The 72,089-nt window shown below is 44.0% G+C and overlaps 1 long non-coding RNA gene across 1 annotated transcript; it reads left to right on the top strand.

Annotated features, from left to right (window-relative positions):
- The first annotated feature begins 7,908 nt into the window (after positions 1–7,908).
- On the top strand, positions 7,909–8,547 carry LOC123057437 (uncharacterized). Its single transcript, XR_006426847.1, has 2 exons — positions 7,909–8,046; positions 8,169–8,547. It is a non-coding gene; the product is annotated as an uncharacterized lncRNA (long non-coding RNA).
- The last annotated feature ends 63,542 nt before the right edge of the window (positions 8,548–72,089 follow it).

A 72,089-nucleotide genomic window follows, 5' to 3' on the forward strand; every position in this document is an offset into this window, starting at 1 on the left:
TGCTTGCTTTTGTAATTATAGCTTCAAATTGTTGAGTCGGTTTTCCGGGCCTTTCTATGAATAGCTTGGAGGAGATAAACTTTGCAAATTTCTCAACAAAAAATATGTTATATATGTAAGTTTCTTAGAATTTCGTCAAGTTTCTTAATAAGTTATTTTCACATATGTCAACAATTTTTAACTTGGTGTCTGAATTAAAATTGTTCAAATACCCTTGTAAAATTGCTAAACTCGTAACTAATTAAGTTCATTTTGGATCACAAAATTTTATATATGGTTTAGGAAAGTACAAATGTGTAGATTGCAACTAAACTCATAGCTAATTAACTTTATTTTCACATATACCATTGAGTTTCAGGTTAGCAGCTCCTATAATACAGTTTAGGGAAGAACCTTAATTATCCTCATTAAATGCCATGAGGTATTTTTGAGGGATCCTATCTAAATATTTCCCACCTCATTTAATATGACTAGATAGAGTAGTTTACTTCTGTTTCACCGCCTTGCCATGTTGCAGCATTTAATATTGTTGTGTAATTAAATGCCTTTCCGATTAGTGCTTTCCAAAGGAGTACACTGAGTGTTACATCTCAAGGCGTCTGTTGGGTTCTGATGCAATGAAGAAATTTATGGTTACATAAAATCACACAATTTATTAAAAGAATACATGTTTTATGAACATATTAAATCACACGGTTCACCTAGAATGTAACATGTGCAATACATAACTAGATTAAAGTGATTTTTTGAACTTTTGCATGTGCTATTGACAGTACAATGCACACGTTCCATCTGACATGTAACGTGTGTGATGACTAGTATCATCGCAAATGGTATATGGGAAGAAACAACAAGAGATAGTTATGCCATCACAAGCAATTTAATGAAATGAATTGGCAGTGATTGACTCCATATTCTCATATGATTCTTGGTTTAGAAATCACGTGGGATGGTTTTATGATTGCAAACATTTCCCTGTGGTCAGTTATGGACTCCCCTATAGCCAACCCACTCAATCACATGGTATCGGAAACATTATGAGGTGCCATGTTGTTAAGACTACAATGTCAATGCCATCTGAAGAAGTTAAAACATGGGTTTTTTTAGCTGTTTTTGGAAAAATGAAAGATAAAGAATAACCTAACAGATTATTATGAGAGCACAATGATTCATGTTGTTGATGGGCACCTCACATATTGCCATGAGAGCATCAATTATCAATGTTAACTAAGATAGTGATCTTTCCTCGCTCAGGAAGCTTACCTTAATATGACTATAGATATGATGGCCTTGGGTTGCGAAGTGCCACCAAACAAAAAATATGATAAATATGACCAAGTTTTTTGAGGTGTATATATACCAAGGGTATCAGAAATCAACCCCAACCGGGTGTGCATAAGAACCTAGGCAGGGTGTCCATGCACCAATGTCCTTCCTGACCTTGTTCCTTGGACTTTTGATTCCCTTCCTTTATTAAATTGAACCTCCTAATTTTCCAGACTTCCCCTGGAACTCCAAAAACCTATTTTCACTTAAAGCATAAGTATTGAAAACATGAACTAGCTCTACAAAATAGATTAATATGTTGGTCCAAATAAATTTGAATATTTTTGTAATTAATAGAATTATGGAATGAATAGAACAAAAAACATAGATAAATTAAGAAGATATCATTGGTTCCCTTTTGTAGCCAATGTGCTTTACCGTCAATCTTAGTTTGGATGCTATATAAATAGTAATGCACTTATCACCTGTCAATGTGCGGAATGATTCAGTTCAACAAGCTAAACTTAGATAGGTGATAGATATACTATTTATTTTAAGTTGTAACACGTGTGCCAAGTTTAGTTCACTTAGTTGTATTCCTCTGGTTAATTTTGCTTCCTTGCTTTCCTCTTGGCCTTACGACCTATCTATTTATACTATCTATAGGGCACGGACATTATAAGAACCTCTGAATGATAGAAACCAAAACACACACCATCTTCACAACATTCTTTGCCTTCTCTCAGAAAAATCACCGACATTCTGCCATTATACCATGGAGGCCTGGAGGAAGACAACCATGTGTTGCTTGATTCTTTTCTGCCTTATGGCTACATGTAGTAAGTATAATTATCCATAGTATCAGCATTTCGCCGAAGTTTCATGCTGTGCAATGACATATCAACATTGCTGGACACATTCATTCATATTACTTCTCCTAACCTTGTCTATTTATCGATAGGTGAGGTTTCATCTACCGAAAACATGTGCTATCACAACCATTGGAATAAATGCCATCCTGATCAAAATGGAATGTGTCGAGATAGTTGTGTGAAAGATGGATGGGATGATGGACAATGCCGGAACAGGTTTAAAAGACTAAAGGGTGCCAAGTGCGAATGTTACCCTAAGACTTGTGATCATTAGGGAGGCAACATGCGACTTTCTTCTACCAAGTTACTACTATTTATAAATTTACATCGGTTTTAACGATTGACGTCAAACATGTTGTAACACCAATCATGGTGAATACTATATCACCTTCTATTTATTTCTTTATTCCAGACCATTGTATTCAAATTATGATGTTACACAATTATACCTAATTACTGTTTGATGTATCCTTAAACTAAACAGATTTTTGAGTGCTTATTAGCAACATTTGATATTTCACTCGCATGCATCATCCTAGTAAGAAATCATATGTTTATTTACTAGGTTTGGTAATCAATGATAGGAGGCAAATCCAAGCATCCGCGTCCAATGGATTAACTAATTGGTTGCACCAGATTGTGCCACCTTGCATCTCTAGACATCTCTATCTTGCCAGTCGTATGAGGTGGTTATGTGGTCTGGCGTGAATGAATCGAAGTTGTAGTAGTATCATGTTGCTATGTGCTTTTCTAGAAATCTGTATCTTGCCAGTTGTAGTAGTATCAATAGTTGGGTTTCCCGGCTCCTGTGCTTGCCTCTAACGCTCACGACCCATTCGGCTAAGAGTGTAAAGGGAGAACCACTACGACTGCGCCGACATTTCAATTGTATCAGCGGCTCAGTGGAGAAAGGCGAAAACTAACTGTCCTTGTAAGCGTAAACTATTCGGCAATGGGAAGACAGTGTCAAACAATGGTTCGTTGCAGATCATCCACGTAAAACGAGGGGCTTTTCTTCAAATAGGCAGAAGTGAATAGCGGCTTAAACCCCGACCAGTTGCAGAACACTTCACACATCAGGGGCTATTCGCTAGTACCCACAGTTAAGATCTTAAAGACTAAGTGAAAGCTATGAAACCAAAATAGTCGGATTACTTCATTTCATATGTGTGGACCGCCTTTGGGAACCAAGACATCGGCTAAGGGTTGAAACTGCACATGAAACACCCTTTGTATCCTGTGCTTGCCTCTAAAGCCAATTCGGTCACACAAGAGTAAAAATATAAGGGCAAATAAATATATACGCTCGTACATTGGAACATAAAGCCACATTTATTACCAAACAAAAAGCATGTCTTTACATCGTGCTAACTTTGTCATTCTGAAGTATAATGTGTCCTTGGGACACCGCTCCTCAGTGATCTGAGCTCCCTCCATCACCCCAATCAAGTACTACTCCACGGTCTGATTCTTCCCTTCAGGGGGCCCGAGGCCATGAGCGTCACATCAATACGCCGATAGTTAGTCTCCATGCAAGCATACGCCCATTGGATGCCCTCCAGTGATTCACCTGAGGGCCAACCTCTCGCAGGTGGGCCTGTGGACCGAAGAAGATGCTATGCAGCGCTGCCGTGGGCCAGAGCTGGACGTAAAGATCTTGCAGTGCCGGCTTCACCATCCGAAAAAGCTCCATGAGTAGCTTCATTTGGTTATTGAGCAGCTCTGGGTACGATGGTGCCTGGAACAGATTCTAGAACGCCTTCTCCGTGGCATGGACCTCTTGAGCACCGAAGTAGCGGCCGACGTCTGAAGCGCTCCTCATGAGGTCCCTGAAAGCCTCTGCGGATCGCCATACTTGGGTGAGCTCAATGAACCCCTTGCGGCAAAAAATACACTGATGCAAAAAACGGCTTACCAACAACGATTTGCTTCACTTGCTGCAGCACTTTGCGGTCCGCCCGGGCCTGGGTCTGGACCTCAGCGTATGCCAGGCTCTTGAGCTCCGTGGTCACCTTCTTCTCATCTACCTGAAAGGCGTCGTGATCAACGTACATGCCTTTAAGGGTGTCCTTGACCTTGATGACCCGGGCCTGGTCGTTTCCCCGAGTTACCCTTTCTTCGGCTAGCTCCTTCTCGGCCCGAGCGGCTGCAGCCTTTGCTGCTCCGCCTCACGCCGAGCTCTACTTAGCTCAACCTTAAGAGCCTCAAGCTCTGTCACTACGGCTATCAAAACCAAAGGCTCAGGTATTAGCATTATATCATAAAACAATACGCAAAGTAAATTTGATAGCATGGTGCTTTTTTAGCCTATACCTTGACCCTGCTTATCGTAGTTTTGTCACGGCAATATGTCCTTGTGAAATGACTTAGTGGTGAGGCCATCGCACCTAGGTGGTAGCTTGAACGGGGTTGGTTGGAGTTGAGAGACACAAGTTTTACCCAGGTTCGGCCCCTCGTGATGTTGGAAAAAGCCTACATCCTGTTTAATTGATATTGATGATGGTGATGATCTTGATTACAATGGTGCTATTTTGCTACCTCTCATCTTGAGAGCATCTACTTTGATCTTGTCTAATACTTGTCTGTCTACCACCCTTTGGGGTGCGTTGCCCTTCCTTATATAAGTTGAAGGGGCGCCTTCATCTAGAGTCCTAGTAGGATTACAACTAGTCTCCTTTCTATTTCAAGCCGGAGTCTAGTTCGGGTCTTCTCCTGGCAAGGTTCGTCGGCCGGGTCGTGATCTTCCTGGCTGGGTTTACCCAGTCTGGGCCTTCTCCATGAGCCGGCCTCCAGCCTCTTCGTGAGCTGGCTTTCTACTTGGTTGCACACTGGGCCTTTAGTCCTTGTCGTCCAGGTCGACCCGTTAAGTCAGATGACTCATGGGCCGCCAAGTGATGGGCCGGGTTACACCTCCTGGCCAGGTGAAACCATGGGGAATATCCCCAACGTTAGCCCTAGTTTAATTTGGATTTATCCATGTTAAACTTATCCTGAAAAATAACACAAGAACAAATTTGATAGGTTATGCACCGGGTCGAGGGTTCTTCTGGACCAACGTATGTTCATCCTACAGTCCTTGTCATTTCCTTCTTTGAAGACACCCGACTGAGTCAATCTTTGTCAGGTCGTGCAAATTTTCCATGCATAGAAATTATTGAGTTACTCCATATCATGACATCATCTCAACCACCTTGATACATGTCCATGATCTCATAACTAATCTTTTTTTAGCAGATATGTCAAACTTTGTCAATGCAAAAATTCAAGCGCTTCATCAATGGAATTCCTCTTGGAAAGTCCGAGTCTCTTTGTTACATCACTGGGACGGCTTCAAAATCAACTATATGACGCTGGTTTCTTGTAGAAAAATATTGCGGGAAAAATAATCCATTTGAGTCGGCTTTCAATGCTCTGGTTCGACAAAATTATTGGACTTAAGATATCCTTATGATACTGAGCCGGCTTTGAATACGTCGGCTTGATAAAAAAATTGGACTTAAGATATCCGTCTGATAATCAGTCAGCTTGAGGATGTAGAGCTTGTCGAGTTGCGATCGTCGAAGTTGCCGAGTTACAGAGATTGATGATGCCGGGCCATGATTGTTCCTGACAATGGGTCATGATTGTTGCTAACAGTAGTTCATGTAATTTGTTGTCCTTGGTTTCTTCAGACCAAGTCCTTATAGGAAGGATCCTCCCAGGTTGGGTTTTCCCAGCCCGGGTCAATCTGAATTTTATTTCAACTCCAATATATGTATCAACTGTAACCCCAAGATCGAGTTAGCACCTTGTGATGACTTGGTGCTTGCTTTTGTAATTATAGCTTCAAATTGTTGAGTCGGTTTTCCGGGTCTTTCTATGAATAGCTTGGAGGAGATAAACTTTGCAAATTTCTCAACAAAAAATATGTTATATATGTAAGTTTCTTAGAATTTCGTCAAGTTTCTTAATAAGTTATTTTCACATATGTCAACAATTTTTAACTTGGTGTCTGAATTAAAATTGCTCAAATACCCTTGTAAAATTGCTAAACTCGTAACTAATTAAGTTCATTTTGGATCACAAAAATTTATATATGGTTTAGGAAAGTACAAATGTGTAGATTGCAACTAAACTCATAGCTAATTAACTTTATTTTCACATATACCATTGAGTTTCAGGTTAGCAGCTCCTATAATACAGTTTAGGGAAGAACCTTAATTATCCTCATTAAATGCCATGAGGTATTTTTGAGGGATCCTATCTAAATATTTCCCACCTCATTTAATATGACTAGATAGAGTAGTTTACTTCTGTTTCACCGCCTTGCCATGTTGCAGCATTTAATATTGTTGTGTAATTAAATGCCTTTCCGATTAGTGCTTTCCAAAGGAGTACACTGAGTGTTACATCTCAAGGCGTCTGTTGGGTTGTGATGCAACGAAGAAATTTATGGTTACATCAAATCACACAATTTATTAAAAGAATACATGTTTTATGAACATATTAAATCACACGGTTCACCTAGAATGTAACATGTGCAATACATAACTAGATTAAAGTGATTTTTTGAACTTTTGCATGTGCTATTGACAGTACAATGCACACGTTCCATCTGACATGTAACGTGTGTGATGACTAGTATCATCGCAAATGGTATATGGGAAGAAACAACAAGAGATAGTTATGCCATCACAAGCAATTTAATGAAATGAATTGGCAGTGATTGACTCCATATTCTCATATGATTCTTGGTTTAGAAATCACGTGGGATGGTTTTATGATTGCAAACATTTCCCTGTGGTCAGTTATGGACTCCCGTATAGCCAACCCACTCAATCACATGGTATCGGAAACATTATGAGGTGCCATGTTGTTAAGACTACAATGTCAATGCCATCTGAAGAAGTTAAAACATGGGTTTTTTTACCTGTTTTTGGAAAAATGAAAGATAAAGAATAACCTAACAGATTATTATGAGAGCACAATGATTCATGTTGTTGATGGGCACCTCACATATTGCCATGAGAGCATCAATTATCAATGTTAACTAAGATAGTGATCTTTCCTCGCTCAGGAAGCTTACCTTAATATGACTATAGATATGATGGCCTTGGGTTGCGAAGTGCCACCAAACAAAAAAATATGATAAATATGACCAAGTTTTTTGAGGTGTATATATACCAAGGGTATCAGAAATCAACCCCAAACGGGTGTGCATAAGAACCTAGGCAGGGTGTCCATTCACCAATGTCCTTCCTGACCTTGTTCCTTGGACTTTTGATTCCCTTCCTTTATTAAATTGAACCTCCTAATTTTCCAGACTTCCCCTGGAACTCCAAAAACCTATTTTCACTTAAAGCATAAGTATTGAAAACATGAACTAGCTCTACAAAATTGATTAATATGTTGGTCCAAATAAATTTGAATATTTTTGTAATTAATAGAATTATGGAATGAATAGAACAAAAAACATAGATAAATTAAGAAGATATCATTGGTTCCCTTTTGTAGCCAATGTGCTTTACCGTCAATCTTAGTTTGGATGCTATATAAATAGTAATGCACTTATCACCTGTCAATGTGCGGAATGATTCAGTTCAACAAGCTAAACTTAGATAGGTGATAGATATACTATTTATTTTAAGTTGTAAGACGTGTGCCAAGTTTAGTTCACTTAGTTGTATTCCTCTGGTTAATTTTGCTTCCTTGCTTTCCTCTTGGCCTTACGACCTAACTATTAATACTATCTATAGGGCACGGACATTATAAGAACCTCCGAATGATAGAAACCAAAACACACACCATCTTCACAACATTCTTTGCCTTCTCTCAGAAAAATCACCGACATTCTGCCATTATACCATGGAGGCCTGGAGGAAGACAACCATGTGTTGCTTGATTCTTTTCTGCCTTATGGCTACATGTAGTAAGTATAATTATCCATAGTATCAGCATTTCGCCGAAGTTTCATGCTGTGCAATGACATATCAACATTGCTGGACACATTCATTCATATTACTTCTCCTAACCTTGTCTATTTATCCATAGGTGAGGTTTCATCTACCGAAAACATGTGCTATCACAACCATTGGAATAAATGCCATCCTGATCAAAATGGAATGTGTCGAGATAGTTGTGTGAAAGATGGATGGGATGATGGACAATGCCGGAACAGGTTTAAAAGACTAAAGGGTGCCAAGTGCGAATGTTACCCTAAGACTTGTGATCATTAGGGAGGCAACATGCGACTTTCTTCTACCAAGTTACTACTATTTATAAATTTACATCGGTTTTAATGATTGACGTCAAACATGTTGTAACACCAATCATGGTGAATACTATATCACCTTCTATTTATTTCTTTATTCCAGACCATTGTATTCAAATTATGATGTTACACAATTATACCTAATTACTGTTTGATGTATCCTTAAACTAAACAAATTTTTGAGTGCTTATTAGCAACATTTGATATTTCACTCGCATGCATCATCCTAGTAAGAAATCATATGTTTATTTACTAGGTTTGGTAATCAATGTGAATAAATTAAATGAGCCTTGATGAAAATTTACGATATACCCTAAAAAGTGGGGTAAAGAATCACACATAAGTTCCATCTTTTGTTAGATCAAAGTGGGATGAGACCTCAAATGTATTACTAAGAACACCTCATAGTTGTATCCTTAATCTTAATGTACTGAGCATGCCCATGTTGCTTCAGGCAGCCCCATAAATGATGCTAGACATCACCTCGGGTGTCTTTCAAATTTATACTAGACATGCATCATATTAAATCTCATTGATTCCCAAAAGATTCAATCTAATATAGGTAAAATCATAGCATGAGCAAGATTCAACCCAACAAAAAGAAGCTCAAAATAAGAGGTGATACCTCATAGATGTCTAGGATCTTTGAATATATTGAGGTGACACCCTATATAGTGCATGAATAACTTTGAATACCATCCGTTGAATTACCTCCGTCCAATGAATGATAGGAGGCAAATCCAAGCATCCGCGTCCAATGGATTAACTAATTGGTAGCACCAGATTGTGCCACCTTGCATCTCTAAACATCTCTATCTTGCCAGTCGTATGAGGTGGTTATGTGGTCTGGCGTGAATGAATCGAAGTTGTAGTAGTATCATGTTGCTATGTGCTTTTCTAGAAATCTGTATCTTGCCAGTTGTAGTAGTATCAATAGTTGGGTTTCCCGGCTCCTGTGCTTGCCTCTAACGCTCACGACCCATTCGGCTAAGAGTGTAAAGGGAGAACCACTATGACTGCGCCGACATTTCAATTGTATCAGCGGCTCAGTGGAGAAAGGCGAAAACTAACTGTCCTTGTAAGCGTAAACTATTCGGCAATGGGAAGACAGTGTCCAACAAAGGTTCGTTGCAGATCATCCACGTAAAACGAGGGGCTTTTCTTCAAATAGGCAGAAGTGAATAGCGGCTTAAACCCCGACCAGTTGCAGAACACTTCACACATCAGGGGCTATTCGCTAGTACCCACAGTTAAGATCTTAAAGACTAAGTGAAAGCTTTGAAACCAAAATAGTCGGATTACTTCATTTCATATGCGTGGACCGCCTTTGGGAACCAAGACATCGGCTAAGGGTTGAAACTGCACATGAAACACCCTTTGTATCCTGTGCTTGCCTCTAAAGCCAATTCGGTCACACAAGAGTAAAAATATAAGGGCAAATAAATATATACGCTCGTACATTGGAACATAAAGCCACATTTATTACCAAACAAAAAGCATGTCTTTACATCATGCTAACTTTGTCATTCCGAAGTATAATGTGTCCTTGGGACACCGCTCCTCAGTGATCTGAGCTCCCTCCATCACCCCAATCAAGTACTACTCCACGGTCTGATTCTTCCCTTCAGGGGGCCCAAGGCCATGAGCGTCACATCAATACGCCGATAGTTAGTCGCCATGCAAGCATACGCCCATTGGATGCCCTCCAGTGATTCACCTGAGGGCCGACCTCTCGCAGGTGGGCCTGTGGACCGAAGAAGATGCTATGCAGCGCTGCCGCGGGCCAGAGCTGGACGTAAAGATCTTGCAGTGCCGGCTTCACCATCCGAAAAAGCTCCATGAGTAGCTTCATTTGGTTATTGAGCAGCTCTGGGTACGATGGTGCCTGGAACAGATTCTAGAACGCCTTCTCCGTGGCATGGACCTCTTGAGCACCGAAGTAGCGGCCGACGTCTGAAGCGCTCCTCATGAGGTCCCTGAAAGCCTCTGCGGATCGCCATACTTGGGTGAGCTCAATGAACCCCTTGCGGCAAAAAATACACTGATGCAAAAAACGGCTTACCAACAACGATTTGCTTCACTTGCTGCAGCACTTTGCGGTCCGCCCGGGCCTGGGTCTAGACCTCAGCGTATGCCAGGCTCTTGAGCTCCGTGGTCACCTTCTTCTCATCTACCTGAAAGGCATCGTGATCAACGTACATGCCTTTAAGGGTGTCCTTGACCTTGATGACCCGGGCCTGGTCATTTCCCCGAGTTACCCTTTCTTCGGCTAGCTCCTTCTCGGCCCGAGCGGCTGCAGCCTTTGCTGCTCCGCCTCACGCCGAGCTCTACTTAGCTCAACCTTAAGAGCCTCAAGCTCTGTCACTACGGCTATCAAAACCAAAGGCTCAGGTATTAGCATTATATCATAAAACAATACACAAAGTAAATTTGATAGCATGGTGCTTTTTTAGCCTATACCTTGAGCCTGCTTATCGTAGTTTTGTCACGGCAATATGTCCTTGTGAAATGACTTAGTGGTGAGGCCATCGCACCTAGGTGGTAGCTTGAACGGGGTTGGTTGGAGTTGAGAGACACAAGTTTTACCCAGGTTCGGCCCCTCGTGATGTTGGAAAAAGCCTACATCCTGCTTAATTGATATTGATGATGGTGATGATCTTGATTACAATGGTGCTATTTTGCTACCTCTCATCTCGAGAGCATCTACTTTGATCTTGTCTAATACTTGTTTGTCTACCACCCTTTGGGGTGCGTTGCCCTTCCTTATATAAGTTGAAGGGGCGCCTTCATGTAGAGTCCTAGTAGGATTACAACTAGTCTCCTTTCTATTTCAAGACGGAGTCTAGTTCGGGTCTTCTCCTGGCAAGGTTCGTCGGCCGGGTCGTGATCTTCCTGGCTGGGTTTACCCAGTCTGGGCCTTCTCCATGAGCCGGCCTCCAGCCTCTTCGTGACCTGGCTTTCTACTTGGTTGCACACTGGGCCTTTAGTCCTTGTCGTCCAGGTCGACCCGTTAAGTCAGGTGACTCATGGGCTGCCAAGTGATGGGCCGGGTTACACCTCCTGGCCAGGTCAAACCATGGGGAATATCCCCAAAGTTAGCCCTAGTTTAATTTGGATTTATCCATGTTAAACTTATCCTGAAAAATAACACAAGAACAAATTTGATAGGTTATGCACCGGGTCGAGGGTTCTTTTGGACCAACGTATGTTCATCCTACAGTCCTTGTCATTTCCTTCTTTGAAGACACCCGACCGAGTCAATCTTTTTCAGGTCGTGCAAATTTTCCACACATAGAAATTATTGAGTTACTCCATATCATGACATCATCTCAACCACCTTGATACATGTCCATGATCTCATAACTAATCTTTTTTTAGCAGATATGTCAAACTTTGTCAATGGGTCATGATTGTTGCTAACAGTAGTTCATGTAATTTGTTGTCCTTGGTTTCTTCAGACCAAGTCCTTATAGGAAGGATCCTCCCAGGTTGGGTTTTCCCAGCCCGGGTCAATCTGAATTTTATTTCAACTCCAACATATGTATCAACTGTAACCCCAAGCTCGAGTTAGCACCTTGTGATGACTTGGTGCTTGCTTTTGTAATTATAGCTTCAAATTGTTGAGTCGGTTTTCCGGGCCTTTCTATGAATAGCTTGGAGGAGATAAACTTTGCAAATTTCTCAACAAAGAATATGATACCCGGTGACGGTGTCCTGGACTAGGGGGTTCTCACCATGTCATCTCCTGATCTGTTAGATTGGGCCGAGGACCCCCATGGCCGTATACTCATGGGCCAGTTCGGACAACTGCCACATACAAGGAAGATTCCACAAGACTTGGCGATCAAGACAAGGACTCCTCCCCACCGGCGTATTCGGCTAGAACTCTTGTTATCCTAGGCCTCTGGTGCATTATATAAACCAAGGCCAGGCTAGTCGATAGATCATATACAAACAATCATACCATAGGCTAGTTTCTAGGGTTTAGCCTCCTTGATCTCGTGGTAGATCTACTCTTGTACTACCCATATCATCAATATTAATCAAGCAGGAGTAGGGTTTTACCTCCATCGAGAGGGCCCGAACCTGGGTAAAAACATCGTGTCCCTTGTCTCCTATTACCATCCGCCTAGACGCACAGTTCGGGACCCCCTACCCGAGATCCGCCGGTTTTGACACGACAACCGGTTTGCTCAAAACTGAGAACTTGAAGGTGTACCTCCCTTATATCCATATTACATGTAGCCCCCAAGTCTTAAGAGGGGAATGTAGTGACAGATTAAGACTTGGTTCAATATAAATGTTGTAACTTTGGAGAAATCTGGGTTGTTCATCTCAGTCACCAGTCATAAACTGAATGTTTTGCATTTTATAAACGAGCAAGAGAGATGAGGGAAAAAGCCACTCAACCGGGGCGATCAGCTCTATATTTATATCACGATTACATGGAGCCTTGGAAGCCAACGAACATACCTCCTCATATCAATCTACAAGTGAGTATAATTAGGAAGATACGGAGGTATGATATAGCTATACAAGGTATGTACTTTAACATCCCCCCGCAGTCAATGCATCGGATGGACGGACACATAGAATGTATGGAAAGTCCATGAATAGCTGGACGGTAGACTCTTTGTCATAATATCAGGAAACTGATGCGAAGATGCCACATGAAGAACCCGAATCAGACCGAGCGACACCTTTTCACGATGATGAACTGGGTTGCAAGCCATGTAGATAGCGCTGGCATTTTCACAAAAGACGAGAGTGGTGGTGTGGAGGGGGCGATGAAGCTCATGCAGAAGTTGACAAAGCCAAGAACATTCAGCCACAGCGTGAGCCACGACACGATAGTTGGCTTCGTCACTGGAGCGAGAGACTGTAGCCTTGCATTTGGGGACCAGGACAAAGGTTGTCACCGAGATATACCCAATAACCGGAAGTGGCCCAGCGAGTATCAGGCCAGCCAACCCAATCAGCAGCCGAGTACGCGATGAGACTACAAAAAAAATACACTTCCATGATGATACGTGTTTGTCACAATAGGTCAGGTTTTCTTTCATGCATGTACATCCATGACGATTTTATGACAGAATCAAGATAGTCATACAGTTGCTGTTGTAGAAATGTTTCATGACATTACCAAAATTATCATCATGGAAGTGTCCACTTCCATGATGATAAATAGCGCGTCATAGAAGTGCTTTCGTCAAGGGTGATCGACATGTGGCATCCACCGTAACGGGTCGCCGTTAAGCTATCGGGTTCCGTTTTGGATCCGATAAGCCCTTAATAGCCCCGACCAATGGGGATTTTCCATGTGTAAAATTCTCATTCGTTGGATAATGCACGTGTCAGCTCATCGTTGGGACAGATGTCATCCCTACAATGGACGGAAGACGCCTATGGTATGTCAACATGTGGCACAGCCCAACAGTGGCCCATTTAAGGTAAAAAGGCCGGCCCAGCTAAAGGCCCGCCATATTTTTTTCAGACACAAGTGGGCTGGCCCATTAACAGCCTGCCATGTTTTGGGTCAAATTTAGGCCCATATCAGATCAGGCCCATTCATAGCCTGTCGTGTTCGGGGTCAAATTATGACCCATATTGTATCAGGCCCGTTAATAGTCCACTGTTCTTTTGGTCCCATTCTAAGCCAACTTTGTATTTCAGCCTGTTAAATGCTCGTTTACTAGTTTGGCCCGATAATAGTTTCGGCCTATTAGCAGCCCGTGGTGCATCTCAGACGTTGTCGACCCGGTTTAAGTTTAGGCCATTTAACAGCCCATGCAGAAACTGAGCTATTTCTTGTCCGAACTAACTTTAGGCCTCTTAACGGCCCATAGTCTTTGTGGATAAATTTCAGCCCAACAGGGCTATTGGCCTATTAATGGCCCGTGTAACAGTTGGGCCTAATTACAGCCCGCGTTGAATCCGGCCTGCTTACAACCCATCTGACTATGGCCCTTGACACTGTTGGGCCTATGGCCCATGTTGATACCAGCCTGCTTAAAGCCCATAATTTTATTGGGCCAAACAGGGCCCGAGATATATTTTGGCCTGTTAACGGCTTGTCCTATTTGGGCGAAACATGGGCCTTAGGCAGTTTCGGACTATATTGGCCCGCGAGTTTTTCGACTCAACGCTAGCCCAATCTAGTTTTAGCCTGCTAAAAGCCCATGGCATTCTCTGGCCCAGCTGGCCGGAACTTTACTCGACCTGTTAAAGGCGGAAAACTACAATATGTTTAGACCTGCTAATGGCCCAAGATGATTATAGGCCCATGTTTTAGCCCATATGAGTAACGGGCCGGCCTGAAGACCAACAACATTGAGATCCATTGAACCTTCCAGCATAAATTACAGCATACCAACCCAGAATAAACCTAAACTATGCCATAAACAAATTACGACATATTACATCCACTTGGCATCAAAGTTCGCCACCACTGATAATAAAGCGCAACGTGACCACGGATTACATACGCTGGGCATCATAGGTAGCCACTAGTGTATATAAATGCACCGACAAGAGAATATAAAAAACTGAGAGCACTTTAGAAAGCATTAGGCCTGGCCAGGACGGGCATCGCAAGCAGCCAAACAAGATGATGAGACCTCAATTGTGTCAACGATAGATGCTCTATCCCTAGTTGTATACCACCAAAGCCCGCAAGGCAGTCCTCTGAGATCTTCATTGCATCATTGATATCAAGTTGGGGCTAAGCTGAAGCAAGTCTTTCCGCTTTAAGTTGAGACTGAAGCAGTTGAACTGATTGAGGCAGCGACTGCACAGAGGTTGTCTCACAGTGGCTTGTGAGTAGCTTCAACTCACAGTCTTCATCAAGACAGGACCTTAGGATCATCTCACTCTCTTCAAGATGGTTTGGCTCACTATCTTCCCTAAAGTTCTGCCTGGCATAAGAGATACGACTCTGAAAGAGAAACAAGAACACAAGTATCAGGTTTCGCAATTATATAAACAAATAAATGGATCTGTTCTGCATAAGGAACATGTTTTTACAACTACAATTCAAAACTGGTAGTTGTTGCAAACATCCAATCAGATGTAAACACCAAAGTAAACAACAGTGGAGGAAATGATGCCTATCCAAATCTGTACTAAAACAAAGTTTGAAGGATTGAGAAGGATGAACTTACATTACATGTTAACACGGGCTGGACAAAGCCCCTCTCCATGTTGATGGAAGGATAATTCAATAAATTCCCCAAAGAAACATCTTTATAAGCATTGCCATTATTCTACATTTTGCAAAGAGTACATATAGATCAAATAATATGGGAAGAAATAGAGGATAATGAAGCTCAGGTGCAGAGTGATGATACATAATCAAATAGCAATTAATTAAGTACAACTTTACAAGGCAAAAGGTACTAACAAGAGGAATGCAGGCATCAACGTGTGCAGTAGCACTGGCTTTATTCAACATTTTGGTAAGAGTAAATGTAGATCTGATAATTTGGAGAAAGTGGAGGGCCGGGCAAATAAGATGTAGAGTAATGCTAGACAATCAACTATCTCGCAATGCAACTACAGTAATACCACCGCCGTCCGTTATTACTTGTAGCTCAAATGGATGTATCTAGCACTATTAAGTTCTAAATACATCCAATTGATCAACAATTAATTCGATACAGAGGTAGTACATGACAACAGGTACTTACATGAGCAATCCAAAACTTCATAACCATTGTGTTAATTCTACATTTATCTAAGAGTAAATATAGATCATATAATTTCGAGCAAAGGGAGGATAAAGAAGCGAACATTTACAGCGATGCTACATAATCAAACAACAATGAGTGTAAGTATGTTGACAAAGGGCAAGAGGTACTGACAAGAGCAATGCAGTGACCAGTATTGTTGTGAGATCCTATGATCCTTTGAGCAAGGAGATTCATCTGAAATTAGTTTTCATAAAAGAGAGAAGGTAAGGCACATGTAGAAATTTAGGAGTTCAAATTTTGAATTGATATCATAGACAGTACCTGATGTTGGGCTCTCTGTAGTTCCAATAGGGGTTTGTCCAGTGGAGTAGGGGTAAAGTGTGGTACAGTTGGGCCTGTGTTTTCTGTGGCTGCTGAACTATCTCATTTAGCAGGTATCACTACCTTTTTCCAAATACCTAGTTTGTACTCCTTGAGGATCTGCACTCACCCTCTTCCTTTTGGACATCTATTAAGAAAGAACAACATTTGACTGGAAAAACATAGTATGATGACACATGGAATAGGTACAAAAAATGGATAGGTATGGCATATACTCGTATATGATGCTTAAACTAAGCAGATGGTGGTGTAACAAAGTAGAAGTAGTGCAAGAGGTCATATGCAAAATATGTGCGACCAATACAACCTTGCCAAGTTAGAGCAAGCACCTTGATGGGTGAATAAGATAGGCCATCCTCCACCATGCCATGTTTGTTAGCCAGTGGATTGTTCTGCAATATTCCTCTCGTGCGCCCATTCTCATATTCATTTTGATCATGTTCAATACCTGACATGCATGAAAACATAAAAACAAGTGAGATTATCTTTGTAATGGAGAAGTGATTCTAATCCAGTACTGCCTCCCTGTAAACCCCTTTGTGCTATCTCTACAATTCTTCTGAGAGATTCCATGCATGCTATAATTTGGTCTGTGCATTAATATAATGTGGCCTACTACTCAAAATATGAGAGCTCCATAAGTGATTATACTTCGCATATGACAACTTCAACATATAGTAAAGAAGAACAAGTCGACCTGACCTGATAGATTCAAAATATACCAAGGGAGAACAACTCGACCTGACCAGTCGACCGCAAATGTCTCTGCTACTCTTCCCAACAAGTAACATACTTATTAAAGAAGATAAGAGGATCATGTTAAGAAGAGCACAACAGCATGCAGATTGAAGATATTACAAGTCTTTCTATACAATGTATGTCCCACCCATGATGAACCAGAGCGCACAGAGAAATACTATTCCTTCCGGTCTCTCCATATGAGGCACACGTGCATTTCAAAATTGAAGTAGGAACATTTAGCTGACCAATTAAACATGTCTCAGTTTTACTAATATCAGCATAATATCATATTTGAATTTGTACAACTAAGCTTGTTTAGATCGATGGGTGGAGCAGTGCTATTACGACACGAACCACGTAGGCTGATCATGGTCATCATAAAATGGAGAAACCGCAAGCATGATGTGTATAGTGTTGACATGGCAGTGGGATGGCAGATCTGAAGCTCCAAACCGCGCAAAGGGTAGTTAGCAACTGATGTTTGCTTTAAAATAATAACTAAGATTTGGTATGGACAAGAAAGTACAATGAACAAGTGACAAAGAAATGCAATTCTGTTGTCTATCTATATGTCGTGACATGCATTTGGAAACTCAAGTGGGATCTTTAGCTAACCAACTAAATGTGTATGTTAACTAATATCAGTATCATATCACAATCATATCTAAACAACTAAGCTTTGGGATTATGATTGTTGTGTTGTTTAGCTTGAAGGGTGGAGTACTTCTAGTACGACATAAAGTACCTACACAGATCATAGTAGAGTAGATAAAAGGGGAAAACCCTAAGCATCAACAGTAAAATCAGGAAAGTGGAACTAGCTGGACTATATGGGCTTGTATTGCCGGTACGACAAGAAAGGGTTCGGAAAGGCTTCAGCCCTAAAAGAGGCAACTCTATTCAACTGAAGGCACAATACTGTTACTATTAGTCTAGACTATCAAAGACGACATAGCTCCCAACATTTCGCGGATATTATGGCAGACCATCTAGAATTGTTGTAAGCATCCATCTGAAGCTACCCAATAGGCCTGTCGACTGCAAATGTCCCTCTCCACTTCCTGACAAGGAACATATTGTACTACTCCCTCCGTTCTTAAATATAAGTCTCTTAGATATTCGAATGAGGACTACATACGGAGCAAAATGAGTGAATGTATACTCTAAAATATGTCTATATACATCTGTATGTAGTTCTTATTGGAATATCTAAAAAGACTTATATTTTACAAAAAAGGCTTTCACCCCGCTTTGTAAATAAAGCAACGATGAACAACACCCGGTACAAATGCACGCCACCACAACAAACGCATGCACCCAAGGCAGTTTAGGAACTGAGGAAGTAATATACTTATTAAGAAGAACAGAAGAGGAACATGATAACAAAGAGCAAGCAGATTTCTCAACTTTTTTCTCTACTCTTATACTCTTATCTCCATCTCTCTATCTCTACCCTCTACTCTTATAAAAAGCAGAGTTGGTGATGATGGTGTGCCTGCCATCCTGCAATATAGTCCGTCCGATCTAAATCTAACGGATAGGAAGGAAACTATGACAATTTACCCGCACTCCTCTCCACATTTGCAGATAAGGCCTTCCCTCGTTCATCCTTTTCTCCCACAAGGTAAACTACTCATACAAATGCATCTTGATGTTCCGTGCAACGCATAGGCATCTTGCTAGTTAGATAATACAATGTGTGTTGCCCGCCCATGATGAACCAGAGCGCAGAGAGAAATGCAAATCCCTGTTGTCCCTCTATATGTGGCGCCAGTGGCGGAGCTACATAAGAACAAAACAACGCCATGGCCGGCCCAGCCCTAGTCCAATATACAAAGGAGTGAAGGTAAATTTGTACCAAAGTTTGGGATCCCCTGTAGCTTAAGCCATCTGACCCGCCTAATATTTTAACTGTAGCTACGCCAGTGTGTGGCGCACATGCTTCGGAATGAATATAGGAACATTAGGTGACCAATTAAACATTCTCTGTTTTAGTAATATGAGCATCATATCAGATTCGTATTTCAACAACTAAGCTTTGGAATTATGAGTGGAATGTTGTTTCACCTGATGGGTTGAGGTATTGAGGTGCAGTGCTAGCACGACACGAAGCACCTACGATGATGGTAGAGAATATAAAGGGGCAAAACCATAAGCTTTACGAGTATTGTGATCGTGCGATGGTGGATCTGAAGGTGCTAACCGGAAAAAGGCTACTTCACAACCAATGTTTGCTTTCAGCTAGCTAGTACGATTTGGTACGGACAAGAAAAGTACGGTAAAGAAGTTATATCTATTTTCCGGGTGAGATCAATAACTTAAGCAGATATGAAAGAGTACCACCTCTCTTGCGACACCGTGTAGGCCCATGCTAATACGTTGAGGGTGCTGTGGGTGCGATGGCTGTGGGCAGGTTGAGGAGCAACTAATTGTGGTTCTGGTCGGGGTGAAGATACCCCGAACAAAACCCTCAAAGGATTACTTTACATAGTAACAAGGGACGGTTAATTTCAGCACACTATATAAATATTTCCTTACCAAATTCCACTTACCAGAGGCGCTTCACTCCCGGGCAATGGCGCCAGAAAAGAGTCTTGATGACCCACAAGTATAGGGGATCTATCATAATCCTTTCAATAAGTAAGAGTGTCGAACCCAATGAGGAGCAGAAGGAAATGACAAGTGGTTTTCAGCAAGGTATTCTCTGCAAGCACTGAATTATCGGTAACCGATAGTTTTGTGATAGGATAAATCGTAACGGTGACAAATAATAAAAGTAACTAAGGTTCAGCAAGGTGGCCCAATCCTTTTTGTAGAAAGGACAAGCATGGACGAACTCTTAACTGAAGGAAAGCGCTCCCGAGGACACTTGGGAATTGTTGTCAAGTTAGTTTTCATCATGCTCATATGATTCGCGTTCGTTACTTTGATAATTTGATATGTGGGTGGACCGGTGCTTGGGTGCTGCCCTTCCTTGAACAAGCTTCCCACTTATGATTAACCCCTCTCGTAAGCATCCGCAACTATGAAAGAAGAATTAAGGTAAACCTAACCATAGCATGAAACATATGGATCCAAATCATCCCCTTACGAAGCATCGAATAAACTAGGGTTTAAACTTCTGTCACTCTAGCAACCCATCATCTAATTATTACTTCCGAATGCCTCCCCCTTGGACCAAACAATGGTGAAGTGTCATGTAGTCGACATTCACATAACACTACTATAGGAAAGACAACATACATCTCATCAAAATACCGAACGAATACCAAATTCACATGATTACTTATAACAAGACTTCTCCCGTGTCCCTCAGGAACAAACGTAACTACCCACAAAGCATAGTCATGATCAAGGTTAGAGGAGTATTAATTATCATTAAGGATCTGAAAATATAATATTCCATCGGATAAACCAACTAGCATCAAATACACGGAGTAATCAACACTACTAGCAACACATAGGTACCAATCTGAGGTTTTGGGACCAAGATCGAATACAAGAGATGAAATAGGGTTTGAGAGGAGATGGTGCTGGTGAAGATGTTGATGGAGATTGACCCCCACTCGATGAGAAGATCGATGGTGATGATGATGGCATGATTTCTCCCTCCGGGAGGGATGTTTCCCTGGCACAACAGCCCTGCCGGATCCCAATATTGGTTCCGCCCAAGTTCCGCCTCGAGACGGCGAAGCTTCGTCCCGAAAGCTTTTGTATGATTTTTCCAAACTAAAAGACACCATATAGCAGAAGATGGGCACTGGAGGCCTGTCAGGGGGCCCGCAAGGTCGGAGGGTGCGCCAGGGGGGTTGGGCGCGCCCTCCACCCTTGTGGCTGGCTGGTCCCCCTCTGGTACTTTCTTCACCCAATATTTTTTATATATTCGAAAATAATCTCCGTGAAGTTTGAGGATTTTTGGAGTTGTGCAGAATAGGTCTCTAATATTTCTCATTTTCTGGTCTAGAATTCCAGCTGCCGACATTCTTCCTCTTGATGTAAACCTTGCAAAATAAGAGAGAATAGCCATAACTATTGTGATATAGTGTGTACTAACAGCCCCTAATGCAATAAATATTGTCATAAAAGCATGATGCAAAATGGATGTATCATGCACCCCTCCGTGATGGTGTCTAGATTGGATCTAGTGGTTCTGGACTCTGCGGCGGCTGGAATAAAACTTCATCGACTCCCCTAGGGTTTTTGGAATATTGGGGTATTTATAGAGCAAAGAGTCCGGTGCGGGGGAGTCCCGAGGTGGGCACAACACACCTGGGCGCGCCTGGGCCCCCAGGCGTGCCCTGGTGGTTTGTGCTCCCCTTGGAGCACCCCCTAGGTGCTTCTTTGGCCCATTGGGTGTCTTCTGGTCCATAAAAAATCTCCGTGAAGTTTCACTGCTTTTGGACTCCGTTTGGTACTGATATTCTGCGATGTAAAAAACATGCAAAAAACAGCAACTGGCACTTGGCACTATTTCAATATGTTAGTACCAAAACAATGATATAGAATGGCCCTGAATTCCAAGTCCCCCTTGACTTCTAGGTCGAGATAATACAGTCCACCTAGCCAGTCGATATTTCTTTGATTCATTATCGCACTGCCAAAAAAACCTAGATCTAAACTAATCAAGATGCTGAAGAACCCCTTTCGGTAGATGGAAGAATGACAACATATATGAAGCCATGTTGCTTAGGATGGAATTGATCAAGATCAACCGCCCCCCCCCATATGAAAAGAGTTTGGCTTTCCAACTGGCAAGCCGTTTCTCAAGTCTCTCTTCCACGTGCTTCCACTCAGCGATAGTTAAATGCTGATAGTTTATGGGAATACCCAGATACCGAATCGGGAACTGCCCGAGCTGGCATCCAAAAATGTCATTATACTTAGGTGCATGTTCTGCAGCATCCCCGAAGCAAAAAATTTCGCTCTTATGAAAATTAATCTGGAGGCCAGAAAGTTCGTCAAATGCACATAAAAGCAGCTTGAGATTTCTTGCTTTATCTAGATCACGATCCAAGAAAAGTATCATATCATACGCATACTGTAGGATAGATAAACCCTCTTCTACAAAATGAGGAATGACGCCGCTAACTTGACCGGCCACCTTAGCCCGCTGAACAAGGGTAGCTAGCATGTCAGCCACAATGTTAAACAAAATGTGTGATGCGGGGTCTCCTTGGCGAAGCCCCTTACTTGTCTGAAAAATAGTTGCCAAACTCATCGTTAACTTTGATGGCCACACTACCTCCAGAAACAAAACTCTCAACCCATTGACACCATTTCAGTGAAAACCCCTTCATGCGTAAAGTTTTCAACAGAAAGGGCCATTTAACTTTATCATAGGCTTTTTGAAATCTATTTTAAATATCACTCCATTCAACTTTTTGCGGTGAAGCTCATGTACCGTTTCATGCAGCACAACCACACCATCTAGTATGTTGCGTCCTTGCATGAATGCTGTTTGAGTGGGCTTGACGACATGGTCAGCCACCCCGTTCAACCGGTTAGTTGCGACCTTCGTAAAGATTTTGAAGCTTACATTGAGAAGGCAAATCAGTCCATATTGTTGAATACGACTAGCCTCCTTAATCTTAGGCAGTAGGATAATCTCCCCAAAGTTTAAGCGAGAAATATCAAGGTCTTCGGTATGCAGTTGGTTAAACAACTGAATCAAGTCCGCCTTGATCACGTCCCAAAAGTACTGATAAAACTCTGCGGAAAACCATCCAGTCCCGGAGCCTTGTTGTGTTCCATTTGAATCACCGCGGTTCGAATTTCCTCTTCAGAAAATGGAGGTTAAGAATCCATTTTCCGCTTCCAAAACTTGAGGGATGTCATGAGTGATAGACTCGTCCAGCTCAAAATGTGTTTCAGTGGAAGGGCCAAAAAGCTCTTTGTAGTATTTAGTAATAAAGTCTCCGAGCGGTGCTTCCCCCTCAATACGGCCTTCCTCCTGGTCAAGAGGCAAAGATACGTTTCTTTCTATGTCTGCCATTGGCTAGCATCACCTTGAACGAGCGAAACAGCCTTGCAACGTTGGTACCATTTAATCTCTTCCTCACGAAGCAAGCGTGCAATCTGCTCATTAAGATGGATATTTTGCTCAATCTCAGCAGCAAAAAGAGGCCTCACCTCCGCAATTTTATCGAGGGTATCGATTAAAGTAGAAAGCCGCAACTTTTCTTTTTTGTAAATGTCAGTAGTGTGTTTAGCCCATCCACGAAGGAATCGGCGCAAGGCACGAATTTGATTGTTCCATCGTTGAATGGGTGTGTTGCCGCGAGGTTGACGCACCCACACTTTCTTGACCATGTCCAGGAATCCCTCTCTAGTGAGCCATCCCAATTCAAATTTAAACTGATGACAGTTAGAACTTGGAGGTGTTTCTCCAAAATCGGTTAGCAATGGAGCTTGATCCGATAAGGCCTCAATCCTTTCTAGTGCCTGTACCAAGGCTAGGGGATATTTGTAATCCCAGTCGGTGGTAACCAGCACCCGGTCAAGTTTTTCGAAAGTTGGAACTGATCAGTTATTGGCCTAGGTGTACTGACGGCCAGACATAGTGAGCTCCCGCAGATCTAGGCTGTCAATAACAACATTGAATAGGAAAGGCCACCTAGTATCAAACCGGTCATTGTTTTCTTCCTGCTGATATCGAAGGATATTGAAATCCCCCCCCCCCCCGATTAACATGGGATGGGGATTGTCTCGGCAGGTATTAACAAGTTCCTTTAGAAAAGAAGACTTAAACTCGTCTGAGCGGCACCATATACAGCCGCCAGGCTCCAAAGGAAATTGTCGGACTTGTTTCAAAGGTGAAATTTGATATGATATCCCCCTTTGACGTGGACAAAAGTTCCAAGTACGTGGAATGGATGCCTAGCAAGATTCCACCGGACCTCCCAAACGGGGGAAAGCAAGTCTTTCCGCTTTAAGTTGAGACTGAAGCAGTTGAAATGATTGAGGCAGCGACTGCACAGAGGTTGTCTCACAACGGCTTGTGAGTAGCTTCAACTCACAGTCTTCATCAAGACAGGACCTTGGGGTCATCTCGCTCTCTTCAAGATGGTTTGGCTCACTATCTTCCCTAAAGTTCTGCCTGGCATAAGAGATACGACTCTGAAAGAGAAACAAGAACACAAGTATCAGGTTTCGCAATTATATAAACAAATAAATGGATCTGTTCTGCATAAGGAACATGTTTTTACAACTACAATTTAAAGCTGGTAGTTGTTGCAAACATCCAATCAGATGTAAACACCAAATGCCATTCATAATCGTAACCACATGAAAAGTGGTCAAGATCACGTGTTGGGAAGTCTCGTTTACCTGACTCAGTAATAGCCACAAATTCCAATGCATGATCCTTTACACAATCAGCGATATGTTTGTGTTTGGCCAAGTCACCAAGACCTCCTCTATTCCAAAACATGCCTCTCATGATGAACCATATTTTTTTATTAGAGGCCTTTGCCCTCTTAGATGGGCGCCCTCTTTTCTTCGCTGGGTTAGATTTGTTCTTTCGTACCGACGCGACCAGCTCACATAGCATCGTGTCACGTACAGTATCATCCAAGTCTACCTCTATTGTGTCTTTAACCAGATGGGAGAGAAGCTTGCCTTCATTGTTGGCATCAGCTTCCTCATCCTCCTCATCTGACAAAGAGGTTCCACGAACTTCGACAACTTAGGAGAAACCGTAAGCCGGTCGAACTCCACTTGTTTAAGCGTCGTAACAGAAAAATCTACTTATTTCTCGCTACGTCCTAATGAAACTCCAAGGCTAGTAATATTTGAAGATACTTTGGAATTATCAAAAGAAAAAAAAGATTGACGAGAAGAGGTACCTTCAAAGTTGAGGTTGCGGGCCGCCACCCGACGCATGGCCTTCACCAGCGAGTCCTCGTCGGTGGCTGTTGTACCATCAGCACCAATGGCGTGCCGACCGCTGCGCCTCAGCGATGGTGGAGTGAGGCCGGCAACATTGGCAGTTCCGGTCCCGAGTTGTGGAATAGACGGGCGCGGCGATGATGAAGAAGACCGTGAGGGTTGCATGTCATCCTCCGGCTCCGCAAGTTCCCTAGATGCAGACACCCCTCCCGGCGTCGAAGGCGTAGAGGACAAAGCTCACAGCTCCGCCATGGCCGACTCATGGTCAGCCTTAACGGACGGGGAGAAGATCACTCCCCGCCTGGAAGGTGAAGCAGGTGCCGGCGACGGTGGCGCCGAAGCTGCGCGCACAGGTACCTCCGCCCGTGCCAACTCCTCATGCTGAGTCCGCTCCTAGGCACCCTCTTCGAGGTGCGGCGGTGCGGCCAACTGCGTCGGAGTCGGCGGCTTCGAAGTCTATGGCGCCATCGTCGTCAGTAGAGACGGCGCATTGATCACCGGGGCTGCCATAGAGAACATGCCGAAGGTGTCATGGCCGACGGTGGAGATCCCTGTAGTGACATAGGAACTACCTTGGAATGCATACGTCGATTAGGGTTAGGTGGTGTGACATTGATGAAGATCTTATCCGGTGTTGAAGACCCCCGGAGAGAGGCGAGGCCGAGCTCAACTGCATAGGCACCACTCCACCCGAGGTAGTAGGAACCAAAGAGCCGTTGGACGATGAAGTAGGTTTGGGCCTATTACTTGGATCGTTGTCCCTCGTTGTATCCTCCCTGTCATGTCCTTTGTCGCCCCTGGATCATCTCCGTGCTCCCACACACGAGGCACGAAATCAGCATCAACACGGAAATCTAGTTTCTCCAGGTTGTACCGTAGCTCATACCCCTTCCTTTGAACAACCACATCAGAAGAAAGAAAATCCACTGTGCTCCTCTTGAAAGCATCGAGGTTCAGCACCGCTACCTGAATACGAACAATTCCTCTTCGACGCAAACAGAGAAGGTCAACATCCAGAGTCTTGCCAATCACCGAGCCAACCGCCCGAAGACCCAAGAAGTGACGAAGAGCATGAGGCACCCCATGCACATGCACCCAGATAGGAAGCAGCTCGAATCGATGTGGTATCTCCTCCGACCTCCAGGGCTTGAACTCAATAGTAACATTGTGAGACTTGATGAAAACTGCAAACCCAGTCACCCTCTGAAGAACTTCCTCGTTTGGGAAGGACATGAGAAAAGCATCCTGGCCATGCGGTATAGCCTCCCAAGTCCATTGCAGCTGACACTGAGCTATCTTAGCAACCTCTGCCTCCATAATATTGGGACTGATAGAGCCGCCAGAAATTGATACCAATGCTATTGGCGAATCCTTTGGTGAGAGATCCGCCCTCAGATATTGTCGGGCATCTAAAAGAAAGCCATATTTTCAGTTCCATATCCGCAAAGCATCAACCCCGGCTTCGGCATTTTGAGAGTAGGACACCGGCGCATGGTCATTGGGTGATTATACTTGTTGCAAATGAAACAGTATTGTTGTGTCTCGCAGTCGTCAGAATAGTTTGCAATATTGTAATATTGTCAAATGAAGATCCCAATTACTCCATGTACAGAAGTTTTTGATGTTTGCTACAGAAAAAGAAAGCAGCACAATGAGTAAAATGAACATCAGTCCATGAAAGTGCAGAGCTTAAGCTCTATTCAGCAGATGAAAATAGTAGTACGAGCTCTGGGCCGGCTAAAGTAAACATTCGACCTCTCTTGACGAACTCAGGGGTGGGCTCGACGGTCTCGACGGGGTGGGCAGGAGCGCGAGCCTCCGGCGCGCGGTGGCGTCGCGCACCTCCTCGAGGATCTCGGGCACATTGACTAGCCGGCCCGTGGTGGAGGCAAGAGCGGCGCTGCCAAAGGTGATGGCTTTGGCGTCGACGACGGCCACAACCAGGCCGCTCGAGTTGGGGCATCTACGCACGATCTGGCTCACTGCCTGCGCAAACGACTCCTTGGCCACCGTCTCCTGCCGCGCCGTCACAGCCTCGCCCAACGCCACGGGGGTCGGAGCGGCGGTGCTGGGGGGAGGCGGGAAGGCCGCGTAGCCGGCCGCCAGGCCGAGGGCTGGCCACGTTCCTTCCATCGACGCTACGAGGGAGGGGGTGGGCGCGAGCAAGAGACACGGCGGGAGGAAGAAGAAGAAGAAATTTTTGGATTGAAAGAGGGGAGATTCGGGAGGCAGGCAAGGGAGGCAGGGGAGCTGCGCGAGGCAAAAGGGTGTAGCGGAGGAGGCAGCTGCGGCGGCGGCGACGGACGCGCGGGAGAGCAGGGGAGCAGGGCGGCGCAGGGGAGCTCCGGCGTCGATGCGCCTGTGTCAGAGCTGCGGAGCATCGACTGAAGAAGACGAGGAGTGCGGGTTGTGTCGGGAGTTTGGGGAGGAGTTTTCTGTAAAATCGCCTTGGAGACAACTTTTCCTGGACGGAGGGAGTAGTAGACTTATAATCTTCCCTGTAGAATAATTGCTTTTGTAAGCTAAAGAAGTTAGACTGAAATGTAGTAAGCTTATTTGTTGCTCCCAAATGCTTTGACGATTATAGCTGAAATGTAGTTTACACAAATACTTTAACTATCCAGCCCAAATGCGTTGCAAGACCTATGTATGTCTACAAACTGATTATAATTTTTTTGTAGGTTTTGGTCACCCTTCGGTTCAGCTTCTTGCACGTATCCAATGCAAATAGCATATCCAGTAACCTGACCCTTACAAAAAAGTTTAGTTTGTTCATAACTCATTAATTTAATCAGCAAATATTATGGTAATAAATTGCTTTGGTACATGAAGGAACAAAGGAGATTAAACACTAGGTTGTGTGGATGTGGACCAACAAAGATGAATTCATTCCTGTAGTTGATGTGGAGTTCATCAAGTGGTAGCCTAATGTGATTTATTCTCGATATACATGGCAGCTGACTCTTCTATTTCATAGCATAGATATTCTGCTGTACACTGCAGTACATTGCTTCTGTCAAATTGAAAAACAAACACGTTTTAATAAGAAATAATTCCAGTGACACTAGTAGAAAACAGGGCTTTGGTCCAGGCCGGGTCAGCCCATTAGTCCTGGTTCAGTCCAGAATCAGGACCAATGTGGGCATTGGTCCCGGTTCGTGAGCCCAGGGGGCCGGCCGGGCCACGTGGGCCATTGGTCCCGGTTCATCTGGACCTTTTGGTCCCGGTTGGTGGGATGAACCCGGACCAATGGGCCTCGCTCCTGGCCCACCACCATTGGTCCCGGTTGGTGGCTTGAACCGGGACCACAGGCTCCCCTTTAGTCCCGAATCATGTCACCAACCAGGACCAATGAGGTGCCTATATATAGCCCTCGCTCGCGAGCAGAGCACCCCAGTGCTCTATTTTTCTCTGGCCGAGGGGGAGAGGGCTTGGTGGTGCTCTAGCTTACCTCCTATGCACACAAGGTGTTCGATGGAATGCCCGAGCCACACTACTTAAGCTTTCTCCTCTCCAAGCTCGACCTCCAAGCTCCATTTTCCATAGTATTTGTCTAGGTTTAGCGGTGCGTCACGCCCCGTCCCCGTCTTCACCGCCGTCGATCACCCGTGCCGAGCTCATCGCCGGCACCACCGTGGTGAGCCTCTTGTTTTATCTTCTTTCTGAAAGGAAAAATATTCTTACTTGTATGTTTACATAGATACTTGTATTATTTTCTTACTTTTATCATTGCATCTTATATAGTACGATGGTTTTGGTATCCGCCCCCGTCGGCCCTCGTCCTGTCTATGATTCGGATGTGGTATATATATTATCTTTATAACTATTGGTTCATTTATTGTTTATGAAAATTATGCCGACCAACGTGACATAGATTTTATTTATGTAGGATGTATGTGAATCAGAAATGCCAACCGACCCTATTGTCGAGAGGTTAAATTTAGTTGAAGAAGAAAACAATTTGTTGAAGGAAAAAATAAAAAAATTGAGGAGGAGAAGATGATATTGGAGTTGCATGTTGCGGATGTCGTTGATGATCACAAGATCAAGATGGATGCAATGCGCTTGAAGATTAGAAAGATTAGAAAATATGCCATTCATACCGAGGCTTGGTATCATTATGCCGTTGGATCAATTGTTACCTTGGTTGCGATTATGATCGCATTTGTTTTCGCATTGAAATGTTTTACATAGTTTCAATGTATGGTTTAATTAATTAGATGCTCTAGAGAGCTATATGTTGTTAGATGAGAACTATGTATGCACTTTGGTTTTAATGTGATGATGAACTTCTATTAATTTGGACACTTAATTATATATAATGCACGCAGATGAACCAGCAATGGATGTACGGTGACAGACACACCCGCGAGTACATTAAGGGCGTGCATGAGTTTCTCGATGTGGCCGAGGCAAACAAGCAGAATGGTTTTATGTGTTGTCCATGCACTGAATGTGGGAATATGAGGTCTTACTCTAACCGGAAAATCCTTCACTCCCACCTGCTTTACAAGGGTTTCATGCCACACTATAATGTTTGGATGAGGCACGGAGAAATAGGGGTTATGATGGAAGACGGCGAAGAAGAAGAGTACGATGACAACTATGTGCCCCCTGAATACGGTGATGCTGCAACGGGGGGAGCTGGTGAAGATCAAGAGGAACCAGACGATGTGCCCAATGATGCTGCAACGGGTGAAGCTGCTGAAGATCAAGAGGAACCAGATGATGTGCCCGATGATGATGATCTCCGCTGGGTCATTGTCGATGCAAGGACGCAATGCGAAAGTCAAAAGGAGAAGCTGAAGTTCGATCGCATGTTAGAGGATCACAAAAAAGGGTTATACCCCAATTGCGAAGATGGCAACACAAAGCTTGGTACCGTACTGGAATTGCTGCAGTGGAAGGCAGAGAATGCTGTGGCTGACAAAGGATTTGAGAAGCTACTGAAAATATTGAAGAAGAAGCTTCCAAAGGATAACGAATTGCCCGACAGTACATACGCAGCAAAGAAGGTCGTATGCCCTCTAGGATTGGAGGTGGAGAAGATACATGCATGCCCTAATGACTGCATCCTCTGCCGCGGTGCATACAAGGATCTGAACGCATGCCCGGTATGGGGCGCATTGCGGTATAAGATCAGATGAGATGACCCTGGTGATGTTGACAGTGAGCCCCCCAGGAAGAGGGTTCCTGCGAAGGTGATGTGGTATGCTCCTATAATACCACGGTTGAAACGTCTATTCATAAACGAAGAGCATGCCAAGTTGATGCGATGGCACAGTGAGAACCACAGAAAGATGGGAAGTTGAGAGCACCCGCTGATGGGTCGCAGTGTAGAAAAATCGAGAGAAAGTACTGGGATGAGTTTGCAAAGGACCCAAGGAATGTATGGTTTGCTTTAAGCGCGGATGGCATTAAACCTTTCGGGGAGCAGAGCAGCAATCACAGCACCTGGCCCGTGACTCTATGTATGTATAACCTTCCTCCTTGGATGTGCATGAAGCGGAAGTTCATTATGACGGCAGTTCTCATCCAAGGCCCTAAGCAACCCGGCAACGAAATTGATGTGTACCTAAGGCCATTAGTTGAAGAACTTTTACGGCTGTGGAATGGAAACGGTGTACGTACGTGGGATGAGCACAGACAGGAGGAATTTAACCTTAAGGCGTTGCTGTTCGTGACCATCAACGATTGGCCCGCTCTCAGTAACCTTTCAGGATACACAAACAAAGGATACCATGCATGCACGCACTGTTTAGATGACACTGAAAGTATATACCTGGACAAATGCAGGAAGAATGTGTACCTGGGCCATCGTCGATTTCTTCCGACCAACCATCAATGTCGAAAGAAAGGCAAGCATTTCAAAGGCGAGGCAGATCACCGGAAGAAGCCCGCCATGCGCACCGGTGATCACGTGCTTGCTATGGTCAATGATTTACACTACGTAATCTTTGGAAAGGGTCCCGGTGGACTAGCTGTTCCGAATGACGCTGAGGGACACGCACCCATGTGGAAGAAGAAATCTATATTTTGGGACCTACCCTACTGGAAAGACCTAGAGGTCCGCTCCTCAATTGACATGATGCACGTGACGAAGAACCTTTGCATGAACCTGCTAGGCTTCTTGGGTGTGTATGGGAAGACAAAAGATACACCTGAGGCACGGGAGGACCTGCAATGTTTGCACGAAAAAGACGGCATGCCTCCAAAGCAGTATAAAGGTCCTGCCAGCTGCGCTCTTACGAAAGAAGAGAAAGAAATCTTCTTTGAATGCCTGCTCAGTATGAAGGTCACGATTGGCTTCTCGTCGAATATAAAGGGAATAATAAATATGCCAGAGAAAAAGTTTCAGAACCTAAATTCTCATGACTGCCACATGATTATGACGCAACTGCTTCCGGTTGCATTGAGGGGGCTTCTACCGGAAAACGTCCGATTAGCCATTGTGAAGCTATGTGCATTCCTCAATGCAATCTCACAAAAGGTGATTGATCCAGAAATCGTACCAAGGCTAAGGAGTGATGTGGCGCAATGTCTTGTCAGTTTCGAGCTGGTGTTCCCACCATCCTTCTTCAATATCATGACGCACGTCCTAGTTCATTTAGTCGACGAGATTGTCATCCTGGGGCCCGTATTTCTACACAATATGTTCCCCTTTGAGAGGTTCATGGGAGTCCTAAAGAAATATGTCCGTAACCGCGCTAGGCCAGAAGGAAGCATCTCCATGGGCCATCAAACAGAGGATGTTATCGGGTTTTGTGTTGACTTCATTCCTGGCCTTAAGAAGATAGGTCTCCCTAAATCGCGGTATGAGGGGAGACTGACTGGAAAAGGCACTCTTGGAAGAGACTCAATAATATGCAGGGACGGATATTCTTCGTCTCAAGAAAACTACACAGTTCTACAAAACTCTACCTTGGTGACCCCGTATGTCGATGAACACAAGAGCAGTCTGCGCTCCAAACAACCGGAGCAGTGCGACGACTGGATTACATGTGAACACATCAGGACTTTTAGCAGTTGGTTGGAAACACGTCTCAGAGGTGACAACACTGTTTGTGATGAGTTGTACTTGTTGTCCAAGGGACCATCTTTGACTGTATTGACTTACAAAGGATACGAGATAAATGGGAATATATTTTACACGATCGCCCAAGATCAAAAGAGCACCAACCAAAACAGTGGTGTCCGCTTTGATGCAGCAACCGAGAGCGGAAAGGACACATATTATGGTTACATAGTGGACATATGGGAACTTGACTACGGACCTGATTTTAAGGTCCCTTTGTTTAAGTGCAAATGGGTCAATCTGTTAGGCGGCGGGGTACAGGTAGACCCCCAGTACGGAATGATAACAGTGGATCTGAAAAATCTTGGGTACACTGACGAACCGTTCGTCCTAGCCAATGATGTGGCACAGGTTATCTATGTGAAGGACATGTCTACCAAACCAAGAAAAAGAAAAGATAAGGAAGCGAATACATCATACGATGAGCCAAAGCGCCACATAGTTCTTTCAGGAAAAAGGGACATCCTGGGAGTGGACGGCAAGACAGACATGTCAGAAGATTATGAAAAGTTTCATGAAATTCCTCCCTTCAATGTCAAGCCTGACCCAAGGATCCTGATAAACAATGAAGATTATCCATGGTTGTGGCGCAATAAGCAAAATACACAAGCGAAGAAAAAGTGTAGACTTCCTCCCGGAACTATTATGATGATACCATGCCAACTTTGTAACACACGAACATGCTACCATTGTCCGTTTTGTACATGCACATGCTATGTGGGTGAAATTATGATACCATGCCAACTTTCAACTTTTTCAGAGTTCATTTGAAATGCTTTCATGTCTTATGGTTCGGCCCTCGTAATACCATGACCATTAGTCCCTGGCCCATGCCAACTTTCAACTTTCAACTTTCTAAAACTAATGGCACTAACAGAAAGTTTATAATTTTGCTCCTCGCCCCTGGCCCATGACCATTAGTCGTGGTTTGTGCCACAAACCGGGACTAAAGGGTTGGTCCTCATTGCGAGCAGAGTTTAGTCCCACCTCGCCAACCGAAGGGGGCTCACACCGGTTTATAATCCCTTCCCTCTCTGCCTTGTTGAGCTCCTCTCAAAGTGAAAATAGATGGCCTAATAGAGAAAAGTTTAACCTAAATTCATAGTGATTTTCTCTGAAATTCATAGAAATTTACTAGGAATTTAGGTTGAATTTTCTCTATAAGCGCATCTATTCTCATTTTTTAGCAAGTTAATCACAAACTTGTGATTCAAACAATTTTCAAAGAATTCAAATTTTAACTATTCAAATTTGAAAACTAATGGCACTAACAGAAAGTTTATAATTTTTCTAAAACTAATGGCACTAACAGAAAGTTTATAATTTTGCTAACCTAAAAGCAAACAGAATTAAAAATTAAAGGAAAAAACAAAAGAAAATAAATAATGCAAAAAAATAAAAAAAAACAGGAACAAACTATTTTTATAGTAAAGTTAATCACAAAATAAAATAAATAAAGCAACAAAGAAAACAAAAAAACAAAAAAAGTGTTTTCAAATTTGAAAACTAATGGCACTAACAGAAAGTTTATAATTTTTCTAAAACTAAAAGCAAAAAGAATAAAAAATAAAGCCAAAAACAAAAGAAAATAAATAATGCAGAAAACAAAACAAAAAAACTGGAAAAATAGCAACAATAAGTATTTTGTTGTAAGTAGAAACAAAATAAAATAAATAAAGCAACAAAGAAAACAAAAAAAACAAAAAAAGTGTTTTCAAATTTTAAAACTAATGGCATTAACAAAACTTTTATAATTTTTTTGAAACTAAAAGCATAAAGAATTAAAAAATAAAGCAAAAAATAAAAGAAAATAAATAAAGCAACAAAAAACAAAAAAAATGCCACCTACTAGGCCCCCACGGCCTGAATACGACTAGAAACCCATCCAAGGGCCAGGATTCAGGCCCGCAGGAGGCCCAGTAGGCCCACAGGCATAGCAGTGACAATTAGGCCCGTAAGCCTGCAATGGAGAGGAGCTCGAGAGGGGTGCGGCAGTGGGGCTTATAAACCACTGCGCACCCCTCTCAACTAGCAAGGTGGGACTAAACTTTCGACGCAGCAGCCGCACAAGGCCTTTGGTCCCGGTTGGTGGCACCAACCGGGACTAAAGGGGGCCATTGGTCACGGTTCGTGGCACAAACCGTGACCAATGCCCCCCTTTAGTCCCGGTTGGTGCCACCAACCGAGACCAAAGGCCGCCGCTTCCCGCCCTTTGGGCTGCTGAAAAGAGGCGTTTGGTCTCGGTTGGTGGCACCAACCGGGACTAAAGGGGGGCATTGGTCACGGTTTGTGCCACGAACCGTGACCAATGCTCCGTCTATATAAGCCACACTTGTGAAAATTTTGGTTCAGTTTCTTCGATCCCGCCCCGACGACGCCGCCAGGCTGCCCATGCTCGCCGTCGCCGCCCCGAGGTCGCTGTCGCCGTCACCGCCCGCTCCTCGTCGCCGCCGCTGCCCGCTCCTCGAGCCCGCGCCGCCCTCGAGCCCTTGCCGCCCTCAAGCCCGCGCCGCCCCGAAGCCCGCGCCATCCCTCGAGCTCGCCGTCGTCCCCAAGCCCGCGCCGTCCCTCGAGCTCACGCCGCCCCTCGAGCTCGCTGTCGTCCCCCAAGCCCGAGCCGCCCCCGATCTCGCCGTCGTCCCCGAGCCCTCCTCCCAGAGCCCGTGCCGCCCTCGCCGATGCCCTCGCCGCCGCCCTCGCCGATGCCCTCGCCGTCGCCCTCGCCAGTCAACCTCGCTGCTGTGAGCCGCCGCCACCTGTTTATCATTTTTTTATTTTTTTGTACGTATATATAATGTATATACGTATGTGGCTATATGTATGTATAGATGTTCATATATGTGTATTATTTTTTTGTTCAGAGCATTTTTGTTCATATATGTATTTTTTGTTTATGTGTATTATTTTTTTGTTCATAGCATTTTTTTGTTCATATTTTTTTCATAGCATTATTTCCATGTATATATGAATGTGGCTATGTATGTATAGATGGATAGCATTTTTTCCATGTATTCATGTCATTGTCGATATACCCCCTCCCAGTTAACTTCGACAGGAGGGGGGGTCGATATAAACCTCCCCAATAACTTCGACATGAGGGGGGGTCGATATACCCCCTCCCTGATAACTTCGACATGAGGGGGGTCGAGAACTAGTTTAGGGGGTCGAGGGTTGAGAACTAGTTTAGGGGGTCGAGGGAAGAAGGGGAAGAAGAGGGAGAAGAAGAGGGAGAAGAAGAGGAGAGGAAGAAGAGGAAGTCTTCTCCTCTATTCTTTCTTCTCTTCTTTTTTCTTCTTCTTCCTATATGTATTAGTTATTTTTATTTAGGTTGTTAATTAGTAGATATTAATTTTGTTCATATATGTATGGATGCATGTGATATGTATGTATGTATGCATGTATTGGGTATGTCGTTGTCGATATACCCCCTACCCGATAACTTCGACATGAGGGGGTTGAGAGGGGGTCTAGGGTCGTCGAGGGTTCGAGGGGTCGAGGGGTCCAGGGTTGTCGAGGGTTCGAGGGGTCGAGGATCGTCGAGGGGTCGAGAGAGGTTTCCTAGTGTCAAAGTATTGAAGAAATCCATGGCTTCATCATTAGCCGGAAGTAACCAGGGCATGACGAAGTCCTCCAAAGTTATTTTGGAATGGTGTCCCGGATAGGATAATTTGCCTTTTTGTATGAATTTCAGCAAAGGCCTTCCAAATAATGATATTTGGAAGGTTCTTGCTGAACTTTGTACCAAAAAGCGAATTATCTTATTTGGGACTCCGTTCCAAAATAACTTTGGAGAGCTTCGTACCATCATGCACCTGTTACTGTCGCCTAATGATGAAGACATGGTTTTGTTGAATTCTTTGACACTAGGCAACCTCCCAACCCCTCGAACATGAGAGGAAGAAGAGGATAAAAAAAGAAGAGGAAGAACAGAAAAAAAAGAGGAGAAGAAAGAATAGAGGAGTTCTTCTCCTCTTTTTTTTTCTTCTTCTTCCTCTTTATTTTATCGGGAACGAGGGACGTCGAGGGTCGCCGAGCGGTAGAGGAGAAACCCTAAATAGAAAGTATCGTCGGTGTGAGATACATGTACCGTCGGTGTCGGACACTACATCCACGTCCCACAAGTGGCGCGGGCTTCGACGCCCACGTCACTTGTGGGACGTGGATATAGTGTCCGACACCGACGGCCACATGTATCTCACACCCACGATACTTGCTATTTAGAGGGTCAAGGTCAGGGTCGCCGAACGATAGAGAAAACCCTAAATAGAAAGTATCGTCGGTGTGAGATACATGTGGCCACATGTATCTCACACCAATGATACTTGCTATTTAGGGTTTCCTCTACCGTTCGGCGACCCTGACACTCGACGATCCTCTTTTTTCTTCTTCTTCTCTTCTTCTCTTTTTTTTCTTCTTCTTCCTCTTTATTTTATCGGAAACGAGGGTCGTCGAGGGTCAGGGTCGCCGAACGATAGAGGAAACCCTAAATAGAAAGTATCGTCGGTGTGAGATACATGTGGCCGTCGGTGTCGGACACTACATCCACGTCCCACAAGTGGCGCGGGCTTCGACACCCACGTCACTTGTGGGACGTGGATGTGGTGTCCGACACCGACGGCCACATGTATCTCACACCCACGATACTTGCTATTTAGGGTTTCCTCTATCGCTCGGTGACCCTCGACGACCCTCATTCCCGATAAAAAAAGAGGAAGAAGAAAAAAAAGAGGAGAAGAAAGAATAGAGGAGTAAACTCCTCTATTCTTTCTCCTCCTCTTTTTCTTCTTCTTCCTCTTCTTTTTTTATCCTTGAAGCGTTGTCGAGGCCACCCCAAACCCTAGAGAAGCAGCGTCGAGGCCACCCCAAACCCTAGAGAAGCAGCGTCGAGGCCACTAATTAACATTAGTTCTACGTTTTTGCCACTAATATATCCATCTGTTATGTTTGAATAATAATTGCCATGTTGTCAATATTTGTAGAAACTATGGACACCGCCCGAGATGAAGTACAAGAAGAGTTGTTGGGGGACATAATCGCACAAGGAAGTGATGCCATCTGCTCGTTGTTTCTCAACGAGACCGATGGTCTGGAAGTAGCTGATTATGATGGCTCTGGTGACCTAATGCCGGTGCAAGAAGGAGACCGTGAGGACGGCTCCGGTGACCCAATGCCGGTGCAAGAAGGAGACCGTGATGACGTCTCCGGTGACCGAACCGAGTCCGGCCAGGTGTATATATTAGTTAAGCTTCTGCTGACTAGCTAATTGATGCATTCATTGTTTTGGTATGTACACATATTAATTAAGTCTTTGTTCTTTTTTCTAGCCCTCCGGATCGAGCACAACTTCGGTAAAGAGACGAGGCCCGAAGAAAAAGTTGAGCTCGAATGAAAAGTTTGAGATCATAGCAATCGCGCCCGACGGCCAACCGATTGAACCCCTCCGGACAAAGAGCGCATTTGTTGCTCAGTGCGGGGTTCTGGTTAGGGACAAGATCCCGATCAGCATCCAGCAATGGTTTAAGCCGGCTACAGAAGACCCTGAGGTGTCTTATGTCAATGATATGCAGAAAAATGATCTTTGGACTGAGCTGAAGTCAAATTTCACCCTACCGCCAGAGGATAATCCAGAGAAGCCAGTTAAAGAGCAATTAATCAAGTCTTTTGCTCCTAAGAGGATGGCAGAACTATTCAGGAGGTGGAAGAAAGAGCTGAATAAGTTTGTCGAAAATAATGAGACACCAGAATTCAAGGGCAGATACGACAAGATCAGAGATCACTGGCCCGCATTTGTGTCCCACAAGACATCGGAAAAGAGTAAGAAGATGTCGGTGACAAACAAGCAAAATGCTGCGAAGAAGAAGCATCACCATCGCACGGGGTCAGGTGGCTACCTCGTAGTCCAGCCTAAGTGGGCCAAGATTGAGAATGATCTGGTTGATAAAGGGATCGAACCAGAGACAATTAACTGGCCAGACCATTGCCGGACTTGGTTCTTCGGGGCTGGCGGAACCTTGAAACCTGTAACAGGGAAGTGCATTTGGACGAACGATCGAATCGACATACCAGTCAGGAAGCTTCAGCACTATATCAAAGCAGCGCAGCAAGGGACGTTCTTTCCATACAGAGAGAACAACGAGCTCACAATGGCCCTCGGGAATCCTGAGCACCAGGACGGACACGAGGCACGCCAGGCTCCATTCCGTGGAAGGTTGGGTTTCCGGACGCAGGCGGTTACAAATCCCATGAGAGGAGGAAAAAAGTGCAGCAGACCCAAATGCAGGCGCTGCAAGCAAGGGTACAAGCGATAGAGGAACGAGAAGCAAATCACAGCAAATGTACTGCCGAAGCTTCCACAGAAGCTACCCCGCCATCTCAGCGGAGAAGCAGCGTGTCTTCCACTGAGCTGCTTCAGCCGGAGCATGCCTTGACGGCTCCTGCCAGCTATCCCGTGGATGCTATCACAGAGTCTCAAAATTGCCACCTTATGACGCAATGGATGAATTTGAAGGTCAAGGCGGCTGTTGGCTCTATTTATCCTACTGAACCCGGCGCAACTTTTCACTGCCGGCCGATTCCAGAAGGATATGCTAGGGTGATGGTGGATGAAATAACGGAGGGATTTGAGGACCTCCAGCTTGACCACCATACCGGTGAAGGGGAGACTAGGCTGGGAACTATTCAGCGTAGAACCCACACTTCCGTGCCTCCTATGCCTGCATCCACATGCCTGTAGAACCTACACTTATGTGCCTGCATCCACATGCCTGTAGAGAGGCTCCACTTCAGCACTAACAGTCTCAACACTAAAAAAAATACTGTAGCACACAAAAAAACCCAAGCCAAGCATAACGAATCTTGATGCCCAAACGGACGGTTGAAGATTAGAGACGGTTCGACGATTTCCATCTCTCCCTCCCTCTTCTACTAGCTTGCTTCCCCTTCCGCAAAGTAAATCTCGAAACCTTCATCACTCCCGCATGCTCTCCTCCTTCCTTCTGCACACAAACACAAACTCGAAATCGAGTTTGCTTCACCGGACAACCGCCACCGCGTCCGCCAACCACACTCAAATCTGACATACAAACAGCCACACTCTGCCTGCGACAACCGCCACGGCGAGGACTTCAACAGCGGCGGCGGAAATCGCAACAAAAAAGGAGCAACGACACAATAAGCGGATGGAAGCGAAGAACACCGCACAAGCAACTGAAGGTAATTATCATTCTATCCCACTCCATTCCACCGGGTAGATCGTAGTGATTTTTCCACTTCCAGGAAGAGCAACCCTAGCCACCGCTACCAAGGAGTTTTATAATAACCTAAATCAATTTGCCTAACAAATTGAACTAGCACAGAGATAAGATTTTATAGAAATGCTACTGCTCTCCGCCCTGGGATTTTCGCCATACGATTTGTGCTCAAAGGGAAAAAACCTAAAACATCAGTAACTAGAATACGTCGATAGATCCAAACCCCGCAAGCATCCTGAGAGGCCAAAACTAATAACCGTATGAGATTTTCTACATCCCTTGTCCCGTCAATGTAACCGATTTTCAAATTAAGTGCCTCTGTTGTGAAATACCGTGAACAAAGAATAGGTGTACCTTGTGCTTCTAGGGTAAAACAACCCGTGCCTCTCTATCCATGCAAATTTGTTTTCACACCACGCAGGTTTTTTTCCTGTGACACTCGACTCTGCTTCTAACACCTGCCCATTTTTTATGCAGCAATGACAAATCCTCACGAAGAAGCTAGAACTCAGCAAAATACTGACGAAGACCCTGCTGAAGAGCATGCAAATCAGCAATCTCCTTTCAAAGGTTTGAGCAAAAAGTCTCCACTGTCCATCTACAAAAAACTATATTGAGAGTTATTAATAACTTAACATCTATCATTGACAACATAATTAAATATGTCTACAAATAAAACTACCTGCCACTTTTTATATATTTCTTTATAAAAAACATTAAAAATGTTTGCACACTATCTTATTTTTAATTCAAAAACAGTTTAACTTACCCAATAAATCTTGAACTATCATTGATGATATTCCTCCAATTATGAAATATCACCTGCAGAGTGCATTTTTGTCTCAGAAAATGCTTCACCCTAACTTCACTACCCCAGCTGCACTCATAACCATAATTAATATTTTCTTCCATCCCCTGATTAGCTCAATCGGTAACAATATTAATAACCTATCTTAACCCAAGAAAATAAAACTAAAAATCCCCTTATGCATAATCATGGAAGATATATATTTTAAATGTGTATCAACTATTTTTGGACGAAAAGAACATCCTTTTTTGTTACCTGGTCATTATACAGGACACGAAGATGGTGATATTCAAAGCGCAGAAACAGGCAGCATGTCTCCTCATTCATCAGAAAAGGACACAGAACAAAACATGAGGAACAAACCACCTGCGAAAGAAATGATAACTTACACCAGGCTCAACAAGAATAATCATCTAAAAACAAGCAAAAAAAGAGGAAATCATATACAAGCACTGTTTTTACTCCTGGAGCAAAAAGGCAAAAGCAAAAGGACAATGCTGAAAACATCATCGACACTAGTACCTTGCAACATCAGCCACTACCTCTAATGGTACTCCTGCCAACAGCACCAACCGCCATGAAGAAACAAGGTGAACGCAAGAAGAAATACAAACGACGAAGGGTAGAAAAAGAACAAGACGATACCAACAGCAAAGGTTCAGATACCAATGATGACGACGATGACAGGGAACATGATGCAGATTTCATTCCTACAGACGGCGATGATGCCGAAGAGCATGACACCGACGCAGAACATGACGACGATGTAAAAACACACTTATGTACTAATTTTGAATACCAGTATTAAGGACTCCGGATCTAATGTTCCTTTCTAACAAAACCCTTTCTTTTTGTCTTCTGAAACAGAACAAATCAGGACAGAAGGACAGAAAGAGGAGAAAGACATGCGGAAAGAATTGGCAGCACCAACAGTTGACGAAGAACACCAAGAAACAGACGAAGAGAAATGCCAAATCAAGGCAAGGGCAGCATTAGCTCATGTCAAGAAAGCATGGGGTTTACTTAAAGACCGTCACAGGCAAGATATTAGGACGGCAGGATTTGGCAGCATAGAGAACTGCAAAATAACGGGCTCCATCTATAGACCACTTGCAGCACACATCTACGACAACCTGGACATAGAAAGCATGACAATAACCTTCGGTGATGGTAACGAAGACAAGAAACTCAAGATTACCAAGGAAGCTATACACAAGGTGTTTGGATACCCAAACGGCACGGAAAAGTCAGCACCAAGGCCAGCGAAGAGCCCAACTTCAATGAAAAAACTGATGTTAGACCTTGGCTTCAAAAATACAACTTTCAGGCCAAAAGAACTGTTCACAGAGCTAAATGAATTGGTGGAACTAGATGACGAACAGTCAAACAGGAAATCAATTAAAATATTTTTCCTTATTTTTTTCCACAACGTTGTTTGCGGGTCAAGCGCCGCTATCTTCGCCCGACAAGCTATAATGGTAGAGGACATGGACTATCCAGAGATGGCAAAGATGGATTTCTGTGAGGTAATCGTCGAATGTATTAAGGAAGGAGCCAAGATATGGCAGAAACACAGAAATTTGCCTCAGGAAGAAAAGAACAAAAAGCATGTCAATGGTTTGGCACAGGGGCCAGTAATCATGTACCTCGACTCCCTGCTGCTGCCAACCGACACAAAAGAAATGCGGAAGATTGCAAAGAAAATGGACAAGACCTCATTACCACGACCAAACCATCTCAAAGAGAGTGACCTAGCGAAAATAGCTAGAGCAGACATGAAAAGGGATGGAAAAGCACGACCAGATGACTATGAATTTGGCATAATACAGGTATAGCTATATTGTACATAAATCAGTCCTTCCCTTTTCGAAAATGGTTTCCATTCTAATTAACTACATTCCACCAAAACGAGGCAGACATGGAAAGGAACAGCAGAGAGGATCTTCTATGCCAACACAGCATCAACTTCGTCTTCAATTCGGCAGATAGCAGGAGAACATCGCAAACAACAGCAACACCAGAACACGACCAAACTTCTACCACCCCAGTGGCCTAGCAGGCCCACAGGGCAGCGGCCCAATTTTTTTATAGTTTTTTTCTTTTCTGCTTTATTTTCTTCTATTTATTTATAAGTAGTTTTTTTATATAGTTTTTTTCTTTTCTGCTATTTTTTATTTTTTTCTTTATTTATTTTCTTCTATTCATTTATTTTTATATACCATGCCAAGTTGATGGTTAAAAGTTGATGGTCAAAGTCTGGAGTTATAACCAAAGTTTTAAAAAATGAAATGCCGAAGTGCAACTAGTTTTTTCCATAACAGAAGAAGTCCGGAGTTGTAATAAGTTATTAAAAATAAAAAAAGAGGTGCAATGCTCGTTAATTAGCTTCAAGCGTTTCGGAATACTGTAAACTGCACTGCACATAGCTCCATGCAGTCTACCATATTCCTCAAGGCTTGAAGCTAAGCAACGTGAGCATTGAGCCTCTTCTTCATCGTCTCTGCACTCAAGGATTATAAACCGCTCCTAGTCCCTCTCTCTTCGCGAGGTGGGACTAAAAAACAGCTGACTAAGAAACTGTAGTACTCGTTCATGCCATGAAACCGGTACTAAAGGTGCTCGTGGGGCCCCAGCCTTACCTGACACAACCTCATTAGTACCAGTTCATGGCACGAACCGGTGCTAAAAGTTCGCCACGAACCGGTACTAAAGAGCTCCTCCTGCCTAGCAGTTGGAACCGGTACTAAAGAGGTCCTCCCGCCTAGCAGTTGAATGGTGCGTACTGAATGCACAAAAAGTCTGGAGTTATAATAAGTTTAAAAAATGAAATGCCTTTGTAACAGATGAGTTTAATTTCGTCAGAAACCCGAATACTTCGAAAGAGATTGTCTAGTTTGTAAACGAAGTGCATCTAGTTTTTGCCGTAACCCTCTCTACTTTTTGGAACATGATATGTGGGTGAAATGATGATACCATGCCAAGTTTCAACTTTTTCAGAGTTCGTTTGTAGTGCTTTTCAATTTCCAGGTCATTTAGTTCTCAAAACAAATCATTAAATGCATGAAAAATAGCAAATGAAGGCATAAATGGTTGAAAGTTGATGGCCTCGCTTTGAATGGTGCATACTAAATGCAAAAAATATAAGAGCATTTAGATCATGATCTTATATTTCTTTACAGTCTGAATTGTCAATATGATCTTATACATCAAAAATACTATGATCATCAATGATCTTTTTATGTACAATCTAAATTGTCAATATGAGTCCTCAACGATTTATAAACCGGTGAAGACTCATATTGCGGCCACAAATTCTACACATAGAGTTCAATGAAGACCAAGTGCTTGTGATAGTTTGAGAAGTAACATATTTTAGGTGGTAAAAGCCTTGTTAGGGAAATGAGGTGGGACTAAAAACAGCTAGCCATAACCTCATTAGTACCGCTTCGTGGTATGAACCGGAACTAAATGGTGATGGTGGGGCATAGCCTGGCCGCAGGCTGACACAGCATCTTTAGTACCGGTTCGTGGCATGAACCGGTACTAAAGGTTCGCCATGAACCGGTACTATTGATCGCCGCCATGAACCGGCACTAATGTACCATTAGTGCCAGCTCAAATTCAAACCGGCACTAATGTGCTTCACATTTGACCCTTTTTCTACTAGTGCTAGCCTATGGAGACAATGCCCCGGTACAAAGAAACACCCTTGGGCAGAACGAATTGTTTCCTATAAAGAAGCGTCATCAGGTAGATAAAACCAAAGATGCACGGATGCACAGACAAATGAATCATGGATGCATACCTTTCATATTATGACACCTCTCAAAGCATATTCCTCTGGACTTTCCCTTCCAGCAAGCGGATGAGGAGCATGGGAAGGCGGCTGTAGGGGAGGGGGAAAAGATTTAGGGTTGGAGACGAGGGTACAGGGATGAAGGAGAAAGCAGACGGGCGCGGGCCTCACGACGGCCTGTACGTCGAGCGCGTCCCTCGCGCGGAGCGGTGGTCTTTTCCCTCGCGTGGTGCAGTGCGCTCGCCTGACCCTCGCTGTTTTTTTCCCACGCGCGATCGCGGTGCGGTGGTTTTTCTTTGCGTGGTGCGGTGCACTCGAGCCATCAGTTGTGAATACGAGTCCTTGAGGGTTTATATGTTCAATTCCTGCTGGAAGCCTAAAGTTCAGTACTAGTGAAAAGGTTTCTTCATGCTGCTCCGAGTGTTCTTTTTGCAGTTTTTTAGGGTGGTGTATGAGGCTTCAACGCTTCTTCACAAGATTGTAGAAGGGTCTGAATTTGCTAATGATAGAAATGAAATGATCCCATCAATGTTGGAGGATTCCTCCATATTAACATTGTTCTTATTGAAGTGAGAATTTTGGATATTTTACATTCATGCCCATGAAGAATTGTAATTCTGAATTTATAAATGCATTCTGAAATTATCTATAAATCAATAAATGCAATTGGACTTCTGCTTCTTGAATCGTTGTCATGCAGTGACGGACTGTACCAGTTGGCAGCTTCTTGGTTGTCATACCTTCTTACTTATCACTTCTTGAAAATGTGTTCAAGTGATACATTTCTCACAGTGAATAAAAAGCATATACAAAGGCTTGCATCCAACCAAAAAATTACACAAGACTTACAAGGAACTATTCGTCGAACAAAATGTCACATCATCAACACCAACGAATCAAACGGGCTCTCTTACTGGCACGGTGACATGCCGCGCTTTTTCTGCGCTTGTATAACCATACACTTGTAGTACATGTGTGTACAAGAGCAATGCTTTTTAGAACTCACAGCTGCTTCTGAGAGACCAATAACTGATGGGCAGCACTGGAGTTGCTTAATTAGTAGGCAACTAATTCTAGCGTAATTCATTAGCCACCGGCACAAAGCAGTGCCAGCCTAACACATGTGCATGCGTCACTTCACTTCACTTTCCATGTGTGTTGACCTTGGCCTCCCTAAACAAGTCTCATGTGACTGTCATCGATGCTAATCTCAGCATCTTTCCTTTTCTATGCATGCAATCCAACAACTAATCTCCTTCACATTGACCCAACCATCTGCCACTATGCATTATGACTCGTTCCACATAGATCAAATTGCCTAATCATACGTGCTTTTTTGGGAGAAAAGTATACAGATCAAAGAGAAGGGTTGTTTTTTTCTTCAAGAGGGTGGTTGATGTACGGACGTGGAGTATTTGCACCCGAGCTCAAATGCTCCTAATGAACAGTAAAATCAGGAAAATAGTACAAAATTCAAAAAATTCTGGTTTTTTGCGTTAACCTTTGACAAATGTTCTATGTGCTTGTAAAATTTATAATGAAAGAATATTCCTGGAAGTCGTGAAAAAAACAAAATTGATACTCCAAAAATGCTAATTTTTAAAGCATTTTGGAGTACTGAATTTTTTTATCATGACTTCCACGGTTGTCATTTCTTGATGAAAATTTTCAAACATAGAAAACTTTTGTCAAAGGTGACCATAAATAAAATTCAGATTTTTTGTGAATTTTTTTCATCTTCTGTCGATTTTACTGTTCACCAAGCTCATTTGAGCTATCAAGCAGAATAACACTTTGGTTGATGTACCTCCAAGCCACGGGATTATGCCCCCCCCCTCTATGTCGGCCCAAAATCTAGGCCAAGCCTCTCCTAATTGACCTGTCTATTTAAGGCATTTCCTCCATTTTCCATGCAAAAAATGGCATTGCCTCCATTCCATTTCTTGTAAACCGTAAAAATTAGCGGACGACTCTTTTTTTTTAGTCCACAACCACCCAAACCTAGCCCAACCTCAATCTGATTCATGAGATCCCCTTCTAAACCACAACCCTCCATGCCACGGGAGATACTCGAGCTCCTCCGAGCGGTGCGTAGCTTCACGCACATGATCTCCACCTCATGTCGACGAATGATGAGCCGCTAGCGACTAGAAGCAGCGAGTCATCGTCGTGGGATCCTCTCCCTTCCTCCTTTCCCTCTCAACTCTATTTCTTCTTACCGGGGAACCAACCAGGCCGAAGCAGCTCGCCGCTAACCAAAATCAAGGACCCTCGCCTCCTCACTCCTGGATCATTTCGTTCCTTCCCTCTCTAGCCCTCACTATGAATGTCCCCGAGCAGATGCTCTCTGCCGCCATGCTCGACGGAGCCTCGAGCTCGTCTGCATCGCCTACCTGCGTCCTAGCTTGCTTAATGCATGTGGGCCAGCCGGCAGCTTGCCCGCAACAATCCGACTGCCTCTAGCCAAGCAACCTAGCTAGATCTGCTAGCCCATCTAGCAGTCATGCCACCTTGCGCTGCTCCTGTCACCAACCGCCCATTGGTCTAGAAGGTGGGTGCCCCTCCTATATCTCACGTGCATGCATTTTAGCGCCTCTCGCTCGCTTGCTGGCCTCCTGTAACGGGCTTTTGGCACAGTAGTGAGTCTGCTATGCACCGTGTCGTGGTTTTGTCACGGTAGATGTCCTCTTGAAAGGACTTAGTCGTGGAACCATCTCTACGGGTTAGCCTGAAGGGGTTAAAGCAGATAGGGGACGTAAGAGAGTTTATACTAGTTCGGCCCCTTCGATGAAGGTAAAAGCCTACGTCTAGTTGTGATGGAATTGATGGGGTTTCGATGACCAGGGAGCGAATATGCTTCGCCTAAGTCTCGAGTTGTTGTCTATTGTCCTGAACCGCCGCTGGGTCATACCCTTATATACATGGTTTGACGCCCGTCGGTTTACGGAGTCCCAAGACCGGCTCATAAGCGTGTCCGGTTTGGTCTCCACTACTTCTATCTTACAATACAAGTTACATACCAAAAGCCGGTTTACAGCTACAGGCCTTAAACCAGTCCTCGGCCCTGGGCCTTACACAGCATCCTCATTTGTCATCATGGGCTTCAAGCATAACCAACTACTGATGAAGTTAACGCAACCTCTCCTGGCCGGTTTACACTCAATAGTAATATCCCCAACATTAGGCCCCAGATTGATTTCAACAGGTTCATGTCAATCCTTAATAAAAACTTTGTCTTCAACATCTTCTCATAATTTGGTAAACCGCCGTGACGTCATCTTCTCAGATCATGGTAAACCGTCGTGACGTAATTTATTAAAAACTATGTATGACACCTCTTCATTAATGCGTCTCCGACAATCGAGGCAACAGCTCCGCCTCACTTCCAAATTTGCGGCCCCTTGATTTTCGCACCTGACACTTATCCCCTGCTTTTATAAATAGGACCGAGGGGTCATTTTCTTTTCCCCCTTGTGCCTCTTCGCGTCGTCCTCCTTGCGCCGCTCAGCCTCTGGAGCTCCGCCGCCACCGTCGACCGTCGTCTCTGCTCCGACCTTGGCTGCTGCATCACCCTGAACGCACCAGAATACCGCGGCGCCCTTCCGCTTCTTCCTTAGCTCCGGTAAGTTCTCTGCCCTTTCCGCCATAGATCTGTTCTAGGGTTTCAACATTCTCCGGTGTTCATCAGTCGTTCTTTGTTCATACGATGGTTCTTGATAAACTCCTGAATATGTGCTCTGTATAATGGTAGCCTTTAGCCTCTGTTTCCACTTATGCATCTCAAAACAGTAAATCTCATCCGAACCTTCACTCATTGATCTAGTACTGCTTCTTAGATTTTGAATATATTTCCCTTTTCTGATATGCCTTAGATCCAAAACGGCAACATCAACTTGTGAAACCTGTTTTCATTCACTTACACATCTGCAATCTTAACTCTTCGATGTTTAGACTAGGCGGTTTAACTATCTGCCAAAAATGACAACTCGGTATACACCATTAGTCCCCTTGTTGAACCGCCAAACCCTTTACTAGGGCACTGCTGCATTGTTGAACTCCGGTTTATAGATAGCTGACCCCCATTCAGCAAATATGCATCATCATATAACTGTCCAACGTATTCTTGAACCGGCAAGTGTAGATCTTGCCATGGCCAGACAAGTGTATGAGTGCAACTGGGTCCCTTCTCGAGTGACTAAGGACCAGCTGAACAATCTGGTGAAAACGGGCGCTTTAAGCGAGAAAAACGTCATTCACTGGAGGGTCCCTGGCACAGAATGTCCCCCTACTCCCCAAGAGGGAGAAGTTATTGTTTTTACTGATCATTTAAGCCGGGGCTTCAACCCTCCCAGTTCAAAGTTTTTCCGGGATGTCTTAGCCAACTTTGAACTGCGCCCACAAGATATCGGTCCTAACTCCGTAACCAATATCTGCCACTTTCAAGTCTTAAGTGAGGTTTACTTTCAGGAGGAACCTTCAGTAGAGCTATTTAGGGACTGCTTTCACTTGAACTGTCGCACAAAATTCAAAGACGGACCCAACAAAGAACTGGGCGGTATGGCGATTCAGAAAAGGAAAGAAGTCACCTTCCCTCATGCCAATCTTCACAGCCACCCCAAAGAATGGAACTAGGCATGGTTTTATTGCAAGGACACCTCTCCTTCTGAAGTAAATCCTCTGCCGGGTTACCGTCCGGAACGTCTGAGCAATACACACCCTTTTCCTCAAAGGCTGACTGCCAAGGAGAGAAGCAAATATGCTCCTCAACTATCCAAGCTTAGGGCCTTCGTGGCAAACGGGTTGACAGAGGTTGATTTTGCTCGCTGCTGGATATCTTGGAGCGTACTGCCCTTAAGCCAGCGCCCCAGTTTGATGTGCGAGTATACAGGAGATGTAAAGGATGCTCAACGACACATTGATATCCAGCTTACAAACGATGAAGTTACTGAAGCTGCGAAAAAGATGTTGAATGAACCGGAGGATGTTTGTGCTCAAACCGGCCTACTCCCCTTTTGCGCCATCAACAAACCGCCAGTAGTAAGAATAATACCATCTGCATATCTGAAATTGCTTCTGTCCAAATATTATCTGAAAATGTTATTATTTTTGACAGGCCGATGATCCGTTCTGGAACAAGAAACCTTCACAAGATAAATCGGTGAAGCCAACCCGGCAAAAGACCAAATCTGTGAAGAAGCCTGCTAGTAGGAAGAGAACCACTACATCCTTCAATCCACCGGCTGACGATGATGTGGGTAACCCGGATCTTGAGGTAGAACTTGACTCACTTGGCTTATTTTTCATATGCCTTATTGATGATGATTATTGCCAAGACGACGCTGAATTCAGTTACGCCGATACTGCAGAGGTAATCGTTCTTTCCTCCGATTCAGACCCTTTGCCTTCACTAAAGACCCGTCGGGCAAACCGGAAAGTTAAATTTCCTCATCCTCTTGCTTACTTGGATCCAAACTTTCCTGTGAAGACACAACAGCACGAAGCTCGCCGCACGACCCGGCACAACGGCCACGTAGCTACCTCCGCTGGTTTACCAAACTGTCCGGTTCGAAAACACCGTTCAGAGGTCTCTAATTGCCTTGTCACTTCATTCCCTAAAGCAGGTTATTTTCGTCAACCTCTTAATCCGTCTGATTCCAATTATCAGGGCACTTCTCATTCCTCCTCTGGTGAGTCGTCAGCTAACAATCTTCCACCTCTCAAAAAGGTCATTGGGTAAGTTGTTCACTTGCCTTATCTTTAACATGTATTTTATACGTTATATTGACCTTCATGCTTGACTTTCTCAGTGCCAAACCCAGACCAAGCAAGAAAGCTCGCCTGAACAAAACGGCAGAGGAAAATACATCTGCTGAACCGGAGAGAATACCAGACCCTGCAGAGGCCAACCTTGATGATGTGCTGAATGACCCACCACCACAAGACCATGACTTTGTTGCTGAACAGGCAGAGGTTGACACCACAGGCCATGTTGATCAGCCGACCAGCTCTATTTGGACTGATAAACCGGCTAGTCCAGCAAAGAATACTGACAAACCAGCGACCCCAGTACAAACCAGTGAATAAAAAGATGATGATGTCCTTATTACTGGCTTTGGCCATACTGAACCAAGTAATCCTGTTGCTTTGTCAAGACATACTGCCAAAGAGGAATTCTCTGCGGTTGGCAAAGGCAAATGGAATGCTGATTTGTCAACATATGCTGCTCTGAATGCTCAAGATCTCCATTTTGGCTATCTGAACCGACTGTATACCAGCCGCGATTATGAAGCCGGTATGGTCAATATGATGAAGGAAAAATATGAGGTAACTTCCTATATGCTTCTCTGCTTGTCTTATTTCATAGCTTATCAACTCCAATATCCCCAAGTGATGGTTTAAGATATCGACTTAAACCAGGACTTGTAGTAAGTATTCAATGTGAACCTCAATTGCATCTTTAACCTTGCTGACGTAGCCCCCAAGGGCCGGTTTAACTTTATAAAGATAAACCGGGACTTTATAAAAGAAAATTTCTGTATCAGTAGACTTTGAATAAATAGCCGTTAGCCCCCAAGTGCCAAGTTGAATACTTGTATTGAGCTTGGGACTTTGTAGAAACTGTACAATGAAGAGAAAATATGCATTAGCCCCCAAGTACCAAGGGCATAACTTGTTATGTGGTTGGTACTTCAAATTTGTATTGTCATTTCATCATATAACTATCTCTATGCAGGCTGAGCTGAGCAAGAGAGAAAATCAAACCGCCGACCTGCAGGAAAACCTTAAGTCGCAACAGGCAGAAACCTCCAAGGCAAAGGAAGAACTGACCAGCGCTTTGAGCGCTATGGAAAAACTTAAAGAGGGCTTCAACAAAGAGTGGGCGGATTGGACGACTGAGAAATCCGCTTTAGCGCAAAGGGCTGAAAAAGCAGAAGCCGCTCTTAAACTGGTTGTTGATGAATTGACCAGCGTGAAGCGACAGGTTCATGCCATGACTGCAGCTGTATTTGGTAGGTATCCTTGTTTTCTGAATTGAGCAGACCTTGTCATGTAGCTGCCGGTTTACTAACCCTTGCAATGATACAGGAACTCATATTGGCCACTTGGGATCGTATGTGCGGAAGAAGTTAAAAGCTGCCTACACTCTGATAGAGCAACTGTACTCTGGTGCACAACGGATCATCTACACTGCTTCCCACAAAAATTCGTCGCCCACCTTGATCAAAGATACCATTGAAAGGTTATCTATGCTCCCTGCCCGGGTTGAAGAGCTGAAGAAATCTGCTGCTAGAACGGGTGCTTTGACCGCCCTAATCCAGGAAAAAGCGTGGGTGCCTGAATTTTATCCTGTTGAAGCGGCCCAAGGCTATCCCAGCTTGAAGGAAGAAGGGACAAAATTAGATGAAGAGGATCTCCGAACCATAAACCGGGAAGTGCGCCCTCTGGCTTGTCAACTGGTTGAAGAGGCGGATCTTTCCCACTATCATTCCAACTATGATGATAAAAACAAGCGGGTTGATCCACCAATTCCTGAAGCTGAGAATCTTATCCCGCCAATCCGTAAGCACACTTACGCTCCTGACATTGAACCGTCCCTGCTGATAAGTGGTGAAGCTGTATTTCAAGCCTTAACTGGGATCGACTGGGCAACTGTTGATTTCCAGCCACTGGGTAGGGAGGAAGAAGTTGAACCGGCGCGAGATGATCCGCAACCGTCAGGTCAAGTCGGTGACCAAGCGTGAACCGGAGGCCGGTTTAGAATACTACATGCTATGACATGTATTTGATAAAAACAATGATCTTTTTGGGCACTGGAACGCCTTGTAATAGGCTAGTTGACATACTTGGTCTGGTATGCCTTCGTGCATATTTATCTTTAACTGATGCCTGTTTGATTTGTAATACCTAAGATATGATATCCGTATTCATCTGTTCAAGCTGTTTCTGCAATCAACAAGCTTAAAACGCCGTGGCGTTTTACCACTGGGTGGGGCATGATACTCATGTATATAAAACAAAAGATGATAACTTTGGTTAGAACATATAACCAAATATGGAAATATATAATACCTGCCACCATCAGGCATGGTGTTGGCTGGCCAACCTTGTAGCGGGGCTGATAACCCAAACTTTGGAGGAGAAAACAACTCCTGTTAATATAAGGCCGGTTTACAATGTAAACCGTTCCGGGTTATGATAAACACCGGTTTACTCCATAATAAGATGGCAACATAAAATCGGACCGGGCAGATAGTCTCTGGATTAAGATTTGACCGTGTACCGTCAATTTGCAATTGACAGTCGAACCGGATTAACAATGTCGCTTTGAAAAAGCAACAAAAAATGTTCATTAAAAAAGAGAACATAACGCAAGCAAAGGCAAAAATAAAAACCATTGTAATCGAGGCTTTAAGCCGATCAAGAGGTGTTACCACGATCGGACATGACCAATCCCCCAAAAGGTGTAGCTATGGTTCGAGTCAGCCAGGTCCCCAAATGATGCTGTGGCATTACGCCGATCAAGAGGTGTAGCTATGGTTCGGGTTCGATCATGCCCCGAAGTAATGCTGTGGCTTTGCGCTGATCAAGAGGCGTTGCTATGGTTCGGATACGACCAAGCCCCCAAGTGATGTTGTGGCATTGCGCCTATCAAAAGGTGTCGCTATGGTTCGGATATGACCAAGCCCCCAAGTGATATAATATAAAGCTGTTGAGAAGCTAAATCAAGGGGTAAACCGGACACCGCTTTAAGAACAGAAGCTCCATGTAACCACACATGATGTAAAAATAACAGAGACCCCGCTTTATATGAGGTTCCGGTGTATTGTATTGATCATAATATATACATTGTCATAATATGTACATAAGCAGAGCCTATAGCTCAAGTATAGTAAGGCCGAAGATGAGCAATATTCCACGGCCAGTTGGTCTCCTCCTCCGACTTACGTGAGTCTTTGCGCTCTCGAACATCGATTAGGTAGTATGACCCGTTGTGTAGATTCTTGCAGACCACAAAAGGTCCTTCCCAAGGTGGGGATAACTTGTGCATATCCGTCTGATCCTGGATGAGCCGAAGCACCAATCTCCTTCTTGAAAGGTTCTGGTTCTAACCCGGCGGCTATGGTAGCGACACAGATCTTGTTGGTAAATCGCCGAACGGGCGGCCGCTATGTCACGCTCCTCATCTAACAGGTCGAGAGCTTCTTGCCGTGCCTTCTCGTTGTCCGCTTCAACATATGCCGCTACACGGGGTGAGTCATGAGAGATGTCACTAGGAAGAACTGCCTCCGCTCCATAAACCATGAAGAACGGTGTGTATCCTATGGATCTGTTGGGCATGGTATTGATGCTCCATAATACTCAAGGTAGCTCCTCCACCCAACAACCCGGCGTTCGTTGCAAAGGAACCATAAGCTGGGGTTTGATGCCTCTCAAGATCTCTTGATTGGCCCTCTCTGCTTGACCATTAGACTGTGGGTGAGCCACTGATGATACGTCAAGTCGGATATGCTCACGTTGACAGAACTCCTTCATGGCACCCTTGGACAGATTGGTTCCATTGTCAGTGATAATGCTATGTGGAAAGCCAAACCGGAAAATCACCTTTTTGATGAATTGAACCGCCATGGCCGCGTCACACTTGCTAACAGGCTCTTCCTCTACCCACTTTGTGAACTTGTCAACCGCCACCAGAAGGTGGGTCTTCTTGTCGTTGGACCTCTTGAAAGGCCCAACCATATCCAGCCCCCAAGTTGCAAACGGCCAAGTAATTGGAATCATCCTCAATTCTTGAGCCGGTACATGAGCGTGTCTTGAGAACTTCTGACAGCCATCTCAACGTCTGACCAAGTACTCAGCATCAACATGAGCAGTCAACCAATAAAACCCGTGACGATACGCTTTGGCCACCAAAGATTTTGAACCGGCGTGATGACCATAGTCTCCTTCATGAATTTCATGCAAAATTTCACAGCCTTCTTCAGGAGACACACAACGCTGGAATGCCCCTGTCACACTGCAATGATGCAACTCTCCATTGATAATAGTCATGGGCTTGGACCACTGGATTATCTGCCTGGCCAGAGTCTCATCCTCTGGCAACTCGCCTCGGTTCATATACGTTAGTTAAGGAACTGTCCAATCTGGGATAACATGAAGGGCCGCCACTAACTGAGCTTCTGGATCAGGAATAGCCAAATCCTCTTCACCAGGGAGCTTGACGGACGGATTATGCAGAACATCCAAGAAGACACTAGGCAGGACCGGTTTACGTTGAGAACCGAGTCGGCTCAAAGCGTCCGCCGCTTCGTTCTTCCGTCGGTCCACATGATCCACCTGATAACCTTTAAAGTGGCCTGCAACAATATCCACCTCATGACGGTATGCTTCCATGAGCGGATCCTTGGAATCCCAAGTGCCAGACACTTGTTGAGCTACCAGGTCCGAGTCACCGAAGCACTTAACTCGGCTTAGATTCATCTCCTTAGCCATCTGAAGACCATGGAGTAAAGCTTTATACTCAGCTGCATTGTTAGTACAAGGGAACATTAAACGGAGAACATAACAAAACTTGTCACCTTGTGGGGAAGTTAATACGACTCCAGCCCCCGAGCCCTCCAATTGCCTGGACCCATCAAAATGAATAGTCCAATAAGTGTGATCCGGCTTCTCTTCAGGTGCTTGCAGTTCTGTCCAATCGTTGATGAAATCCACAAGTGCATGAGACTTGATCGCCGTGCGAGGTATGTATTTCAACCCATGAGGCCCAAGCTCTATAGCCCACTTGGCAATCTGGCCAGTTGCTTCCCTGTTCTGGATTATATCTCCCAAAGGAGCAGAGTTGACCACTGTGATGGGATAACCTTGGAAATACTGCTTAAGCTTCCGGCTTGCCATGAAAACTCCATACACCAACTTCTGCTAATGTGGGTACCTTTGCTTGGACTCAATAAGCACCTCACTGATATAGTAAACCGGACGTTGAAACGGATATTCCTTGCCTACCTCCTTGCGCTCCACCACAATAGCCACACTGACTGCTCGAGCGTTAGCTGCCACATATAACAACAATGGTTCCTTATCAACCGAAGCAGCAAGAATCGGTGGATTAGCCATGTGTCGTCCTTCTTAAGGACGAGCACTGGATTAGCTAACCATTTAGGATGGAAAACTTCAACAATAAATCCAGCCGCTAAGAGCCTGGCCACTTCCTCTCCAATAGCTTTGTGTCTTTCTTCATTGAACCGACGGAGAAACTGCTTCACCGGTTTATACTTAGGATCAACATTAAGAGTGTGCTCAGTGAGTCCTCTCAGTACACCTGGCATGTCAGAAGGCTTCCATGCAAAGATGATCCGATTCTCACGGATGAACTCGATGAGCGCGCTTTCCTATTTTCGGATCCAAGTTTGCGCTGATGCTGAACTGCTTGGACGAATCGCCAGGTACAAAGTCAACAAGCTTAGTCTCAGCAACCAATTTAAACTTCAGGGCCGGATCATGCTTTGTAGTTGGCTTCTTCAATGAAGTCATATGTGCCGGATCAACATTGTCTTTGTAAAATTTTAACTCTTCTGTGGCACAAACCGACTCAGCATAGGCCGCATCACCTTCTTCACACTCCAGAGCGATCTTGCGGCTTCCATGGATGGTTATGGTTCCTTTGTGACCCGACATCTTGAGCTGCAGATAAACATAACAGGGTTTAGCATAAGCCGGCCGTCCAAACAGGGCGTGATACGGACTTCTGATTTTCACCACTTCAAAGGTCAATGTTTCTGATCTGGAATCGTGATCATCTCCAAAAGCCACCCCCAGATCTATCTTACCAACAAGATATGCTGATTTACCAGGCACTACACCATGGAACACCGTATTGGACGGTTTAAGATTTTCATCGGTTAACCCCATGCGACGGAAGGTTTCATAGTAAAGGATATTGATACTACTTCCTCCATCCATGAGTACCTTGATGAACTTATAACCTCCCACCTGAGGTGCCACCACCAATGCTAGATGACCCAGATTGTCAACCCGGGGTGGATGATCCTTTCTACTCCATACAATTGGCTGCTCGGACCAGCGCAAGTAACGGGGAACTGCTGGTTCAACGGAGTTCACGGCCCTCTTATGAAGCTTTTGGTCACGCTTGTCTAAAATAGTGGAGAAGACATGATACTGCCTACTGTTTAACTGCTTCGGGTTGCTCTGATAACCCGATTGCTGCTGGTGCTGATTGTAGCCACCCTGACTGCCCTGATTACCTTGATTGTTGTGTCCACCCTGATTACCATTGAAGCCTGAACCGGAATTTCCTCCACCATAACCCGGCCCATGAGATCCGGAGCCTGAATCGCCACTTGGTCCCTGATCATACCGGGAAGCATTAGAATCTTTGAACTCTTGCATGATGTAGCAGTCCTTCGAGAGGTTTGTGGCCAGCATCTCCTTCATCCCATGTTTTGGACAGGGCTGGTTCAACAGATAAGATAGACGGTCCGGGTTAGGATTAGGCGCTCCGCTGCGATTGGGCGGTTTACCCTTTCGTCGCTGGCCCTTGTCCTATGTGCTGGTGTTGCCGCTCTTTTTTCCCTTCCCTGCCTTATCATCATTAGACTCAGGATCCCTGGTACTATCAGAGTCGGCATACTTCACTAACGCGGCCATGACGGTCCCCATATCATTGCAATGGCGCTTTAGCCGTGCCAATTTCAACTTCAGAGGTTCAAACCGGCAGTTGCCTTCCAAGGTTAGAACTGCAGTATCGGCATTGATGCGGTCTGACGAATGCAAAATTTTCGAGACCCGGTGCACTCAACGGGTTGTCCACTCTCCTTCCTCCTGGACACAGGCAGCTAAGTCTACTATCAACATAGGCTACCTGCATGTATCCTTAAAATTCTGGATAAACCGGGCTCTCAACTCGGCCCATGAACTGATAGAGTTAGCCGGTAGACTTTTTAACCAAGTACGGGTCGTTCCTTCTAGCATCATGGTGAAATATTTCGCACACGCCGCATCATCCACATCAAGCATCTCCATGGCCACCTCATAGCTTTCCACCCATATTTCTGGAGATAAATTGGAAGTGTAATTCGGCACCTTACGCGGGCCGTTGAAATCCTTGGGCAGGCGCACATTGCGTAATGCTGGGACAAGGCACAGCACCCCCAAAGAACTAGAGGTAACTCCTGGCTCGACTGATGTGGTTGGACGAACCCGAGTAAGCTGACGAGCTTCATATTGCGCTGCTAACTCGGCCTCCCTACGCGCTCGGGCCCGGTCTACCACCTCCTGATCATCACCAGCACCACCTGCCGGGTTGTTGCCACGGGGCGCTTCACGGTTCCGTGCGTTTATTGACACGGCTGGTTCATCCATACGCCTGTTGTAACTCCGGCTTGGACGAGGGGTGGAATGAATTCGATCACGGCTGTATGAATACGCTTCCTGTTGAACCAAGGCTATCCGAGGAAGCTCCTTAACCCGGCGCGTCTCAACAGCCATCGGAGAATCACCTTCAATTGGGATGGCCTCCAGTCGTCAAGCGGCAGCAACGAGATTGTCCATTGGAGTAGAATAATGACCCGGCGGCATTGGGACAGGCTGAGACACAATGTTGTTCTGCCGAGGCAGATCCATCAAACGTGGTTGAACCGGCGCACTCGCTCCAGGTGCCTCCGCCCGGTTTTCTACCGGCGGGTTACTGGTCCCCGCTCCTGGGGTGTTAAAGAGGTTCCTAGCATCGTAAACCGGAGGTAGGCCGGACCGGTGCCTCCTCTTCAGGACTTCATGCGATGCGTTTTGATTCAGCATAAGCCGATAAGCCTGTGCGTCCAAAGCGGCCCGCTCCGCAGTCATCCTTACTTCCTTAGCCGCCAAATCGGCCTTGGCCTGGGTGATCTGATCCTTTATCTTTGTAATTTCCACGTTGTGGGCATCCTGATCCGCAGGGTTAGCCTCTTCCATGAGCGTAGCCAACGCATCAAATAGATCAGATAAAACTTGAGCCAGCGGCCGCACAGGGCCTCCTGCCCGACTGCCGTCACCGCTGCTGACCCGGAGATCATTGCTGCTACGGTCGAAGAGTGGATCGCCGCCTGTGTCACTACAAGAAAAAGACACATCCGTGACATTTTGGGCCGAACGAATTTTTTTTCTGTCATACATATGACAATTTTATGACGATAATTGTGACAAAACCCGGTATCATCATAGATGTGGTGGGCTCCTACTTCTATGACAAAAAATCATGACAGAAAATGGGCTTTTCGTCCTGGGCAGGCAGGAGACGCAGTTGCATGACATTCTTTGGGCCGTCCATGACGGAAAAACCCGTGGTAGAAGCAAGGGGGAGGAAAATTTTGGGGAGTTCCCGGTTACGGTGGGAGGTCGGGGGCCGAGCGATGCGCGTTTCTCTCGTACACGTACGCACGTGGGTGCGAGGCGTTGGCTCTAACTAAACCCAAGCGAGGCGTTGGGCTCTAACTGAACCCGAGCGATTGCACTGCAGGCTGCGCGTTACTGAACCCGAGTGATCGATTGATGGCTGTTAACTGAACCCGATCGAGCGATTCCTTCGCTACTGCTGCTAACTGAAGCCGATCGATGGGATGAACAGTGAGCGTTGCGGGGGGGGGGGGGGGGGGTTGGATGAACAGTGAGCGGTGGCGTTGCCTCTGGATGAACATGACCCCGCGGTATGGTGGAGGGCTGGATGAACAGTAGACGGTGGATGGGTGCCCGTGGACGGCTGGATGAACAGGACCCCGTGGTGTGGAGGGCTGGATGAACAGTAGACGGTGGAGGGCATGATGAACAGTAGCCCGTGGAGGGGTGATTGAACAGGAGCCTGTGGAGAGGGCTGGTTGAACAGTTGCCGGTGGAGTAGCGCGTGGTGGAGACTGGATGAACAGGAGCCCGTGGATGAACAGTCGCAGGTGGAGGCTGGAGGAGGTCGACGGTGGATGAACAATAGCTCGTGGAGGCTGGAGGGGGTCGACGGTGGAGATGAACAGTATCCTGTGGAGTCCGATTTTGCGGTACGCCACACCCCTCCCGATGACACTACAAGAAATATGTCAACTTATGACCTTCTGTCAGTGACCCTCGAAGAATTGGTCATAAATTTATGACCATTTTAGACCATTTGGTCAAAAGCTGTTCAGGGGGCTTCAAACCCTAAACCATTGCGACCATTTTGGTCGGAAAGGTCGTAATTTCCTTACACGAAATGGTCACAAAGCAATCAGTGTTAGTCCGCTGCCTTATTTTTAGTTGTTAATGACCAATATAGATGGTCATAACCTTGTAGATTGTGGTGGGTTGTGATGACTAGGCGCCATCTCATCAGTTTTGCCTATGTGTCATGTCCATGTGGCAGTTTTTGCCCTAGGTTGTGAAGCAACCTATATTTCTATCATTCCCAAATTTCCCAAAAAAATCTCATAAATTCTTTGGGAACACTTCATCAAATATGTAAAAATCCTTTCTTGCCTAGTTCAAAACTAATTCAACAATATTCATTTTCCTATTATGTTCACAACAACACTTTATGAAGGAAGTGCTATTTATATATTCTTGATTGCCCTACGAATTTTTGGGCACTCTTTCCTATCCAAATCATTACCGCATGAAAAATTCAGCTCCATTTGCCTAGCAAATCTTCCTCTGCAAATTTCCAAAGTTTTTGTCCACCTAGAAGCATTGTGAAGGAAGTACCTTTTTTATATCTCTAAATGACATGAAATTTATACAGTTTCTTCATATGCCCAAATTATCACCCTCCTCCAAATTACAGCTCAGTCAAATCATCTATGTGAGCCCAGGTTCAATTTATATTTTATGGCCAAATTGGCACGTTGCAAAGCAAGTGTTATATAGACCCCTCCTATTACCCTCAAACTTTTCCGGCACTCTTCCATACCCAAATCATTGCCACATGATAATATTCAGCTCAATTTTCCTAGTAAATCTTTCTCGGGAAATTTCCAAAGTTTCTACCTCAAGAGAAGCTTTGTGAAGTAAGTACTAGCTAGGCTTACCCAAATGATCTGAAAATTGACCAGCGCATGACCATACCTAAGTAACTTACCTACACCAATTTTGAGCTCATTTCATTCATCCAATCTCTCTCACTAGTTTTCCCAAGTTTCTGTCCATAGAAGAGCATTGTGAAGGAAGTACTACTTTGGCATTTCCAAATGGTATCAATTTTCTACAATGCTTTCCTATGCTCAAATAACCATCCTCCACAATATTTCAGCTCAATCCATTCATTATTTTGAGCCCAGCTTCAACATTCATATTTTTGTCCAGCGTGGTACTTTGCAAAGCAAGTACCACCTAGGATCCTCCTTTTGAGCTAAAAATTTGTGAAGACATTCTCCTTGGTAGATGATCATCCTCATCCAAAACTCACGCCCATTGGCCATGTGCATTTCCCGTACCGCTAATCAAACACTTGGCTGCTAATTCATGTTTGAGCACCGATCGGTCTGCTCGTGAGAATCTTATGTTGTAATTTTCTTCCTAGCACCAACCTGGGGAGTGCCCAACCCACTAGACATGCCTAAGCCGCCCAGAACACATGGCAACATTACGGTCACGCGGTGACCACGCGACGGGCATGCGAGTTTACGCGCTCTAGAGTTGAGGCCCTCGGCCCTCGGCCACCGCCCAAACCTCCACGTATCGCCACCAAACCATGTATTTATGATTAAATAGGTCCTTATGTAACTAGAAATGATTTTTGGAAAAAATAAATAGCTAAATATGAGGCAGCTGCAGTTCAAATTTGACCCGCTTCCAGCTGAATCGGCGGAAATTTGTCTTTTTCACGAGAGGTGGATCAAAAAATTTTACACCCAACCATTTTGTCAATTGTGCATTAAATATGTCCTAGTATTTTATAAAAATGATTTGGTCCAATTTTGCAACAATTAGTTGGTAGTTCCTTCACAGAAAAACCTCCTTTCGGGCACTCGAAAAATGGAAAATGGTTTTTTCATCCAACGAAAATGAAAACTTCCTTAGGCAACATTGTTTGCCATTCCAATATGCACCCTTGTGCACAATATGAGATCATTTGAACAAACTATGCCATGAATGTGGCCATAAGATTGATCATTTGGCTTGAAAGCTATTGATCTCCACACGTGATAGCTCGTTTCCGAGAACACTTTTTTAAAATAATTGCCGTATTACAAGTTTGTTATTTTTCCTAGGAACTTGGCCACATATGATGACACAATGCGAAGGTTTCCCAATTTTTTGATTTTTTTTGATTTTTTTATGCCCGTTTCAAAATGCGGTCAAAACGGCGGGAATGACCGTTCCTAGCTAGTGATTGAATCTTTGAATTTTTTGGTGTTTCTCTGATTAAATAGATACTTATGTACTTAGAAATGATTTTTGGAAAAAAATAAATAGCAAACTATGACGCAGATGCAGTTCAAATTTGACCCGCTTCTAGCTGAATCGGCAGAAAATTGTCTTTTTCACCAGAGGTGGATCAAAGCTTGTGACACCCAACTATTTGGTCAATTGTGCATTAAATATGGCCTAGTATTTTATAAAATTCATTTGGTCCAAAGTTGCAACAATTATTTGGTAGGTCCTTCACAAAAAAACTCATTTTGGGCACTCTGAAAATGGAAAATGATTTTTTCGTCCAAAATAAATGAAAACTTCCTTATGAAACATTGTTTGCCATTCCAATATGCACCCTTGTGCACAATATGAGATCATTTGAACAAACTATGCCATGAATGTGGCCATAAGATTGATCATTTGTCTTGAAAGCCATTGATCTCCACACGTGATAGCTCGTTTCTAAGAACACTTTTTTAAAATAATTATCGTATTACAAGTTTGTTATTTTTCCTAGGAACTTGGCCACATATAATGACACAATGCGATGGTTTCCCAATTTTTTGATTTTTTTTGAATTTTTTATGCCCGTTTCAAAATGCGGTCAAAACGGCGGGAATGACCGTTCCTAGCTAGAGGTTGAATCATGGAATTTTTTGGGTGTTTCTCTGATTAAATACATACTTATGTACCTATAAATGATTTTTGGAAAAAATAAAGAGCAAACTATAAGGCAGCTACAGTTCAAATTTAACCCGCTTCCAACTAAATCGGCGAAAATTTGTCTTTTTCACGAGAGGAGGATCAAAACTTTTTACACCCAACCATTTGGTCAATTGTGCATTAAATATGTCCTAGTATTTTAGAAAATTGATTTGGTACAATTTTGCAACAATTATTTGGTAGGTCCTTCACAAAACAACCCCCTTTTGGACACTCAAAAAATGGAAAATAGTTTTTTCGTCCAAAGAAAATGAAAACTTCCTTATGAAATATTGTTTGCCATTCCAATATGCACCCTTGTGCACAATATGAGATCATTTGAACAAACTATGCCATGAATGTGGCCATAAGATTGATCATTTGTCTTGAAAGCCATTGATCTCCACATGTGATAGCTCGTTTCCGAGAACACTTTTTTAAAATAATTATCGTATTACAAGTTTGTTATTTTTCCTGGGAACTTGGCCACATATAATGACACAATGCGAAGGTTTCCCAATTTTTTGATTTTTTTTGAATTTTTTATGCCCGTTTCAAAATGCGGTCAAAAGGGCGGGAATGACCGTTCCTAGATAGAGGTTGAATCTTGGAATTTTTTTGGTATTTCTCTAATTATATAGATACTTATGTACCTAGAAATGATTTTTGGAAAAAATAAAGAGCAAACTATAAGGCAGCTACAGTTCAAATTTGACACGTTTCCAATTAAATCGGTGGAAACCATTCTTCCCAGTGAACTCGACGATTCCTTCCCTGCGCGTTCTGCTCGACGACGATATGACTGATAATCAGAAGCGAGAGGCTCTGCTCTCGAAACTTGACCTCCTCGATTCGATCGATGGGAGAAAAAAAAGGTTACGAGTGGCAGAGCACGCACAAGTCTATCAACGTCAACTCAGCCGCGCTTTGGACCGATCCTACGAATAAGAGGCCAACATGGATTCAGCATTTCGTTTAGTGAATGCGGAGATAAAAGCAGCTGCTATTGATGTGCAATTGGACCACTCGAATAAGAGGCCAACTTGGATTCAGCATTTCGTTTAGTGAAGGCTAGCATGCTTCCATCAGTGCCTCAAAACATTTGCTATTCTTATCTCTAGAAGGGTGCTTCTATTGTTGTAGTGTTTATAGCGAAAGAGGACAAAAGTCCAGCCGGACACCGTATAACTCCGAGACAGAGGAGAGTGGAATTTCGTGTGTAGGGGTGAAATCCGTAGATCTACGAAGGAACGCCAAAAGCGAAGGCAGCTCTCTGGGTCCCTACCAACGCTGGGGTGCGAAAGCATGGGGAGCGAACAGGATTAGATACCCTGGTAGTCCATGCCGTAAACGATGAGTGTTCGCCCTAATTTGTCTTTTTCACCAGAGCTGGATAAAAACTTTTGAAACCTAACCATTTGGTCACAAATATATTATAGGTCCTTCACAAAAAGCCTCATTTTGGGCACTCGATAAATGGAAAATCGATTTTTCATGCAAAGGAAATAAAAACTCCCTTTGTCAATATTGTTTTCAAATCCAAAATGTAAACTTGTGAAAAATATGATATTATTTGAACAAATATTTGATAGGACTTTCACAAAAAAACTCATTTTGAGCATTGAAAAATGAAATGAAATATTTTATCTTGAATCGATCACGACCAATTTATATGGTCAAAGGTCATCAAATGGTTTGCTGCGTTCTGATTGGACCATGAGCATATCACGCGGATCACGCATCAACCACCGTCGGATGCTTCCGGATCCAACGGCCCAAACCCACCCGAGCCAAAACCCTAGGTCTGTCCTCATGGACATTTTCCACCCACCCCCCCACCTCCTTTCTTTCTCTCCTCGCGCTGCCAATTCCCCTCGCTCACTTCTCCTTCCTCGCTCTTGCGGCATCCCATCGATCCACGGCTAGATCCACCGCCCACCCCGACCCACTACGATCCATCCCCCCTCGTCTCCGCCACCCAGTTGCGCCGCGGCCGCCGTCTGCGGCCCCTCCTCGTCCTCCGCGTAGCCGCCGTTTGCGGCCCCTCAACCCCTCCTCTCTCTCCCGCTCGACTCACTTGCCGTCGCTCCCTCCCACACTCGATCCCGGCGAGGACGTAGCAGTCTATCCCGACGAGGACGGCGGCGGCGAGGTCGGCGCCGTCGTCAAGCGGCACGCGGCGCTGGCGGCGGGGTCTAGCCAGCGACGCCGAGTTCTGCTGCGGCGCGACGCCGACGCGGTTCGTCATGACCGCCTGCAGTTTCCGAACGCCCAACGACGGCTGCACGGTCACCGTGCCCAGGTCCACGCTCTGTTCCCACAGCTTTTTTTCTCACTCTTGGCCGCTGCCGCCGCGTAGAATTTGATGCTTCCATGGTCGTTCCCTCGATTTGATCAGGAGTGCCCTGCCCGAACGGCGGCCGGTGGTGCGGAGGTCGCTTGGAGCCGGAGCCAGCACCGGTGCCATGCCTTCCCAGAGCTCGAGTGGATGCACTTATTGCTGCTTGATCTGTAAGTGTGCTACAATGAAACTGCTGGTGCTCGGGTGCCATGATGAATGATCTTGGGTGTGTGTTATCTAGTAGGAATACAATGTGAAGTCACGGATTAGCAGTAGAAATTGCTATATTTTCATATTTCCATCAGTGTTGTTCTTGTGGACAGAACATTCAGAACTAGACCCTTCCCATGGATATGCATAAGTTTTAGTGTATACTAAACGCTACTACTCTTGTGATAGATATTCATTTCAGGCTGATGCACATCGTTGAGTCAATGTTTCATACTGAAAGTTCACAGTGGGTTCCTGCTTATGACTGTGTCATTAAGGCCTTACATAGTGAAAGTTCACATGACTAACTCATATGCATGATACTTTTTTTACAGAAAGGCAATGGTCTATAGTGAACTGAAGATAGGAAAAATGATATGTAAATGCACTTTGATCTGCTCAGTAGGAGAAAGATGGAGTCGCTGGAGCAGAGCAGTCGAGTCTGCATTTTGTTCTTCTGTCAGACAGACATCCACATGTTGTACCGATTCTTAGTTCAGAGATAGGAATGTATAAATGGTTGCCGATCTCTCCATGAATGGAACAGTAGCTTTTTATGTAGGATCCTTTCCGTATAGATGAGTCACAACATTGATTTGTTGATCCATTTGGAAACTAAAAGAAAGTACAGAGAGGACGAACTTGTTGGTAGAACTTCATCATATTCAGCAGACGGAGTCCACGGGTGTAGCATTTTGTCTAGTACACCCAACACCACCTGAGGATCCAATTCACTGTTAGAAAGTTAGAAATTGATATTACAGGTTCCTTATAGTGCAAACCAAAGCTGCTACTCCAACAACCATCAAATGAAACCATGTTTTCTAAAATTAAAGGGTCTGATTGATATTGGTCCTTCTTTTGACAGATATAATATGTATACTGACTTGTTATTTTCTTCTCTAGCAAGCACTACGGCGTCAACTTTGTGGTGGCCGACGCGACGGCCATCGAGCATGACTTCTTCGCCAAGAACAACCTCAGCGTGGACATCACGCCGTAGTACATCATGATGGAGCTTGGCTAGATGTACACATATTTTTTTACAACCTCTGCGTGCATATTTTTTTTACAATGCACCAAAGTTTCTTGTTTCTGTTGTGAAAGTAATGTAAATGGTGTTACATAGTTCTCAATAAAAATGCAAATAACTTGTGAATTTGTCTTCATGTTGTATAAGTCTCGACAAAGTTAATTTGCATAAGCCTCGACCTCCTCCTGCAATCTCTCTTTCTCCCCTTCTTCTTTGAATTTCCCGGTGTTGTATAAGTCTGCAAGATTCGGATTTTAAGAGTACTTGCTCCCTGTACTAGTTACTTCTACTATTTATTTTTAGCTGTTTAGTACTACTCTGTAGATCTGTGATACTAGTCTAGTCGCTTGTATAATTTTGTTTAATGGTGTAACCTGAAACATTGAGTAGTACCCTGTTCGCATATGTGTGATTATGTGTGTTCTGTAGTCTCTAGCTCCAGTACATGTGAACTATATGTTGTGGTGTAAATCATTTTCATTCTATCTTATAAACGTGTTTCTTCAATAGCTATTTTTGTTCAAGTCTTGTTGTCATTGATGTTAGCATTTAGTTTGTCTCAAGTAAAAAAAATACTAAAAATACAGTGAAGATAATCTGAACCTCCCTATGTAAAATTTAGTTTGTCTATAATACTACTAGGAGATGGGTGAGGGACTGAAAGGATGATATGCTTCCATGAATTTATTTGTAAGAATTTTTTCTTGGCTCTGTACAAATCAGCACAAATATGTGAGCCTCGGTTCTGAAAACTAAAGAATTCATATATTGCTAGATAGACTATGATTTAGGATATGCTAAACAGAAAGCTTTATAAGATGGAACTATCAATTCATCATGACTTCACTTTGTCCTTTAATTTAATTTAATTTAATATGGTTAGAACTACCATGGTTTTTTAAGTAGTTGGCGCATTAAGAAACAGTATGCTGGATGTTTGGCCTTGCATTCGTCCTTCCATGAATTCATGCTTGTACATTGCTAGTTATTGATTTTTTTGCAAGTCTTCTTCTTCCTCGATCTTGTGCAGCAGCAACAATTCAAGGTCATGGTCATGGAGCAGCAGCCATATATTTTTCTTCTTATTCCTCCCTGAGATGACATGAGATGAGGTTTGTTTTCCTCAAGGTCAAGGTGCAGCAGCTCGATTTGATTTGATGTGATTGGATTCAGTTTCCTCATGCTTCTCTGTTTGCATTGCAGGCTCTGTTGGTCGGTCTTCAATTCTTCATGCTGTTGCTGCTACTGCTACATGAGGACCCTCTTCAATTCTGCATCCATTGCGGCCGCCGCAGCTTCCACCTCTACCCGGCCGCATTCGCAAGTGTAAGCTCCCCCTCCCTCCGTCCTAGATCTCTAGGTCTGTTGCTGTCATGCGCCATGTTCTTGATGTTGCGCGACCTAATGTGGATGCCACGAACGGCGCTGCTCCTGTGTGCAGATTTGATTCACCGCATTAGTATGCGGTTGTTGTCTCGTCGTGGTTGCTCAAACTGAGATGTACCCAGTTGATTCGTCATCTCGGGTCATAAATTTTTCTGCATTCCCTGTTGCTGTAGCTTGTTGGATGCATAGTTTGATCTCCCAATGGGAATTATTAGTGAATGGTGATGTCTGTGGTCACGAGAATGGTGATGTAGTAGCTGGTATGCTTGATGCGTGTAAGTCCATCTCTTTACTGTTTTGCTAGAACCATAAATCCTGATGCGCATGATGATCATGGTCTGATTTGTTAGATCTATTCTGCTGGTGCTTAAAATTTGACATGCCTGGATTCTAAAACAAATTTTACAGCATTCTATGTTGTAGCCAAACACTTGCTCTGTATTTTATATTAAAACCATGGTATTGTGTACCTGCCAACTACGAGTAAATTACTGAAGTTTTTAATACTTTGGTTTTTTTGATACTTTTTTTACAGAAAGGCAATGGTCTGTAGTGAACTGAAGATAGGAAAAATGATATGTAAATGCACTTTGATCTGCTCAGTAGGAGCAAGATGGAGTCGCTGGAGCAGAGCAGTCGAGTCTGCATTTTGTTCTTCTGTCAGACAGACATCCACATGTTGTACCGATTCTTAGTTCAGAGATAGGAATGTATAAATGGTTGCCGATCTCTCCATGCATGGAACAGTAGCTTTTTATGTAGGATCCTTTCCGTATAGATGAGTCACAACATTGATTTGTTGATCCATTTGGAAACTAAAAGAAAGTACAGAGAGGACGAACTTGTTGGTAGAACTTCATCATATTCAGCAGACGGAGTCCACGGGTGTAGCATTTTGTCTAGTACACCCAACACCACCTGAGGATCCAATTCACTGTTAGAAAGTTAGAAATTGATATTACAGGTTCCTTATAGTGCAAACCAAAGCTGCTACTCCAACAACCATCAAATGAAACCATGTTTTCTAAAATTAAAGGGTCTGATTGATATTGGTCCTTCTTTTGACAGATATAATATGTATACTGACTTGTTATTTTCTTCTCTAGCAAGCACTACGGCGTCAACTTTGTGGTGGCCGACGCGACGGCCATCGAGCATGACTTCTTCCCCAAGAACAACCTCAGCGTGGACATCACGCCGTAGTACATCATGATGGAGCTTGGCTAGATGTACACATATTTTTTTACAACCTCTGCGTGCATATTTTTTTTACAATGCACCAAAGTTTCTTGTTTCTGTTGTGAAAGTAATGTAAATGGTGTTACATAGTTCTCAATAAAAATGCAAATAACTTGTGAATTTGTCTTCATGTTGTATAAGTCTCGACAAAGTTAATTTGCATAATCCTTGACCTCCTCCTGCAATCTCTCTTTCTCCCTTTCTTCTTTGAATTTCCCGGTGTTGTATAAGTCTGCAAGATTCAGATTTTAAGAGTACTTGCTCCCTGTACTAGTTACTTCTACTATTTATTTTTAGCTGTTTAGTACTACTCTGTAGATCTGTGATACTAGTCTAGTCGCTTGTATAATTTTGTTTAATGGTGTAACCTGAAACATTGAGTAGTACCCTGTTCGCATATGTGTGATTATGTGTGTTCTGTAGTCTCTAGCTCCAGTACATGTGAACTATATGTTGTGGTGTAAATCATTTTCATTCTATCTTATAAACGTGTTTCTTCAATAGCTATTTTTGTTCAAGTCTTGTTGTCATTGATGTTAGCATTTAGTTTGTCTCAAGTAAAAAAAATACTAAAAATACAGTGAAGATAATCTGAACCTCCCTATGTAAAATTTAGTTTGTCTATAATACTACTAGGAGATGGGTGAGGGACTGAAAGGATGATATGCTTCCATGAATTTATTTGTAAGAATTTTTCTTGGCTCTGTACAAATCAGCACAAATATGTGAGCCTCGGTTCTGAAAACTAAAGAATTCATATATTGCTAGATAGACTATGATTTAGGATATGCTAAACAGAAAGCTTTATAAGATGGAACTATCAATTCATCATGACTTCACTTTGTCCTTTAATTTAATTTAATTTAATATGGTTAGAACTACCATGGTTTTTTAAGTAGTTGGCGCATTAAGAAACAGTATGCTGGATGTTTGGCCTTGCATTCGTCCTTCCATGAATTCATGCTTGTACATTGCTAGTTATTGATTTTTTTGCAAGTCTTCTTCTTCCTCGATCTTGTGCAGCAGCAACAATTCAAGGTCATGGTCATGGAGCAGCAGCCATATATTTTTCTTCTTATTCCTCCCTGAGATGACATGAGACGAGGTTTGTTTTCCTCAAGGTCAAGGTGCAGCAGCTCGATTTGATTTGATGTGATTGGATTCAGTTTCCTCATGCCTCTCTGTTTGCATTGCAGGCTCTGTTGGTCGGTCTTCAATTCTTCATGCTGCTGCTGCTACTGCTACATGAGGACCCTCTTCAATTCTGCATCCATTGCGGCCGCCGCAGCTTCCACCTCTACCCGGCCGCATTCGCAAGTGTAAGCTCCCCCTCCCTCCGTCCTAGATCTCTAGGTCTGTTGCTGTCATGCGCCATGTTCTTGATGTTGCGCGACCTAATGTGGATGCCACGAACGGCGCTGCTCCTGTGTGCAGATTTGATTCGCCGCATTAGTATGCGGTTGTTGTCTCGTCGTGGTTGCTCAAACTGAGATGTACCCAGTTGATTCGTCATCTCGGGTCATAAATTTTTCTGCATTCCCTGTTGCTGTAGCTTGTTGGATGCATAGTTTGATCTCCCAATGGGAATTATTAGTGAATGGTGATGTCTGTGGTCACGAGAATGGTGATGTAGTAGCTGGTATGCTTGATGCGTGTAAGTCCATCTCTTTACTGTTTTGCTAGAACCATAAATCCTGATGCGCATGATGATCATGGTCTGGTTTGTTAGATCTATTCTGCTGGTGCTTAAAATTTGACATGCCTGGATTCTAAAACAAATTTTACAGCATTCTATGTTGTAGCCAAACACTTGCTCTGTATTTTATATTAAAACCATGGTATTGTGTACCTGCCAACTACGAGTAAATTACTGAAGTTTTTAATACTTTGGTTTTTTTGATACTTTGCTGTTCGATTTACTTTTATTTTGTCCCTAAACATTTTGTTCTACAATGTGCAGATGCTGGCATTTCATTCAGGACAAAGAAGTTGGATAAAGCATAGTTTTACCTCATTGAGATAGTTCTGGGAGTAACGAACTCCTTGTAGCAGAACTTGTACGTGTGCTAGTTCTGGGAGCTGATCCTATTTGTGTGTTATATGATGTAGCAGAACTTGTAGGGCTCCTGTGATAGACTTGGGCTGTATGTGGGTTATCTAATTGTAAACTTGATGCTGATCACATTTTTATGTATGTTATATGATGTAGCAGATTGCTTCCTGCTGTTATTTGAAATATTGTGTCTGTTTTCTGTATTTGCATATTGAAATATGAAAGAAATTGACCTTGACAGTAGGGTCCCACAAACTAGAACGTCACATTTGGGACCCACTTACCAGAATTTGACAATTGGCATACATTAAAAAAGAGAAACAAAGGCTACGGCCCAAAGATAAAAAGGCTATAATGTTGGGCTAGGCCCATGAAATCGACCAAAAATTGACACGAAAAAAATATATAGAAAGGCTGAATTAATGGGCTAGGCCCATGTAGAAAATCGAATTGGACCGGGCTGAATCTTGTGCCACGTCAGATTGCCACGCTGGATGCCTACGTGGCCTGGGGAGGTTGCTAGTGACCAAAACGCCACAGTAGACGTATTTTGGTCATAAACGTTTGCGACCATTCCAGAAGAAAGGTCGCTATAGTCAGTTTACGACGCCCAGCTGTTGACGCTCAAAATTGGCACAGTCATAAAATTAGCATAGGTTATATCAAGAACAATTCAAACTTATGATTGGAAGTCACCTTGGAATGTCTCTCTTCGAGAAGATCAAGATGGATATCAAGATAGTCTAAAACGGAGCTCGGACTCAAAAGTTATGACAAGTTAAGAGATGCTCATGTTGACACCAGAGTAAAGAAAGGCATAAAACTCAATCAAGATGGCCTCTGGTGGAATCTGTTTCAACATGAAAGTTTTGCGTCTCGTCGAAACAATTGATTTTGATATAAAAATCGTCTTAATCCGAGTTCGTATGCAACCTGTGAAGGCAAAACAAGGTCAGATACAAAAGCTGCAGAGTCATTTCGGACCGACCGAGTTGATTTGATCGGTGAGACCGAGTTTGTCCGAAAATTTAACAGAGAGTTGGCAATGTTGACTCGGTAGGACCGAAGAAAACTAATCGGTAAGTCCGAGATTGATCCAGAAAGTTACAGAAAGTTGACCACGTTCACTCAGTGGGACCGAAGCAAACCAATGGATGAGACCGAGATTGATCCGGAAATTGCCAAAGATTCCTATCCGAGTTAGGTTAGGGTTTTTGATGTTTTGGACGGAATTTTTAGTTCTTTTCTTGTACGGGAAGTCCAGCCACCTCTTATATATGTTGGGGGTGACGGCCGATTGAAACAACACACAATCGAACAAATCTATCTACATCTTTTACCTTTACTTTTCCTTCTCCCTTGTTCTTCTTCTTCCTCGTTCTTCGTTCGTTCTTCTTCATTGTAGGGCGGCGAACCTCGAGGCCCTAGGGGCGATCAGGTCGACCTAGGGCAGCCCATAGCCGCTACGCGCCCTGACGGGGTCCCTCCCGGGCGTGTGGGGTTTCGAGTCCTCAAAAGCGCCCGCCGGATTGTCTTGCGTACCGCGCTTCCGGCAGGTCTCCTTCGACGTGAGCTGTGGTGCATCACCCCCGGCGTCGAGGGTACACGGTGACGTGTTCGTGTGCTAACACACTTTTTGGCGACACCGCTGGGATCGAAGCTTTGAACGGTCTCCAGCCCGTTCTTGCTACGAAGAGATCGTCATCAAGTTGCTGCAATCTACAAAGGTAATATGAATACC

Source organism: Triticum aestivum, chromosome 3A (assembly GCF_018294505.1).
Source record: "Triticum aestivum cultivar Chinese Spring chromosome 3A, IWGSC CS RefSeq v2.1, whole genome shotgun sequence".
Classification (NCBI taxonomy): domain Eukaryota; kingdom Viridiplantae; phylum Streptophyta; class Magnoliopsida; order Poales; family Poaceae; genus Triticum; species Triticum aestivum.